The sequence below is a fragment of the Cyprinus carpio genome, chromosome A15, assembly GCF_018340385.1.
Source record: "Cyprinus carpio isolate SPL01 chromosome A15, ASM1834038v1, whole genome shotgun sequence".
Taxonomy (NCBI): Eukaryota; Metazoa; Chordata; class Actinopteri; order Cypriniformes; family Cyprinidae; genus Cyprinus; species Cyprinus carpio.
This window is the reverse complement of record NC_056586.1, coordinates 28,668,472-28,740,560: the sequence shown is the minus strand read 5'-3', so window position 1 is coordinate 28,740,560 and position 72,089 is coordinate 28,668,472. Positions and strand designations below refer to the sequence as shown.

Below are 72,089 nucleotides of genomic sequence, written 5' to 3'. Positions count from 1 at the left end.
CTTGGAGTTTTGGGCTTCCTAATGCTGCTCAATGGTGAAGTCTCTTCTTATTTAGAGAATACAAAATCACAACCAATGTATCTCATGGTAAAGTATAGAATATAGTAACCCAATTATTTAAATCTTTGTCATATACTTTCATACTTTTAGATTTTTTTATTTACTTTAGAAAGTTTGTTTTCTTTTATTATTTTTAATTAAATTATATTATAGTTGTGGTATATATTTTTTTATTTAATTTATTTTAGGTATAAATTTAAACCTTTGTTCTGTTCTCTTTTTTTTCTGTTCATTTATATGTTATATTTTTATACTTCTATATATATATATATATATATATATATATATATATATATATATATATATATATATATATATATATATATATATATATATATATATATATATTATAATTTTTATATTTTTTAAGATTCATTTTATTTGATCTTTTTTTGTCCATTGATAACGACAATCTGAGTGTAAACAATAGTGATGTTTTTTTCAATATGGCATGCTGCTTCAACTTAGAAGAAAACATAAAATAAAATAAAATAAAACTATTTCTCAGTGTCAGTGTTTCACACTCTTGAATCCAGATGATTTAAACCATTTCTAGACACACTTCATCTTTTTGGTTTCATTCTATGTAGATTAATTGCCTTTTGTAGATAAATATGTTTCTGCTCCTCATAAATTAAACTTTATGATGATCAGGGTTGTATTTTCTGTAAAGAGCTGCATATAAACGCCATTGTTCTAGGCCACGTCTCCATTCAAGTTTATCTTTCAAAGTTCCTTGTGAAACCTAGGATGTGTTGAGAAGAAAATCTGGGTTCGGGTCACAGGTCCACATCATTTTCCAGCAAAGTCTGTCGGCATAAAGTAATGGCTTTCTTGTTGTTCTTTCCTATTTTTGGTTATAGAGACTGAACAGTATCATTGTGTTGGCTCACAGACATTTTCGCCCCATATTTTAAAAATAATTATATTTTGACAACTTTTTTTTTTCCCATCACAATCCAATTACAGTTTCCAATCCTGTCTTAATGATAGCTTTTGAATGTAATAAAGTGTGTATGGTATCTTTGGCTGAAACCAAAGGAAATCCTTCAAAAGTGAAACCAGGCCAGTAAAAATACCAGTAGCTCTAACCTCTTGTCTTTTTTTCTCCACCGTCTATGTGTTGGTCATTTAAAACTAGCCAAAGTTTGTTCTGTAATCTGTAAATCAGTGTCTTTCTCTCAAAATTGCGTTGGGCTGCAATGAGCATTGACTATTCCTCAGTTTACTCGCAGTGAAGGGCCATGGGAACTGTGCATTGCGTGAAGTCACAGAGATATTAGTCAAAAAAAGTTGTTAGAATGGTCATGCTGACGTCCCTCCCCTCTTCAGCATGTCACAGGGAAAGTATTGATCCACAACTTCCCAAAGTTATTTATAATTGAAGATAAACAAGGAATGTCCATATGCCTGGGAGCCGAGTCAATGGGGGTGCGTTGTTTTTATTTTCTGTTTTTTTTTTTTTTTTTTTTCTTTTTTTTTCTTGTGAATTCTTAAAGGAAGTTCTCAAGGGGAAAGATTTTTTTTAAGACAAGTAGAAATAAAATAATAAATAAATTTGTGTATATAAAAAAAGAAGTGATAAACCAAGTGACACCATCCCATGTAACGTGGGAAGGAAACTGTTTGTGTTATGGACGTAACACATCCTATTATTATCCCACTGTGTGTGACAGCTCTGACCACAGCTGCCCTTAAACACACACTGAGCTGTTTGAGGAGAAACGCTACTTCCTCTGTCCGCACACACAGACCATCTAAGGCCAGACCATTCCTAAGTCTTATTTCTGACAGCCTTTATGGGAATGCTTAAATATAACCCTGGCGGCCAGCAGAGACCGAATAATCAAACGAGTTGAGCAGTAGTTTTTCCCACTTCAAGGTGGTCCTGCTAATCTTTGGGGGCACTGTCACCATCTTGGTTGGAAAGAAGTATTAGCCTTCAGTTAGGGCATTTAAGGGCAGCACTGGCTTTGCCAGACCCATTCCTTCTTTCACCACAAAGCAGGAACGTCTTACGCCACAGCGAATAATTCCTCGCCTCTTCACATTTAACCTTGACATCATTTTACACAAACACAAAAGCTTTTTCCACAGATCATCAGCAGAACGTGATGCTTGGTGAGTTTGAATCAGCAATTAGCATTAAGGACGCTTTTATACTGGAGCTCTGATAGAGAGTTTGATGGAAAAGAATTTGTAAGTTCTGTTTTGAGCTGAATCGTCATGGTTAAGGACACAAATTGGGAATGCACATTATATCGGTGCCATATTGGCTATTGTATCACCAATATACTAAATATTAGATTTTTTTATTTTTTTATTTATTGGTGTATATAATATTGGATACTTCATATTTCATGTTCACAACAAATAACACATAATAACTTTAACATTACCTTTGTCATAATCCAATCTCACCCTCAGATGTCATGCCCAGAGAGCGTTGGCTGAACGTCTGATGGACATAGTACACAAAAGTGGAAACCATCATTGGATTGGTTGGATTATACAGGATTTACGGGAGATGTGTGTGTCGTGTACTTTCATGTTCTGCCTGGAAACAAAGATGCCGTGGCGCCAAAACCCCTCATGAAAGAAGAAAGACGACGAGCTCTTATCAAGATTAACTAATCGCTGGATTCTCAAAAAATGTGAAATATTTTTCAAGTTCGCGGCACAGAATCTTTAAAATACATCAGATTTGTACAGTTTGTTATTGTGGCAACATTTCCACAACCTGAAACGTGCCGCTGAACGAAACCAGCTGTGATTGGTTGTTTGACATGTCAGTCAAACAGCCTCATGGGCAGGCCTCGGTCAAAGAAAGCTGCCAAAGAAAGCTGTCTACATGAGACTAGCCATAATCTAATGTTTACTCAATCTTTAAAATCACAAAAAAATTCATAACTGTTAGTTAATAACACAAGCTGAATGTCTATTTTCATCTGTGTAATAAAAAAGAAGAGATTTTGAAGAATATTTTTCATCCATAAAATGAAAGTTGAATTCCAAAAATTCCAATTCTTGAAATGAATATCTGTTTTAATGTAGCCAGTTCTACATTTAAAATGTTAAATGGTTGATTTTAGTTTATTTATCTAGACAAGGTAATCATCATCTTAAATATCATCTTAATATCGTCGTAAAAGGGGTCATGGACTGCATTTTTTTTTTTTTTTTTTTTTTTTTACTTTAGAATGTTTTCAGAGGTTCACTTATAATGTTAGTGTGATTTGAACATAATTAAGAAGTAATAGGCTATTTTTTATTCTGTTTTTGAGCCTCTCTACAGAACGGTCTGTTTTTATAGGTGGGGCTCATTCAAGACTCGCAAGTAAAAGCACATTTACTCACACTTATGTGTTGACACTCTAGTCAGACTCAGCGCTGCATCATCGTTTACTTTCAGTCTCTCTGAAAAGCCTGCATCCTACTGTCTCGTTTAAAAATGAATCATTAGCAAAGTAAAGCAAACAAACAAACAAACAGTGTTTTACTGACACAATCTGGAGCTATTTGCTAATTTCCCCCCGTGTTGACACCAGACGCGAGTGGCACAACGCCACAATAGACAAAAGAACCCATTATAATCTGCGATTCTGTCTACACTGGATGCAGCATGAATGAACACAATCCCCGACAGTAAACTGATGTCCCACTCTATTTCTGACATACAAGCATTCACGCTGCTTCTGACCTGAAAGAGAAATTGATTCAAAGACTATTTTTCATAACTTGTAATCTTGCAATGTCATCTGTATGGTTCTATTAATGGAGTCGTCCTGTGTTTGCGTCTCTCTAGTATTTCCTCTCTTACTACTACATGTGCTTATCAGTGGGCGGGGCTAAAGATGTAGTGATGTAGCAGTAGGCCTTGATCTTCTCCTGCGGAGGCGGTGCTTAGCCACATTATTACATCATAAAGTGGCACATTCCAAAACGAGTCATTTTCTGAGCTTGGTTTTAATAAAAGTTGTTTTTAAACTAATGAGAAGGTTTTGCGTTTTAAAACTTACAGGATGTTTTATAGTACATGACCTGCTATATTTTAAAAGATCAAGGGAATTTGATTTCTCAGTTCATGTCTTCTTTAATATTGTTTTAATAATGTTTAAACTACCATTCAAAAGTTTGTGGTCACTGAGAGATGTATTATATTGATCAAAAGTGTTCTTTCAAGAACATTAAAAAAATCTTAACAACCCCAAACGTGAACAATAGTGTGTCATTTATAAGCACATAAAAATAATTATCAGTCATAGTTATTATATTGGTGCATCCCTAATACTTTGGTGCTCATCAGAACAAGATAGAGAGATACTTCACTGCAGGGATGAAGAGCATCTAGTAAAGTTATAGTGAAGAGGGAAGTGATCTCACAGAGCTCAAGGTTAGCAGGAGTGTCTGGACCTCTCAACACCACTCAGCAGCAGCCCCACCTGCCCTGCTCTCACTCTCCTCAAGGCTGAAATAAACCAAATGCTTCCCCGACGTACGTTATCCCCTCTCTTTCATCAACAAACTGTGCTAATGACTTGTTCAAAGCTGTTTGTTCTTGCTCCTGCAGAGAGAAGGCTTTGATGATGTATGGCAGTCTCGGGTGATGTGGCCCTTAAGAAAGCTTTGACACTTGGAAGGCCTCCCATCGCCTGCGAGCTGGTTCAGCGGCACTGGTCCTCACGCTTCACGGTCTAAAACTGTCACCATGTGTAGAATTACAACAATTAGCCTGTGATTTGTGTAAGACGGTGGCCTGAGGCTGTAGACCACCCATGCGTTGCTGCTGGGGAAAGGTGCTGGTGACTCAGCCCTCTGTAGGCGTTGGTGGAGCCATTCCCCAGATTGAGCAGCTGGCTAGCAAGGGTGATCGTATAAAGAGGGGTCAAACTGTAAGGCTTCCAGGGGATTGTGTTGAGGGCATTAATTTTTAAGCGTGCTAGCTGCTTTTTTTAAATGACAACCCCAAGTGCTATATTACCACAGACAATCCCAGAGATTGAGGTCTCACTGAACTGTTGTTTCATCCGAGTTTGGCTTTGGATCAGCTGTAGATGCATCTGGTGCTTTTTGGAACAGCAGACTGGCAATGTTAAAGTGTAAGGCCTCGATCAGACAGAACGCGTAAAGGAAACGTAAGGAAAACGTAAGGAGCACAGCACTGACATTTTTTTTCTTTTAATTTAGAAAATAGCAGTTCGCTGATTTTTTTGGTTGCTAGGCAACAACTGAATCAGCTGTCCTGTCAGTCTAATCAAGGATTATAGTGCAAGCGCTCCAAAATCTTTGGTTTGCTGTTAAGTAAACTGTCATATTAGCAGAAACGTAAAAAAAAAAAATAAAGCTCCGGGTAAACCACGACAGCCACCACAAGTTTCTTCTCCATCATTGCAGTCCCCAAATGTTCCAAGTAACAACAGACTTCCGTCACCACAACGGTTCTCCATTCATTTGATCGGACAATGAAAAAAAAAACGTGAATGACATTGGGTGCTTTTCTGCTCAGAGTTGAATTCTTATTTTAATTTCAGGTGCTCAGAGCACTCCTACAAAAGTGCAAGGTACCCGGGGAGCGTAAACAGCACACAAAACCCTCACTTCCAATAGAAAACAATTAAATAAAGGCTCCACTCACAGCAAAAATCACGTTCTGTCTTATTGTACAAAACATGCCTTAGTGTCTTATGCCTTAGTGTACAAAACATTTAAACTACTTATTGCAGACAAGACTCTTTTGGTGGCTAGCAGACTTCCATCCACAGGAGAATAATGCTTGTATATCTCACATACCTTCCTCAGAATCATGTTTAAGTGGTTTAATGTTTATCACTGTTGGAAAAAAAAAAAAAATCCAACATTTTCATAATTATAACAATATCCATAAATTTAGGCTGTTGTAAGTCAAAGCCATATACAAAGATGCAAGAGCACAGTTTGGCAGAGTCTCCAGGTATGCTGAACCTCCTAAGATCAGCCGTGATGGGCTCAATAGCCTGAGATCAGTGGTGGCTGCAGGTAAAGGGCTCCATTTACCGTCCCTACTATCTGAATGGAGCATCTAACTATTGCCTATCCAACAGGCTTCACTCACTCTAATTGCGAGTAACTATTCGCCTTTGAAGTCTGACATGAGGAATCTGTGGTATTCTTCAGAGTCTGTGCCTGAAAGGAACGTCCTCTATCCACATTCATTATATCCCAGCTCAAGTATATAAACAGTCGAATTAAATAATGGGAAGCGATATTACTGAGCAGAATGGATGTTCTGTGTTCCGCTAATGCTCATCAATGATTTATATAAGTGTAGTTTTTGAGCTCTTTTTTGATTTTAAAGGATCCCCTGAATCTACACCCCCTGCTTTTTGCTAGAAGACCTGGACACCATTGACTTCTAGGTGAAATGTGCTTCTCTAAAGCCTGATGCTCCTAATGAACATGTCTCTGAACCAGCCCACCCTTTTTCCTTTGAGCCCCTCATCCCATAGCGTTGTACTTCAACTTTGAAAAATGCCAGGAGAGTGTATCTCATGGCCCAAAGAATGTTTTATCTGCTCAAGTTATCGTTTTTCACTTAATGATGGCCATTATGGCCTCAGAGTGGCAGAACAGGCTCCAAGCAACTGCATAAGAAGTTTGAAGTTTTTTTCTTCTTCTTATCCATTCTCTCTCCAAGGTGTAATGCAATCTAACCTTGGGAAGAGGCCTGGAGTGGCTGGAGCCGTAATGTGTAAGAGGCTCCTCTGTTAAAAGTGGCGTCGCCAGGGATGGAGTGAGGGGAGTTAGGGGTGAGGAAAGGCAAAGAACCGGGTCTGGTTCTTGTCACTCAGGGCAGCCTCTGCCCAGGGAGTCTATGCTGCTGCAACCCAACACGGCCAAGCGGCCATGCTGACACTGCATTCAAAGGGCTACAGTGGGATAACCTATTTAAAGAGAATCAAGCTTCATCATCCATTAGATCACTCTTATTTGTCCAGAAGCTCCTTAATAAACCTCTGCAGGTCATGCTGGGATGACCTGGATGACTGAGAATCTCTATATTCGTAACCCCTGCTAATTCCAGCAGCTAAACCCTTCTGTTTTGTGTCAATCTGTGCGAATAGCAACCGAGAGGCATCAAACCAGTGTTTGTGTTTCTCTGTTTTAATGGGCCATTTGAATAAGCCTGGTTGTGACCTCCTAACACCCATCACAATGAGCAGGACAGCAAGGGGATTAGTGGCTATTTTCTAACAACTTTCTCTCACTCTCTCGTTCTTACATGACCACTGAGATGTTTCTAGGAAGCATCTCTTGTGACAAAATCTAATGTAACACTTGTGTATGTGAGGTCACTACAAGTTCAATAAGCCTTGGCCACCTGTTTGCCTCAAACATTTCGCCCAAACAGCATCGGTCATCTATAAACATGATGCTTAAGGTAAACACACACAAAACTGACACTCTCCTAGCGATGTATAAAGAAACATTGCTTTTAGTTTCTATTTAAATATATGGGTCTTAACACAGTGCCTTGTTTTTGTCCATTGTGTTAATTTGTTTAGAAATGCAATCAAAATGCAATCGATGCATAGAATGAATTTTGTGCACCTACACATATTTTCAATTTATTAATAAATTAATGAATAATTCCAAAAATAATGAATAATATTATATTATTATTTAGGCAAGGTTAGCAATATATGGTGCCATCTGTTCTTATGTTTGCTCTGATTGAGTCATCAGATGTGAGCAGACTGGGTGCTGAGAGCTGACCGCACTACTGCGGATATATTCTCTCTGGGATTGGCCTTCACCCCTGTGGATCAGGGCGTAAAAATGCTGGCCCTTTTGCACCCACATGTGTTGATAAGTCCCATTAATATCTCACTGATCCCTGCCAGCTCAGAAACCGTGTGGGAACTCTAAGCCCCATCATGTAGAAATGGCTATCAACACTATGATATGGAGTGGAGAGGGAGTGGCTGGTGCTGATCCCCAGTAGGCAGGATCAGGGAAGCGTATGCGAGCACTAACCGATGAGGGGGGATGGAACCAGGTCTGAGCTGGTGACAGGTGCCGGGCCTGGCTTGGGCTTGCCTTGACCCTCAGTGCTTGGCGGCACAGGCTGGCGCTGCCCACCTAATCCCCAGCCAGCTGTTGCAGTTGTCATCCCAATCAGAGTAAAGTGTCAGGGCAGGTGGCGGCTGGTTCAGGTAGCTCCGGCGCATGCTGATCGGCAGATCCGTGTGGCAGTGACAGAGCTCTGCTGTCATGGGGCTGCTTTGTGCTGACGGCTGGCTCCCTGAAAAATCTAGGCCACATGTTTCTAGAGCTGTCAGCGGCCCTCCGGCCTCCCATCCATTATCCCGCTGATGCTACGAAGTAGATCGGGGCCCACGGAGAGGGCAGGAGGTGGGTCAGGGTGCACCCAGACACCCCTGCCGGTGGTGAATGAATCAATGAGTTGCGTCACAGCACCATCCGTCATGGCAGGAGTTTGTCTGTCTGAAGCATTAGGTCTGCTGAACAGAAGCAGGATGTTGTGTCTGATGCTTAAACCTGGAGAGGTCATTTGCCTGGCCTTTATCGTGACTTACAAGCTGAGAGTCTTGGATATTTTGGATATCTGGAATTCTACAGGAAGCTTGTTGTAAATCAGCATGTGTGTTCTGGCATGGACGTTATGCGATAACCAGATTCAGTGGTTATTTTGCAAATGTAAAGCAGAATGATCTCTTAGTTTAAGCAGTGCGGCAGAGTATATTAAAACAATCAATATGGACCATACGTGAAGACGAAGATGCTGAGTGCTCCCTCTGATCGATCAATATGATGGTTATGATGGTAACGTGGTATTGTATAGGGATATTTAATCATTGATCTGTAAGTGGTTGATAATTTAATCTTTTAAACTTATCAGAAAGAAAATTGTTTTATTGTATATTACATATAAATCATATAAAAGTGCATGTAAAGTAATGCTAGATTAAACGAATTAGGTTCCTACTAAACGAAAATGCAAATTTAGCAGACTACACAATTAAAATACCTCCTTTTTAAAAATGGTGTATTAAGTATCTGTACATGTATAGTGTTTTCTGTTTCAGTTAAAAAAAAATTAATAGTTGACAGAAAATTTCTGATAATGAATGTATCTGTACGTGTCCATTTTCACAACCTTTTTTTAAAACCTAAAGATTTGTTTATGTTTTTGAGAATATAGTTTTTGGTGTCTGTAGGTGATATATGATATGATATCATACTTTTTCTGAATTATTTAGGGCAAAAAAGGGCAAATATACAATGGCATGTATCAGTCTGTAGTATACATGCAGTTTTATTTTGTGAATACATTGGAATTAGAAGCACAGCTAGATCCCGAAACAACACCATTACAGTGACCCTCATCGTCTCTGTAAGCAAAATAATTTTGTGTATGCTCTCATGATTGTATTTGTGGGTTTTTTTGATTATTATGTGGGCACATAGACTTTATATGTGGTCTCTGTAGTCAGTTTGCATGTGTGTTAGTGTGTACGCGTGTGCCGCTGGCATAGTACGGGTGTGGTGGTCCAGCAGGGTTTGCCGTTAATACTCTCCATAAGTATCCAGTGTCCGGAGGCAGTGTTCGGATGGGAGTGTATCAGTTTCCATAAGACTCTGGCAGTGCTGATTCGTCTGTGGTTATTGGGCCGTACAGACAAGCTTTAACAACGGTGTCTAATGCTGAAGCAGAGGGGAGAGGGTCCTGCCAGCCTCAACCCGAGAGTCCCTCAGCACTCTTTACAGTAATAAAACAGCACAATATCGGACATCCGACACCCCAGATCAAACCCCATTACATTAAGGAAATATTAGACTGGAGCGCCAGCCTGATGCATGCACATGTCAAGATGGCGGACAGGGCTGGATGGCTGAGTCTATACTCAGAGAGGAAACAGACATGAATTAAAATATGTGTTTACCCCCCAACATTGTCAGCAAGTTGGCAGGCTCTTCACAATACTGATACCGTCTTTACATGGGCCGGAGTGTGTATTGATTGCACTGTATCACTTGCATCAAATGCTTCTTTTTCTCAATTGTAGCAGTTTGATATTTAGAAAATTACAAGTGGAATACTAAAAATGGCAGTTTAGAAAATACTTGAATTTTTTTTTTTTGTCATTTATTTGTCATTCATCATGTCATTCCCAACCTGTATGACTTTCTTTCTTCTGTGGAACACAAAAGATATTTTGAAAAATGTCTCTTTTTGTCCATGCAATGAAAGTTCAGTGTTGTTTTAGACCCTACTGACTTTCATTAAATAAACAAAAATAGTTGCAACATCCTCAAAATAATCCTATTTTATGTTCCACAGAGGAAAAAGTCATTTGGTATGACATAAGGATGAGTAAAAGCTGTCACGTTTGTTTTCAGTAAAATGTCTCTTTAAAAAGGAATTTGTTAAAGAAGATATTTTGAAAAATGCTGGGATTCAAACAGTTGATGAGCACCATAGACTTCCATAGTAGGAAAAAACTATAGAAGTTAATGGAGCTCATCAACTGTTTAGATCCCAACATTTTTAAAAATATCTTCTTTATGTTCAACAGAAGAAAGAAACGAGGAGGACGAGTAAATGATGACAGAATTTTCATTCTGAAAGTGAACTACTCCTTTAATATTCCAGCACTTGCTGTAAAGCTAGATGAAATAGCGTTGCCCCTTGGCTTTTACTTTGCCTCGTGAGGTTTGACTTATGCGATTAAGTACATTGGCAGATCAGGGGACTCAGTCAGGAGGAGCTGAAGTGGTCATTTTTGAGCAGCGAGAGTGAACTGAGGCTGATCTTCATTAGAGAGGGCCTAGCGAGGGGCTGATGGCTGTGGACCTCTGCAGCTCAGATGATTTAAGTGTCCTCTCTCCGCCTGGCCTCTATAAGGGTCACGGCAGGCCTTTGATGTTTCCTTATGTACAGCGCTCCAGGAACAAAAACATACAGGCCACATCAAACACCCATCCCGCCGAAGCGTCAGGAGAGGCCTCTACCCCCGCCCCTTCACTCTTAGCACTAGATTACTAAAATCAGCTCTGCCAAAGACAAAAGCCAAAACAACATCATCGCGCCCACAACAGAAAAATTACACCAGTGTAAATCAAGAAACGCCATCAGCTGGATGGGAAACAGATCTGCTCCCACTAAATCAGACGGCACCTGTGTTGTTACAGCCTCGCAAAGTCAACGTTGTCTGCTCTAGAAACTCATTTGCTTGCTGAATAGCGTCTGTCTTTTGTCTGTTTGAGCTGACCAAAAACATGACAATGAGCGTGGAAAAAATATCATGTCTGGACCCCTGCCAAGGGGCTGTTTTGGTCTCTCATGTCCTGATTTGATTGTGTTCCAGCGGAGGTTAAATGGGTTAAGAATCTTAACTGCACTAAAGCCCTTGGAACGGTTACTTATTAATCTCTTTCTCATCGAAGACATTACCACCAGGTTTAGCTGGATTTACCTCACCAGATAACATGGCCAGATTTGTCAAAACAGCTCAGCTGGCGGAAGGGCGGCAGATGCAGAATTGAATCTCTACACCATCAGCGTTCACTCACGGTCTCTGTCTTTTTGTTCCTTTGCTAACCTCACTTTGTGGTATTCATACAGGAAGGAGAATCCTCCAAGTTTCCTGGTATTCCTGTCTTTTTAAGATTTTACCAGGTCATCCACGCATTGACACAGATTTTTTTTTTTCCCCAAACATGCCTTCAGTATCTCCTTAAAATACTGATACAATCATTAGGAATGATGTCAGTCCAGCTCCATGTGCTGTACAGCCAAGTGTAATGGATGCTCTTTTGTTTATCAGAAACTCCTGAGTACCTTACTGGAACTCCGCTCTGTCTCAGACTGTCTTCATTTGATTAGTCATGTCTAGGATTGTTAAGCCATACTACAACACCCCTGAGAATTGTTATGTGCGAGTACACAGCATTTGTATTGCACTGAGTCATTGCAGATGTACAATACACTTCAAATTTAATTGCACTCTTAGTATGGATGTGCAATAAATTGCCATACTTTTTTTTAATTTCAATTTGAAATTCATTACTTTTTCAGTGTTTTTTTTTTCTTCTTCTTCTTTCTTTTTCTTTTTTCCTGTATTATAAAATATTTAGTCACAGGGTCAAAATTAATGGCAGTCTTAGTATGGATGTTGGTATGGATTTAATTTTGTTTTTTGTTTTGCTGAGCTTTTTTTATTTATTTATTTAATTTTTTTTTTTATTTTCTGTTATTAAGATTGTCACACTGTTTTTTTTTTATACAGATAATATCATTTGTAATGTGTTTAAAAAAAAATGAAGAAAAAAAAAATGCCCCACTGTATAGATATAATATAATCCTGCCCGCTCACAGTCATGGTGTGAGGTGATGAAATAGCCACCTGAAGAGGCCATAGGTTGGATGGGTTATAGGGTAATGGGGGGTTACCGCTGCATCTCAGCTCAGCAGTGCTGCTGTTGCCAGGCTGTAAATGGGCGCGTCTGTGAAATGGTTTTTATTGTTGGTTAATCTGTGGACAGTGGCAGGCCCATTTCACACTGAATTCCACCCTGTGGGGCTGTGGCTAATTGGACAAATTTGCACAGCGGGGAAGGAGGCACAGAACGGCGGGAGGCTTGATATATGGGCACAGGGCTGCAGAGCACAGTCGAAGCTGGCCAGTCACACACACACACACACACACAATGTTGACTTGACTGCACAGACACTATTGCAAAAGAACTGAACTGAGCTGGACGATGTCATGACTGAATCGACAATGAACTAACTTTGACTGATAAACTGACTGTTTTCTATTGTCCTCTTGCATTATCAGCACACACTGTAAAGCTGCTTTGACACAATCTGTTATATAAAGCGCTATGTAAATGAAGGTGACTTGACACACACACATATACTCCTCCACCTTCCATCTATAGATAAACCACAAAGCTGTGTTCATTATGTCAGTAAAGCAAAATTCAGCTGAGATGAAAACAAAAAGTACTTCAGTCACCAAACTGGATCTTAACATTTACAGCTCTTGACTTTTTGCTGAAAATGTAATTTGCAGCACTAATTAGATGACTTATTGAATTCAGGAATATTAAGAGAAAAAATTTGTTTATTAATTTTGTTATACTTAGGGTCATTTAAAACATATATTCAAATTTACAGTTAATTGAGAGAAGCATGAATTATTGGAAGATAAAAAATTATTTTGAAAGTGATTTTGTATATGTATGTGCATATATGTATGTATATGTTTTAAAATGATAAAAAAAAATATATATATATATACCATTATAAAATAAATTATAAATGTATGATAGAGATTTAAATGGATAAATAGATATTTGTTGTGTGTAACTTTACAGTAGCAGCAGTCTTTTGTATTTTTATTTTTATTTGATTTTAGAATTCAGGCTGTTCTAACTGGAATGTGATGTGTTAATTAAACTTAGAATTCATAACAATTATTATTATTTCCCTAAATATAAAAAAAATATAAATTATTCTGCACAGACACAATTTTATATATATATATATATATATATATGTGTGTGTGTGTGTGTGTGTGTGTGTGTGTGTTTGTGTATATTTAATCAGCATAAATTAAATTCAGTACATCAAGTGGTGCATGAAGTTTATTTAGAACTATTTGTATGAATAGCAGGCTATCAGGCACACTTCTTACACAGGCACTGAATCCTGCTGCCTGTAGGGATATCCAAGTCAAAAAAGGTCTCTGTGATTACTTGCAGTGACCAGAAGCTTGTAGAAAAACGTGCACTCTTAAATCACAGCAGAACCAGGCCTGGAGTGTGAAGGCACGGGTGTTATTGTTTTTTCTACAACCTCAACCTCACAGAACTGCACCAGTCTTAAAGGAGCTCATGACTTCTGTTTCCTTTTTAGCATGACCAAAGGCCTGTTTTATGTTCCTTTATTCACCCCAGATCTTTTTCTGTTCTGTTTTGTCATCTTTGAAGTTGTGAATGATGCTTTAATTAATAGTTTCACTGCTTGCAGAAGGTCGGACACAAATGTAGACATGGGAATGCAGACTGCTTTCTGTGAAGGCTGTGAAACCGAGCCCAAGTTGAAATGGATGGTAATTGCAGCGGTCGAGCACGTGTGAAGTCAACCCTCTGGAATTAAGATGCAAGCCGTAGGCTCCAGCTCTAATCACGACTTGGACACGCTCCCTTCATGTGTGTGTGCAGGTCATAAGCAACCGTTTCATCAACGCCCTGGAAGTATAAATCTTGGTCCGGAACCGACCGCAACACCAGCTGGGCTCCAGCTCTCCACTTGGTGAAAACGACATGTAGATGCTCTCAAATCCATGTAGCCATGCATCTTGACCCACATAATGGGGGTTTTCTGCACCCAGACCACAGCTAATACAGTAAATGATAGGGAAAGGAGCTCGGGGAGGCCCCGCCCAAATCTGACAGTGATTTTCTCCGGCTCACTTGTTGTTGTTGTTGTTTTTCTGTCATGGCTGCACTGCTGGCTCGGGGCTGGGCCCTGGGCTCTTTGATGTGTGAGCTGCAGGAGAAGGCAGGCCGCAGAATATCAGCCTCCCTCTGCTGTGGCAGCCATGCATCCGTCTGCTCTTTCTCACACAGGCTGCTCGGCCTCCTCGCCTCACGTTGCCTAGCTGGCCCATCTGGATTTAGTTACTTCATATTACTGTTCCAGCACCCTGCCTCATCCTTCTTTCTGTTTCTTTTTTCTATCTTTTTCTATCTATTATTGGCATGCTCATTCCTTGTCTCTCTTTCACGCTTTTTTCTGTCAGATTCTGTCACATTCATTGATCTCAGCCTCCATTTTGCCTTCTTTCTCTATTTCTTTGTTGTTTCTTTGTTTATTATTTATCAGGAATATGTTGTAAAAAGGTGAAATTTTAGGTGCTTTGCATGCTTTGCATTATTTATTGTTAATAAATGTCAATCTCACAAAGAAATGATCATATTTACCCCCTAAAATATAAAGAATATATATCTGCAACAAGAAATAAATAAAAATACAAATAAATTAAATAATTATCATGTCACAAATTTTAAATAAAGTTTAATAAACATGAATAAAAAATACATCATGTTTGATTTTCCTAACAATTATTAATATTTACCAAAATATAAAAAGAAATAGAGTGGTGAAAATCAAAGAAACAAACCGGTCAGTCTCACAAAGAAATGATGGGTCATATTTGTCCCAAAAATAAAAATAAAGAAATAATTAAAAAAGAAAAAAAAATGTACAACAAGAGTCTTATTTTGTTATAACAATGTTTTTTTTTCCCTAACAGTTGTTATTTCCTAAAAAAAAAAAAAAATATGACATTAATATTAATATGATGTGAAAATCATTCTGAGCAGACATACGTTTATATAAATACATATATATATATATATATATATATATATATATATATATATATATATTATATATATATCTATATATATATATATATATATATATATATATATATATATAAACCTGTATATTGACTGGTGTATATAGAAAAGAATGTTGAACATAAAAGAAGATATTTTGAAGAATGCTGGTAATTAAACAGTTGTTGGTCCCCATTGACTTCCATAATTTTTATTTTTTTTTTTTTCCTTACTATGGAAGTCAATGGGGACCAACAACTTTTTGGTTCTTCAAAATATCTTCTTTTGTGAACAACATAAGGGTGAGTAAATGATGACAAAATTTTTATTTTGGGCTGAACTATTCTTTTAAAGTTAAATTTTGCAAATGTACTTTAAATGTAAAAATATAAAACATTTGTTAAGAATTTTTCTTCATTTTTTTTTTTTCATTATGGGCTAGTGAGAATTAAAGTACGGTGTTGCAGTGTGCTTAATTGTCATAAAATGATGCCAAAATGTGTAATGGTCCTAAAAATAGGCTTCATTTGTCATTTATGTGGAATAATATATGACTTCCCTTGACGGTTTGCATGGGATTCACTTCGTTTAGTACTGATTAGCATTACTGAGAATCAGCAGAGCCCATAAAGGATGTAAGCTCACATTGTGCCCATCTGTCCACCTTTGCAGTGGATTATTTCAGCGTCTTTCCCCTTAAACACATCAGAGTCCCGTCTCCACACACTCATCAGTCTCCATGTCTCTCTGTTTGTAGTGGTGTGCCGTTGAGGCCGTGGTTAGGATGATATCAGGCTGATATAATGAGGCCGTTCCAGCTTCCCTCTCTGCTTCTCCCTCTTCCGCTCTCAGATGATGTGGTTGTGGTTTTTGCAAAGAGGTCGCTGCTTCAGACATTAGCTCAGAGCCCATTGTCCGTCAAACAGCCTGAGCAGATGCAACGGCTTCCAGTTTTTCACTTTTACTCAGTACTTCTTCCCAGGAAAGTTTATAAGACAAACTGTTCCCGTTCTTTGCTCTGAATCTAACATTTTATCTATTGCTTCACTTTTCCACACCCAAAACAGATGACCTTCACCCTGAACTGTTCAAAATCTAGCCCGTGTGTTGATGGAGTGCAGTGCTGCTGTATCTTCGTTCTCCTGGGTGAAGGAAATCCGACTGCTGCTTTGATCAGGGAGCAGCCTCGCTCTGGTGCGGGCTGCCTTGTGGTGGATCAGATCTAATTCTGACACTCTGTCCTGCTTCTGGGTTTCGGGGGCTGTGTTTGTATGGAGAGGAGTGCGTGTCTCTTTTGTGCTCTTACTAGATCTTCAGTGAGTGAATCATTGCTCTCGTTTCAAGCTGTGGAGACAGAGGTTCCTGCCAATGTGGCATCATTCATCCAGGGCATGTTTGGTGTGAGCTGACCAGGCCATTTATGTTCTACATCAGCAAAAAACTGTTCCATTTGCTTCTTAATCATTTCATATTCTTCCTAGTTTGTCTAATACTAATGCAGACCACATTTAAGTGTTTGTTTACAAGTCTGACTCCTAGTTTTGAGAACATTGCATTTTAAGTAAGCTGACTTTGATGTAATGGCAAATAGTTATTTTATATATATATATATATATATATATATATATATATATATATATATACATATATATATATATATATACATACACACACATGTGATCATATTGTGTAGTTATTTTATTTATTTATTTTTATTGCATTTTCAGTTTTTGTTGTGAAAGCCTGTCCCCCCCCCCCCCCCCCCACACCTTTTTTTAAATTAAATCTGAATTTTATGCAACATTTACTGGTTCCTGGTTCAAGAATAGCTGGTTTAATTGTCTGGAGTAGAGCAGATTTTTCTAGTAATTTTTGTTATTGTGGTGCAGTGAGATTCCAGAAGCTGTTTTTTGGTAACTTTTTCTGAAAATTTGTAAACTTTTTTGACATCAGTGTAGTTTCTCTGTGACTCTGAAGAAGTTCCGAGCAGCAGTCAGACTTCTGCCTGAATGTTTGTTCTTTCAACCTCATTAGCGAATTCAAGTCGCAAAGTGAAAGTTTACAGAGTCTCATTTTGTCTCATTTTTGCCGAATTCCCAGCCGTGCTCGGTTCTTTTGGCTCCTGCAGCATCCTCAGCACCGCTGCTTTTTGGGCTGTTCTCAAATCAGATTAGCCCATCTCCATTTTCCACCCGGCACAAAGAGTCTCACTTCTGCACTCAGTCACCCCCTCAAAAAAAATCAATGAGGTCTTTCATTTATTATTCTTCTCCATCTGGAACTATTTTATCATTGATAGGTACATTGTATGCTTTTGTGAATATGCAGTTCTTCCAAAAACAATATTTGTTTATTTGTTTATGCACCTTTTGTGAAGAAGAGGCTGCCAGAAGTGGTGATAAATGCAGTAGATGTCATCTATTTGAAGTTGCACATACTATATTAGTGCCAATAGAAAAGATTACACAGAAACTTTCATCTTTTTTTTAAATGAAGCATCAGCTTGCAGGTGTTTTTGGGTAGTGGGTGTGTTTGACAGTAGGTGGGATGATGTGACACTTTGTTGGGGGGGGGGGGTCAGTGGACTGTAAGGGTCACAGAAAGAGATTGAACCTGCTCTGCAGTCTCCTGTCCTCCTGTGTTTGGCTTGGCCCCGTCCAGGGCAGATCGCTGATCTGTAAAGTGGATTTGTTATTGCCTTGTTTGCTTTGGCAGGTCTTGAAAGCGTCCGGTTGATTACAGTCCCAGATGTCACTGCACACATTACTGCTTAGCGTTGCTCCTTCTAAAGGCCGTTTCTTTTTTCTTCTTCTTAGGCTGCCTTGCTTCCGACATTTTATTTGCATTCATACATGTCTGTGCACACTTGGCTGCTTTCAGAATTTAACCATTCAGGTTTTGTTTAAAAATGTAAATTTAAGTTGCTTAGCATTGATTCCGGTGCTTGTTCTTGACCCTTTATAGCTCTGGGTGAGTTTACTATAATTCAAGTGTTTTCATATTCAGATACATAATTTATTTTATGTACTTTCTTTTAATTTAATAATAAATTTTTGTCTTACAGCTTTACGTCTTATTCTGTAGCTGAAAGACCCATTTAATTGACCACATGCAATGTCATTTGACTAGCTGTTAGTATAAAATATTATTATTATTATTAATCCAAAATGTATCAAAATATTTATTAATTAAAATTATCACTGAATTATAAAAAGAAGATGATAATTCTGTTCAATTACACTGACTTAACATGATTTTTTAGTGCTTTTCATTAGTTATTTTTAAGGCAATTTTCAGATTATCAGGTATTTTTAAGTGGTGAATATTTATGTTCAAGTGAAGCTGCCATAGAAAATCACTTTCCTCACTTTCTAGCGGTATGTTATCTAGGTTCACTTGTATGTGTGCATATGTATTGTGTAGAATCCTGTTTGTCTTTTCTGTTAAAGCAGCATAAGCCTTCTTTTCAGTTAGCAGCAGTAAAAGTGTCAAGCAGATCTGATTTTATCAGCAGCACAAATATGTTTCTGTCACTGAACTTCCTTACAGTGTTATGTATTATAAATAATAGTTGTTTTTTCAAATTACTGGTTTAAACCAGTCTCGCTGGAGACCTGGACTCCCAAATGAGGAGATTTGAAACAAGTTGGTGTAGGCCTATTCATCTGGTTGGAACGGCGTGATGTGGCTGTTGTAAGCAGCTTTGAGTGCTGGAAGGAGAGAATGAATGAAGTCCCAGGTGGATGGCTGGATTTGGCCACAATCATCATATCAGATGCTCTTCAGTGGCCCGCAACACACAGTCGTAAACTCACTGACTGATGAGACTTTACTTCTCTAAGTCTCTCCGATAAGATTACTTCCACTTAAGAGGGTTTAGACTTGACGGTGGAGAGGAAATATAACGGTGGCCACACAGTCTGTGTAATAAGTCAAAAACGCTCAGATTAAAGACACATTAGGCGGTGATTTCTCATTATCAAATGGGATTGTGACAGATTGCACCATGTCCAAATGAAAATCCTCTCTGCCTACTCACGGCCAAAGTGGGCCTTGACCTCTGTCTGGAGGATGGCAGGCTGGCTTCTGGGTCGATCGTTGGGCAGTATGGGTGGTGCTTGTCCTGCATGGCCCTTGAGTCTGGAGATCTGGGCTGTTATTACTGCGAGGAGGCTCTGCTTCACATTGCCACATCAGAACGTGGTAATTCGGCACTCGACTCCACTAAACCTATAATTGAACTTTCGGCATGGTGCAGGAAGTGTTTGTAAGTGATTATAAGCAATATGTTTCTCTAAATTAGGCCTTTAATTAGCTCCCGCAGCTTGTTTTTCTGCCTCATTTGCAACGTTTTTTTTTTTTTTTTTTTTTTTTTTTTTTTTTTTTTTGAAGTCAGCAATTTTTGTTAAGAATAGTAAGGGTAAAGTTTTGGCCCTTTTCTTTGAATAATAATGATAAGAAGGTTTGTATCTTTCAGCCGTCCAATGAGAGGAATGTGAGACTGCTTCCTTCACAGGCACGTGTCAACAGCTGCCTTTAAACTCATACTCCTGAACTCGTTCACAACCACTGTTCAGTAAGAAAGATGTAACTTTATTTATTATATAATTTATCAGGAAATTGATTGGATTGTGAAAAATGGTGTTACATGCCAAACCGAATTCATATTTGCTGAAACTACAGCTTGATAGCTATTTAAAATATCATTATTTTTATTTTTTTGTGAAATTTGAATTAAATTCAAAGAAATATAAATATAAATAAATACAATAATAATTATTATTATTAATTTATATTTAATTTAATTTAAAATTTAGTCATAAAATATACTTTTTTTATTAACAACAACTATTATTATTATTATTATGAATGAATGAATACATGAATACATATTATTTTGTTTTGCTTGTGTACCATTTGGTGTGTCAGGTTTGCTCTGAACAAGAGAAATGGTATTTCAATATTTATTAGAAAAGATTATATGAAAATATGCATTTATTATTATTATTATTAGAAATGCTAAAGATGATTATTAAATACTCTTTGTTTTGCTTATGTACTACTGTATATGCTGTCAGTTTTTTTTTCAGATCAAGATAAACTTTTAATGTTTTTGTTTGTTTAATTATAGGTAGAGTTTAACTTAACTGTAGGTCGTTTGCTGTTCTACATTAATGTACATGTCTTCATTAATTAATTCATCATGGCTTATCCAATAAGATTTAAGAGCTGGAGCTACAGTATCTGTTTTATAAATACAATGTATACAGTTCTTTCCAAACATTATCTGATTTAACCTATAGTCCACCTCTGGTTTATCATTGAAGAGGAGAATTCAGGGTCCTCAGACCTGGCGGCCAATCAAGTCGTTGTTCCAGTCAGGTGTAACAGTGGTTCCAATCAATCAGATCACTTTCTACTGTAGTGTGGCCTCTGTGGTGCACATCACCGGTCTGATAGATAATGCCATCTGACAAGGCCAGGGCCCTGTGGACGTGTCTGTGTGAGGGGGGAACTCTACGGTGCTAACCTCCCATCTCACAGCCAGCTGAGACCTCTGTCCTCTGCATGTCTTCTCTCTCTCTCTCTCTCTCTCTCTCTCTCACTTTCTCTCATTTTCTCTCCTCCCCCAGTGGTGGACATGAGACAAATTGTTGTCCGTGCGATCCTAACTTAGTTAGCCGGACAAACGCAGGAATCACCGTCTCCATGTCTGTCTGAGCATTCCTCCTCATTACAAATGAGATCACAAAGCCCCCTGAGTGCCCTGATTGTGACTTTCCATTTCTGCTTGCATGAGAATATCTAAATATCGTGCTGCTATTTAGTCATCATGCATTAAGGCACCAGTAAACAGAATGTAGCGCGTGTTTATGTTTGTGCTGGGTCATTTTCTGGCTGAAAGTGTGAACTATCAAGACCCTCTGAAATGCAAAAGTAAATGCTGAAAGAAACACAGAGAGAGAGAGAGAGATGTGTCTTCAGTTTGGACTTGTTGCATGAATGGGAATGCTGGGCATTTGAATGCTTAAGTCATGCTTAAAAATGTATACATTGCATTATACAGGGAAATAAAATGTAAAAAAATCATAAACAAACTTTTGTGCACTGTATACTTTTGTACACAAACTTGTCTCTGGATATAGGCATAAACTGTAATTAAAATGCTGGCCAGTAGCGATAAGCCAATAATTCATTATTTTCATTTTATGGCCAGTATTAGAAATGCTATACTGTTTTGCCTAATTAAAATTAAAATAAAAAACTAAAATAAATCCTTTCATATGCTGCAAGTCAATATAGACATCAGAAAGTGTAATACATCCTGGTTCTATGTAGAAAATTTTCTTTTTTTTTTATGAGCGCAAAGTCCTTTGTATTTATATCCTGGATGTATTCCTGTAGTCAGACCAGAAGTAACAGGAATGTTTCGTTTCAGATTTATTGCATGAACCTAATGCGTACTGTATTTTGTCCCTGTGAGCATCTTCATTTCTCTGAGGTATTAGAAGTATGTGTGTGTGAGACTGACAGAGAGAGTGAGTACAGGTGTGTGTTTGTGTTATGTGGGGATTAAGGCCATGTCCATCCGTCAACTGCGGGCTGGCAGTCTCAGGCGGTGCGTGGGCTCGGGTTTCCGCCAGCAACAGCAGTCTGATGGATGGGGTCTGCTGGGATGGGCGGTATTGTGATTAATGTGGATACTCACCCCTAGCGCCAGATTTTACGCATCTCTCATAGATCTGAGAAACACGTCCACATACACAGTATGCTTTGACGACACCCTGTCTATCCGTCTGTTTGCCTGTCCATCTATCAGTCCGGCTGTCCGTCTTTCTCTCTGTCTGCCTATCATTTGTTCAGTTATTGTTTAATAGTTGTTTTGGTTCATTCGTTTAGTAGTTTGTTAATTTGTGGTTCGATAGTTTGTTTATTCAATGTTTTTTGTTTTGTTTTGTTTTTTCCATAGTTTGTTTGTTTAGTAAATAGCCTGTTCATTTGTTGTTCAATAGTTTGTTCATTTGTTGTTCACTGGTTAGCTTGTTCATTGGTTCATTTAATATTTGGTTTGTTCATCTATAAATCTTTTTTCAAATGTTTTCAAACTTAATCCTTCATCTTCACATGCTTTGCTTTTCTAGTTAGAAATTTTATTTCAGTTAATTTTAATAATCTGAGCTGGAACCATTCATTTTACAAGTCTGAGCACAGTCCGAGTGACTGATTCTTGGAAATTATCTACAAATATTGCAATTTGATTACCTGTGAACTCTTGCCATGCACAACAACCATGCTGAAGGTTATTAACCTAACAGCTTAAATAAAAGTAACTGTGCCTGTTGTTGCTTTGAATAAGATTTGATAGTGTTATGAGTGCTGATTGTTGAGTCAAGCCCTGGCGTCATGTTTTGTTCGTGGATCGGTGCGGCCCCGTAGGGTTTGGCTCCGTCGAGCATGGGAGGGGCTCGATACGTTCCAGCCTGTCAGAGAAATGAATGCACTCAAGTAGCTGTGAAACACATTAGCTTCTCAGCATAAACAAGACGTCTGCCTCATTAAGTTACAGCGTAATACAATACTCTTCCATATCAATTAGGCATCCCTGCCACTTTGGCTGGTGGAAAATGGCTTCTCGCTCGTTCGCTCTCCATCATTAGGCCACGTTCTGTTTACACGGACTCTATCAGTTTCATTTATTAGAAAAGCCTCGGGACACACCTAATATGCAATCGCTGTTTAACTGAGAATGTGCCGTACTCTGCCATGAGTGGTGAAAGACTCGACCGATCAACACTTGGATGTGTGTATGCAGTGTGTTTGCGTGCGTATGTGTGTAACCCACCGAACACAGCCATGGGAGTGCGCTCTCTCACCCGGGCTGTCAGAGAGTGGGGCAGTTTGTCAGCAAACACACCCTGCAGGGTCTGCTCTGCATCACGCGTAACATTCTCCTTTAATCATTGCTGGGGCCACGGCGCTCTTTATTATTAACACGGTCCCGCAGCCCCCGATTCAGATCGAAAGAACGGGAAAGGAGAAACACACAGCAGTGTTGTCCCAAGCGAGGTCGCACTCATTTCTGCCCTCGTTTATTTCCCGGACAGCGAGCGAGAACCGCAGAGGCTGCAGCAGCCACGCTGTTCACTAATGCTGATGTTTGATGTTGAGTTATGGGGTTCTGAGAGCAACTAATGAGAAGAGTGGCTTGAACTTGGAAATGGAGGTGGATGGGACGAGTTCAGCAGCCCCACTCCAGCCTGGAATCACTCTTAGGGAGGGAAAAGGGAGAAGTGGACCCTATACAAACCAGTGGGTTTGATACTGATAATGCCCTCACCAATCACAACATCACCCCTATTGCTTTAATCATTAATTCAATGGGTTTCTTCAGACATTAACAAGATACACATAGCACCAGTGCACTTAATTTCAGATGTGGGCTTGTGAAAGCTCTTGTATGTTTTTGCAATCTGACATTGACGTGAACATTCATTTAATGTTTAATTCATTTATTTAATCTTGATCTTTAATCATGATTTTGATTTTAAGTGCTGTATTTCCGGCCTCCTTTACATCAGGCTTTGACATTTTAGACGTTTAACTAATATAAGCACGTTTTAAACCAAATTGTTTTACATTCACTCAAACAATTCAACAATCGAGCAAAGTGACATGATTATTAGCAGTGTAAAACCTCATTGCATATAATCTACGTAGCAGAAATCTAATAACAAAAACACAATTGCATTGATATCTTGTGCACTGATATGTCAAAAACTATTTCAAACATCTAAAACTGTGTTTTCAGTGAGCCACTTCACAGTCCTCTCACCTGAAATGCATGTTAAAGCCAGATGGATGAGTTTTTGGCTTCCTGTTTCTCCCTCTTCTCCATCCCATCTCTCAGCGGAATGAATAAGTGTTTTGAAACCATATTTGATTAAAGAAGAAGAACACAAAGGGCAGAGCATGTGAATACATAGAGACATAGGCTTCTTTTAATCTATTAAAGGTGTTTGGGAGCCCAGGCAGGACTTTCTAATCCAGATAGGCTTAGTGGGTGCATTATGATCCAGCACTATGATCATTTCACAACCCTTTTGTGGAGACAGCAGGTCATCATATCTCTTAGCGGCATTATCACGGACTTAACCCTGATTTTTGATCCACCTCCTGCAGGAAGAGCCGTTTCACACCCATGGAGTGAATAAAGGTGTTTTTATGAATAGGAGACACAATGTCTCTGAATACACTTTCACACTGACAATTAAAGGAGCCGCAGCTAATGCCACACACAACGCGTTGCTCTCTTCGCTATTAAAGGTTTAAGACTAATTGTCAGACGGCGCTCTGTTTTTCTAAGTTTGCCGACCTCGCTTTTGACCGAGGCGGAGAGTGCCGTGGCTGAGTGAGCCGGAATCCATTGTGTGAAAGAGAGCGTAAAAGCCCTGTGAGGATATTGATGGGATTACTCACACTCTCACAGCTAAAGAGCGAGAGTGAAAAGAGAGAGCGAAGGAGTAAATGATTTAAAAGGCAGTGTAATGTAATGAGGATGGGGGCCTTGGAGGTGGGGGAAAAGACTTCCTTATGGCCATCTATCTGACTGCTAATCTTCAGAGCTTACATCTACATTAACACTCACACATGGGCGCTAAACACTTCTGGCAGCTTTTGGGTCTGTATCGCTCTAGCTGTGGTGCGCTCGTCTGGCTTTTAGAAGCCGTTGATGCTGTGTATGTTTGTATACCGGCGGCACTTTAAAGTGGTCTCTGATTAAGAGCCAGTGAAAGCAGGGTGCACACCGAGGAGCTGGAGGGCACGGAAATAAAGCCAGCCTGAGTGCCCAGTGTCTTTCTTATCTGGAGAGTTGGATGGCTTGATCTCTTCAAAGAGGACACTCACTCGAGCAAGGCCATAATCAACAGATAATAAAGTTTACTTGACTAACTACAGGCCTCGACTGAATTCTGGCCACGCTACCTTCATTCTTTTATTTTATTTTATTTTTATTTAGTGATTTGCCACCAACTTTAGTAGAGTGGGGGTTTTTTGTCAGCTTTTAAGTAACTTTTGTGATTTGTGAATTTATTTTACTTTATTATTATTATTTTTTATTTATCAGTTAGCTTGTAATTAGTGCAGAGTGTGTAGATCATGTGGGCATTTCCTGTTCCCGATCCACCTCTCCTTATCATTTCCTGTCCTCCGTCAACCCTCTTCTAAGTAAAAGTGGCAAAATGCCAGAAAAAGGTGGAGGTCTTCTCGGCAGGGGCAGTTCAAGCAGATGCCTTTTTGGACAAATGACAACCCGTGATTTACACACTGTCCATTTTCCACCAGAAGCCTGTTTGTTTTTAGATACAAGTGAGCAACATTACACAAGTCTAACACACTTTCCTGGGGATAATTGCTTGTTAGCTCAATTTCACTTATAGCCCCTTAATAAAACCTAATTGAATTAGACCCACCTTTGCTGTTCTTTTAGGTGTTTACGCTTCTCTGGTGCCCCTTGTTGCATAGAAACGGGATAATGTGTCCCCCCCCACATGCCTCAGTAAACCTGCTGTAACCCAAGGCTGTCAAGGTGAATGTTCTCTGTACTAAATTAAGAAAATCTCAAAAATGAGATAAGTAGCACTGCGTTTGCCAACATCTAGGAGATGACTAACCCACATGGGTTTTATGATGATAAAAAAGGGTTTTTTTCTCCTCCTGCTTTGTTAAATGTTAATATCACATCCTCATACCTCAGAAGTTCAGACAGGATTTCCAAGTGAAGAATCAAACGCAAGAGGAACACGCAAGGAGGATCCACGTGGGTCCGCTCAGGCCTTTTGTCTCAACCAGAACCTGCGGCATGCGTTTTATTATTGAATTGGTGAAGCTGAACTCTGACGGGTGTGAATAATGCGGAATGTGGGCTGTGGTGGCTGTCAGCCAGTCTGATGAAGAGATCTTCCCTGTTGGTGGGGATGAACTTCTGACCCCACATCCTCTGTGCCGCTCTCCTTCAGCTGTTGGGCTGCTTTTAAATAACGCTCACAGTGGTGCGTGCTTCAGCCTCCTAAACTTTTTCAACACTTTCAGCAGTTTGATGACCCTGACGTTGAAAGAAAGCACTCTGGTCAGGTGTTTTGTCTTTCTTCTGAACAGGTTGCTGACCTGTAAGCTCAATAAATGCTTTTCTTTTCAACCTTTTTATTCATCAAACAATCCTAAAAAAATCATCATGGTTCTAACAAACATTGACCAGCACAATGGTTTAAAACATTAATAATAAGAAATGTTTCATGACCACCAAATCAGCATACTATAAAATAATTTCTGAAGGAGACTGGAGTAATGGCTGCTGAAAATTCAGATCTTTGCCATCACAGGAATAAATTACATTTTAAAATATATTACAATAGAAAATAGTTATTTTATAATAATACTTTACAATATTACTGTTATTATTTTATTTTTGATCAAATGCAGCCTTACTGAGCCCAATATTTTGAACAGGCAGTGTATATATCGACCACATTATATGGAGATTATTATAATTATTATTACCTTGAAAAAGATCAATATTCATTATATACAGTATATAGTGTATGTATTGATTCTATTTCTTTTCGTTGGTCTTTTTCTTTACTAATTTGTATTGTTTATTTTTTTATTTTTTTTAAGCAAATGTCTATTTAAATTATTTTTATTTTATTGATTTGATTTGATTGAAAGTTAGTTTCTGTATTTCTGTACTTCTTGGCAACGTGAAATATCAAAACCCTATAAAAGACCAAAGTGCTGCAGTACGCATGTGCTGTAGTATTTCAGCGACATACAGAGCTGTTGTTTGTGGGCAGCAGGTATGGTTGCCACTTCCCCTCAGCCTGCAGGAAGTTGCTTTTGCCTGTTGACTCGGGTGATTTCAGTGCTTCGAGGAGTCAATGGCAGACACAGCACAAACAGCTTTTTATGAAGTAGTATGAAGTTATCTGCTTTCTGTGTGTCTGGCTGGACTGGTGTTTTAAAGCAGATAACGGTAGGCCTCTTGCCTCCCTATCAGCGATGTGCCACTGGCCAGCCGCGCTCCTCTCTCGCCAGCGCATTAGCGCCTGTCAGAGACCTCGAGTGTGGCTGAGGATTTGCAGGGGAGGCCAGACAAGGCCAGATAGTTGCTGGCCTGCAGATCAAAGGGTCTCCCTACAGGCCATTCAGATAAAGCAGCTGTATTTCATGCGGCAGGTATCTATAATAGAAAGACGCCACTGTCTGAAATGCAGCATCACAGGAGATAGACAAACTGTGCTTCCTTAACACCCCCCTCTTTATGCAGAATCTCTTTTATTGAAAAAAAAAAAAAAAATGAGCCCAGTGTTTTTGTTTGAAGTCATACTGGCCCACAGTGATGTTTTTCAGGGGTTAGTCATTTCCTCTTTGCTATCCCTGTCAGAGGAAGGCAAGGGGGGGTCAGCTGGGGCTTGAGCTGCTATGTGTGCCAGATAAAACACAGATAGCTGTTTATGACCTCAGAGTTACACCAGCATAGCCATAGACACTTTTCAGGTTCATTGTGTATTATGACTTCAGTGAGGCTTACAGAATTGCAGTGTTTTTTCAAGCCGGTACCATATGATTTTTGATTTAGATAAGCAACGATTATAAAGGACAGAAAAAATTGCAGTTTGCAGTGATAAAATTGAATTGTAATGAGCTTTAATGCAGTGTGAATCAAAATTGAGGTTTGAACTCTTGCTCTTCTCTCTCGTTTATTCTCTGGCAGGCATGTTTGACCGCAGCGTCACCCTGCTGGAGGTGTGTGGCAGCTGGCCTGAGAGTTTCGGACTGCGTCACATGTCCTCTGTGGAAGCCACAGAAGAGGGCCTGAAGGAGAGGCTGGCAGACGCAATGTCAGAGTCGCCCAGCAGAGATATTGTGGGCTCTGGGACAGGTGAGCGCAAACCCTCTCACTAATGCACAACATATAGGCAGTGGATGTCAGATAACATACCATTAAAAAACACAGTTAACATCACAGATTTAAAAAGAATGGTTCTCACAAAAATCATTTATTCACCCTTTTGTTTTTCCAAATTTGTATGACTTTCTCTCTGCTCTGAAACAAAAAAAGTAATGTATCAAGTGTTTTGGTTCATATAATGAAAGCCATTGGGGCCCAGAACAGCATTAGACCCCACTGAATTTCATTGTATTTACAAATTTATTTTATGTGATGTTCAAAAGGAATTTGAATATGTAATGATTACTTTGTACAAGAAGATAAAAAGGTATAAAATTGTCCCAGCGGTTTAGGTGCTAATATGTATTTTTACAAAGTACTAATATGTGTACCATTTAGGAATAAATGAGGTACAAAGATGTACCTTTTAGCTTTTGTACCTTAGGGTACCGCCCAAGTGACAGCTTCGTACCTTCTGAGAGTTTATAGGAAAAAAACACAGATAATATTATTATTATTATTTTAGTTGTTGTTAAAGACCTGCCATCAGAACTTCAGCCAAGTTAGTTCTTCTCATTAGTAGCCCGTTAAGCTCAAAAGCAAACTAACTCCCTCAGAAGTTAATATGGTAAACCCTATTTTGTTCGATTTGCTCTTACTAATTCCTCCAGTGACTAGGGGAATCATTTATGTCTCCTCAATCCTGTTCGAATTATGCAGAGATAAGAATATGTCCTGGCATATTTACGTGATTTCTCGTACAGATCTTGGAAAAGACACATATCCGAGGTTTTACAATAACAAATTAAGCCATTCGCATTGAGGGAGAGACCAAGCGAAATGAGGGGGGAAATTGCCACTCTTGACAATCCAAATGTTTAACTCATTTAGGAAGCTGCTGCTCTCCGACCCTCCCCCTCTTGTCTGAACAAGACTTTCTTTGATATCTGGGGAAGATGGAGGTTGGATCCTGGACGCTGCTGCTTGGAGCAGCGAGGTCACAAGGCCCTAATGCATTTAGCATCGACTGGCTCTCTCTCGTAGCGCGTCTATTAGGCACTAATTTGATTTGTACCTATTCATTTGCAGTCCCTGCAGCAGCACTGAGTTGGCCCTCTCCATAATTGGTTCTGTCTCTATTTTTGCATCATTAGATTAACCCCGACTCCCGGACACTTGTAGTCTGCGCTTGTCCGTCCATTTATACAGCCTAATGTAACACAAAATTCATTACTGATCACATTACTCTCAACTTTTGGCCCCACAGGCTGGTGGATGAACGTAATGTTAAGCATCTCCTGAAGCAGGAAACCAAGAGTACGGATGAAAAATGGATTGTGGCGAGAGGCTCTAAATAAGCAGCACGGTGGCTGGGGACAGGGTGCTGGAGCCTCTGATGAGTGCTAGTCATCCGTTATGTCAGTCTGTGTCTTTTTCACCCAGACGTGCGGCTGCAGTTAAGAATCAGTGCCAGACCTTAAGAGTTCAAGCCATTCCCATTTAGGTCTTTGTTGAAGGTACTGACTAATGTGGCAGTAAGTGCTGAGAGTAACGGCCGAATATTGGTAATTACCCTATAGTCATCCAAAGTACCCTCTTCATTTGTTGTCATGGGTCGTGTCTGGGTTCTGTCTAGACGGTTTCTGTTATTCTGTGAACCCTATTGTTGGTGGAACCCATGATTTGAGATTTTAAGATTAAAATTTTCATCAAGGATTTAATTCATCATAGCTAATTAAAATATTTTTTTTAACAAAAATACAAATCTTACTGACTCCAAACCCTTGAACAGGAATGTGTATATATACAGATAATACTGTGTGAATTAGGTAAATAATCTTTTATTTATTTTCTCAGAATAACACTTTTGGTCTCTAAACTCCATGGGCCCCTATACTGCCCCTCTATTATCTTTTTCAGTGTGTAAGTGCCATAACTTTTAATTCTTAGGCTTTTCACAGATCGAGGTTTGCCATCTAGATGTGACTTTATGGCTGGTGTGGGATTTATCTAATCAGTTGTAAAGCAGCATGGGATTGTGTCCTTGAGCTGTGGGTGAGCCAGAATACCTGACCAGATTTCTTTGTAGTTGTGGGACGCTCTGTTTAATAAGGCAGGTTCAGCCAGGAGCCTCTTTGAAGGGTCGAAAGCAGATGGTTCGACACTTAGCATCTGCTCACGCACAGGCGCTTTTTCAGAAGAGGATTGTAGTGTCAGGGGACATCGCAGACTCTTCTTCTACTTTATCAGTCGCTAACTACTTCTCCATGTTTCATTCCATCTATCTCCTTCCTCCAGTCCTCAGATTTTGCATTCTTGCGTAGTTTAACATCAGTGAAATTGGAAAATTGACAACTGGGAATTTCTTCTCATGCAGGCGATTGGGTGAGCGAACGCAAGACTCGCAGTTTACCGTCATGCAAGGAATGTAAGAGAAAACTCTTGAAATGCAGTCATCTTAAAATTAGATTTTGCCAGCGGCATAATGTTGCAAATTGGATTTTTGTCATTGGCGCTAACCTAATGTAAATTCCATTTAAGCAGTGGGAAGAGGACAGGACTCGAACCTGTCAAGCGTGGTGTCACAGTGTTTACTGAGGTTACACACAGGGATTATGTCTCTGTCATTCTTCATTACTCCAGCTGCCCCAAAAAACACATACTGTATATCTATTTCCCCCGTTAAGCCCACAGTACTGAGAGCACACTCTCAATTCCCCGTCCCTTCAGCCTCACAGAGCTCTAAGAAAGTAGTAGTGATTTAGACATGATAATGCTTATACACTGTCTGCCTTTAAACAAAATGCTTCAGTGAGAATATTTTTCTCACATTTTGATTTAAGTGAGTCAGTTAAATTGGTTCACATTTTAAATAATTTGGTTATTTAAAAAAATCAGATAATGTGTCACCCTACTAAAAATTCCCAACGTTTTCTAGTAGTGATGTATTCATAACCAGTAACAATTGATATAGCAATGCCAAAATGTTGTTTATGTTTCTTCGTTGATATAGAGAATTGAATGCATGCTTGTATGTTTTGAGTAGTTCATTAGCACAGCACTGTGATTATGGAAATGTTTTACAGTAATTGTGTATGGTGGTGTGGAAGCTGAAAGGACTCTCCTTTGTTGTCTACTGAACCAAATATATGTGTTCTTTTAAAATTATTAAGGCCGATAGGTTTTTGTGCACTTGAAGGAGAGCCCACACTGTTGGAGCCGGACATGCCACAATAGCTTCATTGTATAGAGGATGTTAGCCACAGCTCTCAAGCTCTCTCTTTCTTTCTCCCTCTTCATCCTTGAGTATTCAGTTCGACCCTTGGGGCAGAGCTTTACTGTGACAGCAACACACGTACACACACTGTCTAAAACATATATATATATATGTCAGTGTTTTTAGCTAAGTTCACACGCACACACACATATATATATTTATATATATATATATATACACACACACACATATTTATATATATATATATATATATATATATATATATGTCAGTGTTTTTAGCTAAGTTTCAGAAATATTTAATAGTGTTGCTAACTGCTTATTCAGCTTGACTGCAGTTGAACTACTTTCATTTATGAATATCTAGTTGCTTGTTAAACTACAGTTTCGAAGTAGCTTCCCAACACTGAAGCTTTGTTACTGAAACATTCATATGACTGGCAGTCATGCATGGAAGCTGGTAAAAGAAAGAACACATGTACGTGAGCATAGTTTTCCCAACATAAATGGACACCACTGAGCTGATTGAACTGTGACCGGCTGAACTTGTGATGATTAGAGCTTTTGTCACGAAACTAGGAACAATGCACTTACATCCGCCAGTAACACTCGTCTGTACATACTTCTCCAATGGCTAGACACTCCAGGGCGCCAAAAATCTGTCTTCCTCTCGATTGGCTGTTAGCAGTCATGAAAGAAGCAGGATGTTTGTTTTCCAGCCTCTCCAAAGCCATCAAAACATTCATCACTCCATATTTTATACTTTACAAAATAGTGAGGTTCTGTTTGAACCATAAAATTTTTAGTTACTTTTTAAACCTTTGTTTTTTTTTTTTAGTTTTTATTTTTTTTTTTTATGTGTTAATTGTCTGACCATGGATTTGTTACTAGTAGGCTCTCACGGAATCTGCGTGCAGAACTCCACAGAAAGTTACTCCGTTTTCCACAGAATTAGAATGACGTCATTCTGAAAGTTCTACAAGTCCCTAAGTGCTTGTGTTTGTTTATTTAATAATTTGATGATGCATTCAGCTATTAATAACAATGTTATATTCTCAGCTTAAACATTTGACTATGTTTTCATTTATTTTATAGAAATCATCTGATTTTCCACCCCAAATCAGTGCAGAAATGTGAACGTCTCGCTGCTGACTGACAGAGCTGATAGTTTGAACTTTGCAAACTTTGTGTCTTTGCTAATGCTTACACAGACTGAGCCTCACCATCTACTATTTGTTTCATGTATGCTAACAAAAATGTGAGGTTTGATTGAGAATTAGGCATGAAAATGAATCAAACAGGCCTTGAGTTGGTAATGTGCAGCAGGTAATTATTCCAGGTATTACTGGCATAGCAGCTTATCCCAGCATACAATAGGGTAGATCCTGTTCTGGGCGTATTGAAAAGTCTCCATTGTTTGCTTACCTGGTTAATGACAGTAATATTCCCTGTTTGAATTGGAATAACTCATAAGTATTCTTTCACCAAATCGCAAGCTATTATCAGAAAGAGCGTTACATGTCATGTCACGGCTCATTTTAATGTGGTGCGATAGCCATCACTAAAGCAACAAGACACAGCTGAAAGCACAGCAGCCCAGTCACTCACCATGCAAAGGACTTAGCTTGTGCTAATCAGTCATCCACCACCTGTACGCAGCACACAGACGATAGATTCCATAAACAAACCCAGCTCTAATCTGGGTCTGCTCAATCTCCTGCCAAACCCAAGTTCCTCAGTGGAAGTGTGCTGGACCATTAAGTTGTGCTGCAAGTCTGTAGCATTGGTAAACATTTTTAGCTGCCCTGTAATGCCTGGTCCATGTGAGTTTGGTATGTGTAAATACATACATATGTCATTTGTAAATCTCCCTTGTCTTTAAACTGCCCCTCTGTAAACTGCATCTCTTCCAGCACACAGTGACCCTGCGTTTGTGGGCAAGAAGACAGGTGTGATCACAGGAATATTAGGTCCATTTCTGCATGCTGTGTTGATCTGACCTCTGTGTAGCTGTTGCTTGATGATAGGGCCTGCAGCTCTCAGTGAGTTTACAGTGCCATAGACCCTGATGTTGAGCTCAGCTGTAGCTAACATCATTACTTACATTGTCTGAAACCAGGAACACAAAAACAACTGTCTGTGGTTCTTCATACTGTGAGAGCATGTGTTGGACAAAGACAGGAGAAAGTGAGGTGGTATTAGTGCATGGATAGATAGTGTAGTGAGATGGCCGGGAGGGGAATGAAGTGTAAAAACAGGAACACAATTATTGTTTCCTCCCCTCAGCACTCACCCATTCATCCCATGATCAGTCTCTTCAGTGTGAGAGTAATGTGCAGCGACAGGGTGAGACGATGAAGAAGAATTCCTGCATTCAGAGCCTCTCTTGCTCTGTGTCTCCATCAGTGACACATCGGGCCTGGATATCATTTTAGCATTTATTTCCTGCTTTTTGTTTCCTTGTTGTTCTTCTAGCCTACAAACTAGTTGCTAAAACAGTAAAGAAAAGGACGGAAGCTGGGATTTAGGGTAGAAACCGAAGCTTGAAGTAAATGGGATTTTTGAGACTGCACTAAACAGCTCGCTCAAGGGAGCGACAGTCAGAAAGTAGCGGCTCAGAGAGAAAGAAAGGGAGACAGCTGAGGGGGTGGAAGGAGCACTTTTAAAAGATGTTCCAGGATGTCTAGACATGGTGTTGGTGAAACATGACGATGTGTCAGGCATTTGAGAACGCTGCAAATGGAAGCAAGAGGCAGGTGTCAGTGAGACATGCTACGTGTCAAGCCGGCTCAGAGCTGTGATTCCACAACTGATTCGGACTCTTAGGGCATTTACTGTGTTTAGCCTCTCAAGAGTATAAAGAAGAGTTCATTATTCAATACCACACTTACCTTGCTCTTTCCTACTTCTCCAAACTCTTCCTCCCTTTCCTTTTACATTTACACGTGTGCTGTATATATATCAGTAAAAGAGGTTGCATGAATTAGTGATAGAGGACATAATGGAGGGTTTCTTGAAAGCACAGCTGAGAGGCGTTACAGTGCTAACGGTCCACACCGATATGAGATCACTGGCCTGACTGCGGCACTTTCCAGGAAAGTGAAAAGAGGAGAGAGGACTTGAAGCAAGCAACTGTCGCTGCCTGCACCGCTGCCTCTCTTTCCGTTCTCTAATGGCCTCACACTTAGGAAAGCACTCACGCACGCCTTTCCCAGTGCTGTGAATAAACCTTTTCTCTCTTTCTTCCTCTAGAGGCATTCCAGCACTTTCAGGAATGTGTGCTCAAAAGAGGACAAGATCATTTAGTGCCATCATTTAATTGCTTAGTGATAATCTGTCAAATGCAATGCAAAATGGCAATAATGCAAAGTAGAAAACAGTTGTTTCATCATGTGTTTATGGCTGGTAAATGAAAGCTCAGTTTGAAAGTGCCGTTGTCCAGTTTGGTGTTGGATGTGCGAGCATGTGCTTCAGGGCGAGTGAGTGAGCAATGGTGCTTTTCAGTGAAAGACCAGCTGAGTGCAGGATTCCTCCTTGGGCTACAGGGATTTAATGAACCTCTCTCCATCAGAAAGACGTGTGTGTGTGTGTGTGTACTGTGTGTGTGTATATCTCAGGATGCTTGGCTCCGCGGCCGTCACATTGACCGTGCCCATCAATCAAAGAGACATAAAGCAATATGGACAGCAATTAAATCAACTAACTGAATCAAAACTCAAATTAAGCCACCAGCCTGAGTGGTTTGTAATTGTAAATGGCATGAGCCTTCCATCCCACTGGCTTAAATTTGAGACCTGCGCCTTGAGCAACTATTTAACCAATTACTCTGCTAGCAGTAATAGACCTTCTTAATGCTGGCAGAATCCGAGTGATTTTGTTTGACTTGGGTTTTTATTCAGAGGCTGTGGTCTAGTCATAGCCTGTGCGCTAAATACAAAATCAGTCATGTTTGTTATCCTAATGGATTTGGCCACGTTTAGTCCATTTAGCACATTTGGAAAGTTTGCTATCGTTGTATACTATTCAGAAACAGTTCAAATAAACCAGTTGAATTACAAAAGTCATTTGAGAGACATTAGTGGTGTTGCTAAGGCAAGCATCGCTATAAAGTGCAATGCTGCCCCCCACTCTGGAAGTATTTTTCTCATTAATTATTTCCATAGAGATTTATAATGTATAGTATAACATGTCATTTGTTTCTTTAATTAGAATTAGGAATGAGAATATAATAAATTATATTTATAATCCAGCAAGGATCCATTAATTGGATCAAAAATAAACACAATTATATTTTTACAAAATATTTTTATATTTCAAACAATTGCTGTTCTTAAAAAAAAAGAAAAGAAAAAGAAAAAGAAAGAAAATGTCAATGTTTCCACAAAAAAACATATTAAGCAGCACAGCTGATAATACTAAGAATGTTTATTGACCATTAAATCAGTATAGAATTATTTCTGAAGTATCTTGTCACATTGAATTCTGGTGAAATGGCTGCTGAAAATTTGGCTTTTTAAATATTTTTTATATTTGATTAAACAAAATGCATTGAATGGTGTATTCAAATTGAAAATCAGTGGAAAAAATATAATTGGGTTAATGTTCTTGATTACAAGTATGACATGATGAATGTAATACTTTAAAAGCTGCAAAATATTCAGATGTATACAGATAATTAAGTAGTCAACATGATTTGTAAACAGTTCATATAATACAGACTGATAGCTTTAATAGAAGTACATACTATTGATTAACAACCCTAGAGCTCACAGTAGATCTTTGTTTAATGATTTAAATTGTTTAACACCCTAACAATCACATTGCAAAGCGCTTAAATGGTCCAAACACTTTAGCAACTATATAGTGATGCCCTGGCAACCACCCAGAACACTTGAGCATTGTGGTGATGAGATTTGCACAAGCAAATGCTGTTTTCTCGGTTCATGTTTCCTCAAGCAAATGTAAAAATCTAGTTCATATTCTGCTTTTGTAGAATAGCACAAACCGCTGATGTATCAGATACGGCAGATGTTAGCATCATGTGTCAGAGGACAATGTTTCTTCTCACATTCCCTAGAAACATTTTCTCTTGCTCTTCCGACTCATTCATTACCTTCGTGTTATTTCAGTGAAAGAAAGAGAAGGAAAGTGTATGGAAGAAAATGAATTATTTAAGCCCGTAAGTATATGTGTGAAAAATCATTCACACTTCTGTAGTAATCTAACACTAGAGCCTCGTTGACTTCGGACGTTACATGCTGGAACATGAATATGCTTTCATTTTGACATGCACTCAACTCATTGTGCTCTAGTTAGAAACACGGCAGCAATGTGAGATCTAGAGTTTGTGCGTGGTCATCCTTGTAAGTGATTCATTTTTTAGGACTGTAAGTTTTATCATTCATAACTCAATATCTGTCTGCCGCAGTCTTACTCACTAGATTTCCTTCTAAAGAAAATGCTTGCTTGCTGGTTGCTAGGTAGTTGCTAGGGTGGTCGAAAGTAACGAAAAGCACTTTCCGTGAAATTATCATGAAGCGGTAGACTCTGTTTGGTCTGTCTTATGTTTGTACCCTTCAGGCTGTCTGCATGCAGAGAGATGATGTCTGATCTTGCGCACACATCACCACAGCCTCCACCAATAGCGCAGCTCTGTTTCTAATGAGTAAATGAGAAATGTGCCCTTGCTGGAGGATGGTATGTGCCAGGGCAGCAGAGGTTACAGTAGGTTTTCATTATATGTAATTGAAAGCACAGTGGAGGCCGGACACCTTTACCTACACCGCTCTTGAAGTTCATTCTGTAATGACCATGAAATATGGACTTTCACATGTGGGCGGGGCTTACTGAATGTAGTTTCCACTTTTCATCCTTTCTGAAAGGGTCTTGTCGGTTTGGAAGTGGACTTTGCTTCTAATCCAGAAGGGGGTCTCTCTATGTTTTTCTCTCCTTCACACACACACACACACACACACACACACAGGCACATTACTATTAATAGCCCAGACGGAATGAGTAAACTTGATACAGGATAAGGCCGTCACAATAATAGTGTCCCATACACACTCACAAGCCCCTCAGCTGGGGTGTTGCTAATGCCCACTTTTTAATAGGATGACTCCCTTAATGCCAGCTTTTCATTTAAGTGATAATCTCAGAGGGGCTGTGAAATAACTATCAACAGTGTGTGTGTGTGTGTGCGTGCGTGCGTGTCTATGCATGTAGTATTTTTGTTTAGGTCTGTTTCCACTTGTGCTCAATGAGGAATCCTAGAAATGCGGGAGTACAAACATATCCAGTATTAATTAAAATGTAAAAAAGTTTGGAAATAAATTGCCTATTAAGCCTAAGTATTTGGTGCTGTGATGAACAGCATTGCTAATACAAATATCTGAATGGCTGTTAAATCCTGTTCAGAAACGGAAAGTAGCGCAGCTGCTTTGTTTAGAGGGTTACCGTGGTAACGGCTGCATTTCTGCTGTTCCATCAGCGCAATCTGCTGTCAGAGAGTGAATGTGCATTTTCATCAGTGCATCTCCTTCACTTGTTCCATGCACTTCTCATCCATGTTGGGCTTGTTTACATGAAAGTGCGCATGCGTCTTTGATGCAGCATACGGCGGCGTTGTACATTTTAACCAGCTGATGGGAAAAGTAGGCTATTCTTAAAATGCATTCAAATCTGAATAATTTGTAATAAATATTTAATCACTGTATTTTGAAATGCCCGCAATAACAATATCATGCATGGTCACAATCGTGATATATCACATTACCGAATATAAGTCTATTATGCATTATTTGGTGAACTTTTGACAGCTCCAGAGATAATGTTAAAACTACAGATAGTACAGATAGTGGCAAAATTAAAAGTGCATTATGGGTGTTGAAGTTTTTGGTGAAAGCCTTTTTTTGTGTTTTCTCTAGTCACGAAGCATGAATTTCAAACTTTTTGTGTGTGTTTCTACTGCACATACAGCCAAGTTTTATTAAAAGCCCATCTTGTCAGGCAGAGACACATGACCTGGAGAGAAGAATGATGAGAGAGTGCTAATCAACTCCAGCTGCATCCATGCTACGATTAAAGTGCAAACAAGAAACTGAACTCTAAAAGAGTGTTTGTCAGAGTAAGTTACTCCCTCTGTCCCATTTACCCCCCTCTCTCCCTCATAATGAGGGCACAAATTGGGTCCACTCTCTCATTGGCATTTACACTGGCACAGTAATGATGAAGGGCCCTTTACGTGCTTTGATCCTGTTTGGTTTCCTTCTTATGATCAGTTGAGCTTTGCTCAAGCCTGCATGTTCTCTGTCACTCAGTCTAATGTGTAAGCATGCACTGGTTACCCACAGCAAACAGCGTTCTAGGATCTAGAAATGTCTGTGCCACGCTGGACTGGTGTTTACTGTTTGATAATGTTCTGCTGGAGCCTGCTTTCAGGGGGGCAGGCCCTCGCGGTGCAGCCGCAGGAGCCCCACAACAATCAGATGTGCCTGCAGTGATGCAGAGAGAGGGAATAGAAACAGAAAGAACTCCACAGTGTGTGTAATGTGCGTTTAGTCAAGCTAAGAGTTTTAGGAGGAGATTTTACTTCTTGCAATTCAGTTATTTGCAATGGAATTAGATGTTAAAAAGCTAATTGTAACTTTTTGCAGTTGTGAGTTTGTCTTGTGACTTTTCTTCTCAGAATTGCATTTATATCTTGTTTTTCTGACTTTAAATCTCACAGTTCTCAGAAATGCAAAAAAGTTAGAATTTGTGAGGTATACACTATATATAAAAAAATTTTAAATTAAGATCTATAAAAAAATACAAGGGCTAAAGACTGAATTTTGAGGGAAAAAAGTCTAATTCTCTAAAAGTCTTTATTATTATTATTTTTTTTTTTTTTTTTTTTTTAATTATCTGTCGGAAATAAGCTTCCATATTAATGTATGCATGAATGAAGCCACTGTTTGATTGCTTGTTTGTCTGTTTATTTACTACTGTTTTTTTATTATAATCTATAATGTGTAGACTAATGTAGACTAAATAAGACAAAATATTTTATCATTTGTTTTGCATCCATCAAATAAAGTCAAATAAATTCTAAATACTTTACAAATGAGTGATAATTCATATAATTATATCATTAAAAAATAATTGATTCGATTTTACTCTAAATACAATACAAATGAATAGTATAATATAATACTAATAATTATGTATAATAATCATATTATTGAAGTGTATACCTTACTGGATTTTACTATATATTAAATATTTTACAAATAAATGGTAGTTCATATAATTTTATAATTAAAGAATTTAATTTACTGGATTTTAATAATTTGCAAATGATATATTTTTATTTTTATAGATATAGATATACACACGATTTTTTGTGAAGATGTCCAGTGAAAATAAGTAAATTATGATGTAAAATTGCTTGTACCATGATAAAAGATTCTGATCACACTGTCCAGCCCTAGAGGCCAAGAGCACAGCTTCCAGCAGGAACGTACCCTTACATGCAGATTCACAAACAAACACAACAGCACATTTCTCTGGTCCAGGTGTGGGCCCTGACCATCTGTGTGTATGTGCTGTCTGCTGGGCACACGAGGAAAAGCAGAGTCACTGTCTCTTCCCTGGCAGGCACACTTCTTTTGCTTTGAGCCAGTAGAACAGGATTTACGAGCACCTGTCACAGGGGTATGTGCAGCAAAGCAAACAAACAGCTCCTCTCCTCCCCCACCAGCGCAAATCATCGGGGAATGTGGCCACCCAGTCCCTGCTATCGTTTTAGCACTGTACAGTGTGTGTGTTTGAGATGTTCTGTATACACACCAGATAATAACTGAAAAATTATGGACACCACCATTCTGCATCTGATGTATGTTTAAAACACTGCATATATCTCAGCGGTTATGAGTCCCTGCTGTCCGTGACTGTGTATACAATGGACAAAGTTTAACAACATGTAACATCCACAACATATACAATACAAATCATGCTGAGAATAACACTCTCCACAAGGTGCCAAAACACAATCTTTGGCCATTATGTGCACAAATATTTTATGGACATACTTAAAAAAAATCCATTTGACATATTTTTCATAGTTTTTGGCTATATTTTGCACTTTTTTCCCATTGGATCCTTCACTTTAGTCAAAATTTGCGAATGAAATCTTTTTTTTTTTACAAGAAAGCATAATACATGGTTTTATTTTTCCTAAAATTTATAGCATTGTGTCTCTACTTTTTATTAAGCAGATTGTGCAATGACTTTTAAGGAGCTTGACATTTCAACAGGAATTTTTCAGGTCACACAATTAACCAAACATCAACAACTTAATATTAAAAATGGAAACATTTTTGTGGTATATTTGTAATATGTAAGTCTTTTCTCAAGTCATAATGACAGTGTTAATGTTTTTTCAATATTCCATCTGATGATGAAACTAATGAAAAATACCCGGGTACCTTAGTGGCCCGTTGCTATGGTTACTACTTCAGGCAAAGACGATTTATGTTTGTGAGTATTTATTGACCGCATAGATTTTTTAATGTTTTAAAAAGAAGTCTCTTAATGATCCTGCCTAACATTGTTTAATGTTGTTATTTGCTTCATCTTTCTCTCTCTCTGTGTGTGTTGAATGCAGCAGAGCTGCAGAGGGAGGGAAGCATCGAGACGCTCAGCAATAGTTCTGGCTCCACCAGTGGCAGCATCCCCGAAACTTCGAGGGCTACCGGTCCCCTCTCCCCACCAATGAGAGCCAGCCCCTCAGCCTCTACCCCACCACATTCCCCTAAAACCAGTCGTCCCACCCACATCTCAGACCCAAGGAAACCTCTCTGTCGCCTTTGGACAATCTTGACAGCACAACCACAACACATCACCCACGAGAGGCCACACTCTTCACCCTGCATCCTGCTCTGCTATATCATTTCTCTCTTCTTTGAAATGTGGATTTTCCTTTAATCAAACTCGGCATGCAGGAAAACAATGTTTAATCAGGCCCGGCGTTAACATCCTTTGTCATTCACTTCCCTTGTAGATTAATGTTAATGTTGCCTCCACCTGAGAGAGAGAGAGAGAGAGAGAGAGAGCAACTTCCAGTGCGTATCTTTATTAAACGCATGTGCGTGAGTGAGAGTGTGTGTTCCTGATTACTTCTCAGTAGTTGAGTTTAGGTTTGAGCTTATGAAGCACTATGCTGATTTCTTTCCGATCAACACATCATTAGACAAATAGTGTTTGATATATTTTAGTAAACATGTACTGTAACATTTGAATTGATTTGTCTTTTATAGGTAATCAAACATGGTTATGTTTACCATTTAATCTTGTGTTACATAGTGTTCATTATTCCACACTTTTTTTTTCCTGTATATTTGATTAAAAAAAAAAAAGGTTTAACAAGAGTCAGTTTTTTTGGATTCAATTTTATTTGCTTTACAAACTAAATAGTTTCAAATTATTTAAATTACTTTCATTTTATGGGTCAATGAAATGTATTGATTCTTTCAAAAGGAATTTGTGTGCTTTATAGAATGTGTGCGAGGCTGATATTTAGCAGTGGTGCTCTCAAGAATCCACAGCAAATTTCATTCAGCTCAGGTTAGACACTACCCAAATGTTAAAAAAGTAGTTCCATCATCATTATCATTATTATCATCAATATATCATTTTGTTTTAGCTTATTTAACTATTTAAAATGGCTTTGTTTGAAGAATGTCTTTTAACTCACTTGACTGGATGTAACGTTTAACATACACTCACAACACACAGTTATTGATAAATACCAATTAAACAAGAAATGTGAATACATGGTCCTAATCATCAGCTTGTCATTCTGAATGCAGTGCTCATGCTTTGGATGAACTGTATTATTTGTAATAATATTTGCGCAATGTGATCTAGAAATAGGAATTAATGCAAGTGAATTTAACGAGTCTTCTATACATTTTTGTGTTTGCTTAATACAGCATATCCATTCTGACCTCCTTAGTTTGTTTTCCCTTGTTAACTTACCTTGCTTTCTCCTGAATATATTTGTTATACAAAAAATAAAAAAAAACATTACATGAATAAATGCATTTAAATGACAAGATAAAAATCTGGGCTGAGGCTATTCAAATCTCAATCACTGCCTTTGTTTAGGAAACTGTTTTTTATCATCATGAATCTTCCACAGGCTTCAGGAGTGGCTGAGATTTATTCCATCACTGCTTTAATTGCATGTGTGTAAGCTTTGTTTCATGATATTGTAATGAAAGGTTTATTTGCAGTTCTATAAAGCAGCTAAATTTTCCGGCACAAGCTGTCTGTTGTAAAACTTATTTAGGAATTTATCAACACTATAAATGTGCTCTTACAATATTGAACTTGTGAAATTATTTTAAACCTGTTTGGGAATTATATCTGCAAGAAAACAATATAATGTGTATATAAAGTGTCAATTTATTATGCAACTTGACCCGATGCAGTACACAGACAAAATCACACAAAAAAGAAATTATCATAGTGATTTTTATTGTGTAGAGTCAGACAAGCAGTAATGTGGTTGCATGCAAAGAAGCAAAAGGTAATATTTTTCACTCTTCCATCCTCACCAGCAACACTTCCACCTTACACACACACACAATCACCCTTATACAGTAATGCTGCACACAGTGTCTCAAAGGCGACGTGAAGCAGTCATCTAGTTGGTGTGGAGGACAGTGGCAGAGCTCACACTCTCCATCTGGGAAGGTCAGCCCTCGTTTCTCTCCGTCTCCTTCCAGATCACCAGTGCCACTTTATCACTGGAGCGACATCCTATAAATACCAACAGAAGATAGTAGGCATTTCAGTGAGTGTCAGAGGTTTCCTCCTTTCTGCGGGGTTAGAAGGCTGCTGTGCAAATTTGTACATTTAGTTAAAGAAGCATTAATCTATAAAACAGTCTGCCACTTAGTCAATGTGGCACTGATACACAGTCTACCATGAGTCAATCTGTCAAGGCTTGTTGGCAATACATTTAAGATTTTGTGGCTATTTGCTCCAAAACACTCCTTGAATCCTCCACACTCCATGTATCCCAATGGGAACGGGCTCCATTCAGTAACAGGCTGCTTTCTGGCATGACTGCTGGTCTCTCCCCTCTTCAGAGGTCATGCATCCCTTAACTACGAACTGAACTAATGGCAGCTCCTCTTGAACCATAAACAGAAAACATAAGATTAATGTCTTTAAAAGGGGAAAAAATTGTGAACGAGAATCTCAACCACCTTAGAATAAAGTATATTTTACTGTTTTCTTGTAGGTATTTTTCTTAACACTATAACCAAAAATCCAGTAACTTGTTTTTCATTTTATATCTGCATGATGTCGTTTGGCCCCATACAGCCCTGTTTTCTGGATGTGGAAATACAAGCTTGTAAATTTGTACTAGCTTTGCTGAATTTATTTGCATAATGCATTGTTTAAATACAAATAAAAAAGACATTAACCTTGTTAAAAATTTAAGAATATTAATATACATCATTCAGGTCTCATCATTCAACCTATTTTGTTAGGTTTTTCAGTTTTTTGCACTAAACATTTGTTTATTGAATGATTGGATTGATTTATGTTATCTTCAACACCTTGTAGTGTCATGAACTCAAACACAAAGCTTGTAATAGGTAAAACTGTCAACCCTGTTATCTTTTTTGCAAAGGCTATATCTATATCCCAACATGTTGTTATTATTATTTACATTGCACAGTCACATTCATTATATTTTAAAGAATTCTTTGTCTTATAAAAATGTTTAAGAAAGTCACTTCACAAATGCTTTTGTGAAAAGGAATAAAAGCGTCATTTCCTGTATAATAACCAAATTATTCGAAGGAGCTAACGTGTTCTCCACACAATTTAATTGCTGTATGCTACATAGGCCTGCTTACGACGTACATATTTACATACAAAAAAACAACAAAAAAACAACAACAAGTTTACAGGGGCTGGGTGGTTGGAGGGTGACTGTTGCCTTCCAGTAAACTCTAGATAGTCGCTTCGTGTTGTAATATGTTACTTGTCAATCAGACGAGGCGCGTGACAGCTGTTTGAGAGACAGTAAACTGAATAATATCTGACAGCTCCTGGAGGATTAAAGGGGTCCGTGTTGACATTAATGTGTGACACACACTATTTTTCAATTAGCTGCTGAATGGCTTCGATTAGATCACCTTATCTTCAGGATCCCCACACCTGGACGCGCATCTCATCAGCGTCCTGATCGAAACGATAGGCGTCTGTTTGCTGCTAACAGATACAGTGAGAACAATCTTCCTTTATCTTGAAGTCATTCTCACTGAATAGCGCCGGATTGATTGTGAAAGAGTGGTTGTTTTATATTATTGATGTTACTACGCAGAGTTTCCCCCCTCATCCCTTATTTCTTATCATATTACAATGACAAGTAGCCTAATCTTTACTATATGAGTCTGTGGAAAAACATTATTTAGTATAAAAGGTATATGCTATTTAACGACATTAATTATAAAGTCGGAAACACACATTGGGTACATGCAAATCGTATATAATATAGAAAATATGTTTATTTAATCACACTGCACAATATAGGCTACATTTTGGAGGTGATAAAATTATTTAAATAGATTAGTATTTTACAATTGTTCGTTGGAGAGCAAAAGTCAGCTACTTGTTTATAGTGAGTTAATATAATCTCAGTAAAGTAAAATAATGACCTAGATGTGGGCAGAGTAGTACAATCTATAGCACTACTGCTGTTTTAAAACAACAGGATAACTGCTACAAAAGGAAGTGAATAGAATAAAAAAAAAGATATTTAACAAATGACACGTCTAATTTTATCTCCTTCCGCTGTTATTATTAAAAAACATAATTAAAGCTCTAAGTGGAACTGTATATTACTCAAAATAAAAATTCAGCACAATACAACACAAAAAGCTCAGTTGCTCAATTGTTGTTACATGTTAAATGAATGGGAAAAAAAGATGTTTTAACATGATGGAAAACGTTTAGTGATTAACCTGGTTAGTGTATCATTACATTAGATCTACAATTTTTATCAACAAATAACTTTAAAATTTACAAAAGGGTAAAGCACTTGTTGCATTTAAACGGAGCATGATGCTTCATCGCTGAAGTGGAAATGATCAGCATCACACAACAGGGGATCAAGAAAGTCCTCTCTCTGTGTGTGTGTGTGTGTGTGTGTGTGTGTGTGTGTATGTGTGTGTGTGTGTATGTGTGTGTGTGTGAGTGTGTGTGTGTGTCATCATAAAGGAAACAAATTAATCACTGGTTTAATTACTAATACAGTGTGATATTACATGTGTAACCTTGCGGTTCACACATCTACATGTCAGTTTCATGGCTAATGTTAAATGTGTTGCTTCTTTAGAAAATACCATCTAAAAAAAGAAGAACGTTACACAATCTATGGCTGTATCAACAGGTTATTGCTAAAGCATAAAACAGAGCCTGTTATTATTTTCAGTTGTTACGGATGTTTGCGAAACACACTTATCAATGAGTAACGGCCTTCTTAACATTATTTAATAGGCTATAAAATAACCGAGCTGGGCGTTCAATGAGTTAAACTCATGCTTGTAAAAAAGAAAACAAAAAAATAATTGAGAGAAAAAAGAAACGGGGTTTCCATACTAGACCACATTTTATTGTTTGCATTTGTCCCTGATGATGGCACTATACACTGCACTGAACGGCCCGCAGGACCAGGTAAAATAACTCCCTGAGGTTATTAGAGCGCCCCCCACTGTTACCTGAAAAAGGTTGTAGCTTCTAACAACCATCAGCCGTGCTTCGCCCAAATCAGCTCGAACGTCTTTTAAAAACAGATTTAGTCATTATGAGTTGATTCTGAAAGCTCAGAATTATTAAAGCGATATGGCGAATATACTGAAAGATTTGCTGATAATATTTAATATGATGATTGCATGAATGATTTACCATTTACATCAAGAAAACTAAAAACATAAAACATATCTTGATTGTTTTGCAGCGATTTGTTGGTTGATCACTGAAGCCGGTGCTTATTTACTAACTCGAATCTTATTTTTTCCCTAAATGCCTAAAACCAAAAACCTGTCTATCAACAAACTATATTTCTTTATCAATATTATTAAATTACTAAAATAAGTAGAACGCCTTATAAAGATAACACGCCGAGACTTGCGTTCAAACAAAGGTTATCTGCCTATATAAATTGTAGCAATATTTTTTGCAGTAGTAGACCTAATAATTGTGAATTCGACTGTTTCAAAAAGTTAAAACTTAATTAAGATCCGTAACATCTCCAGTTTGAGGTTGGTTTTGGGCCAAGTTTTGTGGTGAAAACATTCTCACATTTAGTAGGTTAAAAAACTTAAAACCCACTTCTAAAGTGGTTCTCATTAATAGAAATCATGTTTTGTGTTGTAAATCTATTGAAATCAACAGGTTTGTGTGAGGATTAGGGTGGGTTTAGCAATAGCATCAGTTCGGAATAAACACTATAGCCTAGTGAAAGCAACATGCTACGTGTTTTATAGTTTCAAGGAATGGGCTTTTAGATTTGTGGAGTATAGGCTACTATTGCCAATATACTTCTGGGCAGACGGAGAGTGTGAGAGAAGAAGCAGAGCACCAGAGCTGTCTATAAAATTGTTGTCTCGCATCCATCAGGTACAGCATGTCCAGAGGAGGTTCGGATACAAAATGGGCTATGCGAAGAGCAACCTGTAAGATTTGGCAAAGTAAGTACGAGCAGATCAAATACACTGTCCTAATGAAAAAGAGGAGACTTGCGGAAATGTATACAGGGTGTGTGTGGATGGGTAGTAGGAATGGAGGAGAGAGCTGGGCGGAAAGGAGGAGGAGAGAGGGGGCTGCTAGCTGGTGGAGGCGCTGGGTAGCTATACATGTGACAAGGGGAAATATGAGGGACTTTGACAGGTCTTAAACGGTCTGGCGCCAAGGCTTCAGTCTACTGGCTAAATATAGCAGGAGAGATGATGCAGAGAGATGATGAAAAGATGAAAAGAAGGAGCAACAATGTAAAAGCAGAAAAAAAAGAGCGACGGTCATTTAATGATCAGCCCTAGAGGATCATCTGGTTTCATATATGTGAAAAGGTATTGCAAAGGTTTGCGTTATCTTTTTGGCAGGAACGTATTAATTTCCTTAGAACCTGGAAACACAATTAGACACATTGTCTTACAGCGGACACCGTCTCAAGGACACAAAAGCTGACAGAAGCAGATCATGCATAAAAGTTTGGCACCAGGCTATTTTTAACTAATGAAAATGTCCTCTGGTCGAAGCTGATGCACATAGACACTTCTCTTCATCTCCTGACAAACCTTTAACCATGTTTTTTTCTCTCATTACAATCATTCGGAATACAAGTGGTCATTGACTTTTGGACGCCTCGTTGTTTTGGCAGTAAACAGTGGCAGTGCTGTAAAACGTTTTCCAGCATGAACGCTTTTTAAATCATGTGTGATAAGAGCTCAGCGCATGATTGCATTCTTGTCGGTTTAGATGTGAACAGCAGGAAAAATAAACTCTGGCGTAATTGCAAAGACTTTGTTGATGTGATTACTTCCTTAAGTATATACATAGAAAACCATTCCCATTCCCATGTGTGGTTAATCTCTTCCCAATCCAGATCACTCTCTGTCGAAGTTTTAGCTCAGAGATCAAACAAAGACTATTGATTAGTCCTGTTTCAACAACTAGCTGCAGGTAACACTTCACATATAAAGAATTCTCATAAACAATCTTTAATATTTACATCAAATGCATTAGATAGGCCTGTTGAATAAAAGTGTAAATGGTACTTTCAGTGTCAGGAAAAAAAGTTCAATCACTAAACCAGGAAGTACATTCATAATAAATTGAAAGTTTCTCCTCTAGAATGTAATTTATGCTAATATATTATAGCCTTTTTCATTTGTCAAAATGACATTCGCATAATTAATTAGACTTTACTTAAAGTTAACACTTAATATTCCAAATGACTATGAAACTCAGCATAGGAGAGTTATGGGACTTATCTTACTCTCATCAGACAATTGTGATTAGGCTTTGTATTTAGCTTTAAATAATGAAGAATTTATATCAGGACTACACTACTTATTTTCTTGTTTGCCATTTCGCTATATTTTAAACATTCCTTCTCCTTCATAAAAAGCAGCAAAAACGTTCTAATTCAAAATCTACATGTATTTTGCTATATTTTCCTAACATAAATTCTGCACGTTTCGTTCGTAATATTATTGATTTATTTTCATTCTGTATTATGTTAATTTGGTATTATTTTCGCGACTTTTAAAAGAAAAATCGCGTCCTATTTAAATAATTAGCATACATGTCTTGTAAAGGCGAGCATATCCCATATTTTAGTGTCAGTTTCAATAAATCCGGCTTTAGCTCTGTGTCTCTTCACTCGTGGATTCGGCAACAAGTGTCTGTCTACTTGGTTTTCTTTTTTATTTTTACGGTGCGGATTAAGCTATATTCTTATGTTGTGAATGTGTTATTTAACTTCTCTATAGACATTAATGAATTTGCTAAACATGTTATCCGTGTTTATCTTTGATTAATATTTAATTTTCAATTCGAAAACGCGCAATAAAATCTTTTTATTTTTTTTTATTTTTTTAACAAAGATCGTTTAGCTGTTTTAATGACAGTATGACGTGGCGGCAATACGCAATGCTCTGTATTGAATCCTATGCTCTCTGAACCATTTTATGTCCAATTCAGTAAATATCACAAATCGTGTAACTTAACACAAAAAGCCTGTATTAAACGTCCTCCCTGCCGTTTTAAAGGATCAATTGCAAACGAATCAATCAACCTACACTGTGATTTTTACTTTCCTTTTCGGTATTTTATAAGCAATATTTAATCACTATATCAGCTCCTCTCTGGCACAGTAAGGGTTAAACATCCAGCCTGTCATCATGTTCTTCTGATTTGTATCGAAGTGTTAAAGTGACAACATTCCGCAACCGGTTGAATCCGTCCGCACAAAAACATAGATTGGACATTCCATTATTTTGGAAATATTGGAAGCATTCAGTGCGACATCTGATCAAAAAGCATACACTGAAATGCTTACTTACAAAGATCAAAAGTCATTTGGAGACAAAGAAGGCAAGCGCAAGCCAAAACTTTGGCGTAAATGCTAAAGGGATTGGAGTGCACTGTTAGAGGATTTTGGAGTAAATATGAACTGACATGAGACGGATCTTACTGCGGTACGTCAGCAGACTGGCGCCAAGCGGCTATCTAACAAACCCAATCCAAGTAAATCTAGAGTCCACGAGTGGATTTCTTAAAGGTATAGACTACACTTATGGCTCGACCCACTGTCGAAAGTAGATGGCGAACATTTATAGTGGCCTGGCACTTAAACCTAAATGCATTGAGATGTAGGCTGTTATTTTTCGAGCATATAGAGGAGCATATGCTTTTATCCGCTCACCTGTACATTAAGCGTTAGGATCAATAAAATACATGTAAATTCACGGATACAATACCTTTACATTCCCTAAACAGTTGTCTAATGTATATTGCGACATAGGCTAGGCTATATGGAGTATATTAAAAGTTAACAACCGCAGAAGCCTGTTAAGAGTTAACAGTTAAGAGTAATGCAGCACTCACCAAAATTATCTTTACATTGGTCTTTAGATTCCATCAACTCTCTTCCTCCTTTCTTCAGCATTGAGCGTGGCTGTGCGCTTTGAATGACCCGGGGCAGAATTTAAAGTGCCAATGTCCGATTTTTGGCTGCTGTTCCTCACATGAAGTCGGTCGGGACACGCGCAAGCAGCACGGAAATAGTTATTCACACAGTGAAACGTTGAATTCAATTCATACGCACAACAAGGTCCTTTGGATATGAGTGTGCAGTGCTACATTATGAACAAAATACTCGTACGCGTCATTTTGACATGAATAGCGAAAAGATAAACGTCATTTGGAGTGTTCCTGATATTTTTAGTGACTATATTGCGAATAGTTATCCTCAATTTATGTTTTAAAATGTGGAAAGCAATATAATATTTTGCGCTTATTATTCATAACAATTCGCACCTTTGTTAATTTACACGTGAATAATCTTAATTCCTAGTTTTCAGTGTATCGAAGAGTGAGTTTGTTCCTCGAACAAGGAGGGATCGTAATTATAAAGCGTAAGCCGACCGAGGTGCAGTCACCACCGGCTAAGCACTGAGGGCTGACCCGGTGCTTGGCGTGGAGACGGGGGGTGGGATTTCCCGATCTTTTCTGTCATTGGTTAATATTTTATTCTGTTGACATGTTTTCTTACTGCTAATGCTTCCGACACCTTCTTGTCCACCCCCTCTACTTGAGCCTGGCCGGAGCTGTCAAAACCACGCCTATGGAGGCCCACAATTGGTCCAGAAAGCGTAAAATCAGCAATCAAGGGGGCTTGGTTCATTAGTGCTGGATCAGAGCAGGAAGGACATGTGAGATAGTTACAGTTGTACAGTGGACAGAGCAAGATCTAACCATTTCAACTCCGTGTCGGCGTAGAATGACTGCGCTTGAATGGACATCCGCATCGAAAGTGTAATCTTTTTATGAGAGCAACTGTTGGAGAACAGGAATCCCCAAATCTGCCTTGAAAGTGTCGTTGCGCGCTCACTTTGACTGATATTATTACGGGGACTTTCGTGGAAACTAGCAGCTACGGGAGTTAAAGTGGAAGTCCTTACCACTGTCTTTGCTCGCCTTTTCGCGATTCACATTTTGCCAAAATTGCCTTGCTGCGCTTTTCCTCCTCGTAGAGAGACAATCTATCGTCTGGATACGCGCTGCTTTTGCCAGAGAACACCACTAAATATATATTTTTCACTACGATTGTTGGATGCACCGATGAGAGATCCAGTTTTCACAGGGACTGCGATGGCTTACCACCCTTTCCACGCTCACCGGCCAACCGACTTTCCTATGTCAGCGTTTCTCGCGGCCGCGCAACCCTCCTTCTTCCCGACGCTGACCTTGCCTCCCGGGGCTCTCACAAAGCCGATCCCGGACCATACTCTCGCCGGAGCCGCGGAGGCTGGGCTCCATCAGGCTCTGAGTCACCATCATCAGGCAGCTCATCTTCGCAGTCTTAAGAGCCTGGAGCCGGAGGAAGAGGTTGAAGACGATCCAAAGTCACACTGGAAGCGAAGGATCTATGGGACCAGTTCCACAAATTAGGAACAGAAATGGTTATTACGAAATCTGGCAGGTGAGTTCACCAGTTGCTCTGTTTTCAGTCTTTTGTTTTCAGTGTTTTATACGAGGGAATATTATGATGCACTCAGCGTTTCACATAATATTCTACAATAAATTTTAGCAGGCCCAGGAAATTCATTATTAAATCTGTCTTTGGTCGTCGCTCTAATAAGCCATTTCCTCTTTATTTCCCTATTAATGTCTTGCGCGCTGAACTGGCTGACCTAATTATGATGTCAAAGAGACTAGAAATGGATGTCTTACTGTCAGAACATGTGTACCTTAACGATTCATCTGCTCATTTGACTTTATGAAAACAAAATGGGGAAAGTACAAGCGAGGCGTATTCTGTGGCTAGCAAAAGGAAAATAGCTGAGGCTTTTTTTGTTGCTTCTATCATTATCAACAAATATTGACTTTCAAAGGCACGGTGTGGCAACAGTTAAACCGTGCTTTCATGTATTTCGTAAAGAGAAATGTTTCCCTCTTGGTCTGCTTTATCTATTGAGGGTGACAAAAAACTATTTATGTAAATAACACTTTCACGGAAGATTTAAGTCTTGCGGCGAGTTAAATTATCTGCAGCCAAGTGAAATGTTAATATTTATTGAACATATATTTTTAATGATGTTGTTTTATTTAATAAATCTGGTTAGGGTAAACATATCACCGAAACCTTTAAATAGTATTTAGTTGTGTTGTTAAAAAACGTTAAGCTAGCATCTGCCTACATTTGTAAAGAAAAAAAAAATGATTTACGGAAATTTTCCTTTTTCTACAGGAGAATGTTTCCACCTTTTAAGAGTCCGCATAAATGGACTCGATAAAAAAGCCAAGTATATTCTATTAATGGTATTGTGGCTGCCGACGACTGCCGCTACAAGTTCCACAAACTCTCGCTGGATGGTAGCGGGGAAAGCCGACCCGGAGATGCCAAAGCGAATGTATATACACCCGGATAGCCCAGCTACTGGGGAACAATGGATGGCTAAGCCTGTAGCTTTTAATAAACTGAAGTTAACCAACAACATTTCGGACAAACATGGATTTGTAAGTAACCCATTTTTTTTAATAACACGTTTTAGTGTGTTGCATGTAGGCCTGTTGTAATCGTGTGGTTACTGTGTAATATATAAATATAAATTTACTGCCATCTGTGGGCTGTAATGCTTACGCTCACAATGACTGGACACGCTTACAATATCGCTGTTTATTTCTGGACGAAGAGAATTATGGATGTTCTAAATTGTATATTTTAGCTTACTTAATTTCCTCGGGCCATGTAATTCTTTACTGTCGCTACTTTGATCTTTTTTCTTTGTTTCGGCAAGCTTATAAACCTGATATGGGGTACTATAATCTTAATTTTATTCGTATGAATAATGATAGACATTGACAGCTTGGTTATGTAATGTAAAAAATACTTTATCCTGAGTTTTTTCTTGGCCACTGTTACTTCTATGTTTATGATAGCCACAGAGCGCTATAATTTTTATGAGTGGGTGGAAGTGACAAAAAATGAGGTCAAAGGAACCGGAGAGACCTTGAATCAGTTTACAAATAGCAACAGTGAAAGTGTAATTTGGGCTGTTTTGAGTGAGCGCAGCAACAAATTGCATAGGTAAGCGACCTGTGCAGTCTTGATAGTTTCAATGAACAATGCAAACGATGCTGACCAATACTCTATACGTGATCATGCAGTCAAATATAGTGTGTGACCTGCTCCCTTACGCGACTTGCAAACAAATCGACTGGAAACAAATGAAACATTTACATGCATAGCAAAACCATTTGATATTTGTACAGTCAAATAGAAAATACATACAAATACATTTTTTGTGTCTATCATCACACTGTTGTTGTAAACACAGTTAAGAAACTCTTTTTATTTCAGATTTAATTTGTGTTATAATGATAGCACCACCTCATTATATAGCACCATGATAGCATAACTCGTTGCCATGTCCGCGTAAATATGTTTTCTGTCTACCTGCCACTGGCACAGGCCTGTTGTGATTTAACCCAAGAACAATATTTCCACTATTATTATGCGGTATTTATTGTCTAAAACGATTTAAAAGACTAATGACTTGAATGGATAATAATTTCGACAAGTACTAATATTTTCCATTCCTCTTGTTCTTCTTCTCAATAGACCATCCTGAATTCAATGCAATAAATACCAGCCCAGGTTCCACATTGTGAGAGCAAACGATATTCTGAAGCTTCCGTACAGCACTTTCAGGACATATGTTTTTTCCCTGAGACCGATTTATTGCTGTCACAGCTTTATCAAAATGACAAGGTATGTACCCATATTTTGACGAATTTAAGCAGCCGTGCTGTGGACCTTATAGATGTGCACTTGTAGCCTACAACTTTACAGCTAATTGCTTTTCTTCTACGATGCGGTTTGCATGTTCTCAATTTGATCGGATTGATAGCTTATGTTCACTTAACAAGAGGAGGTTAGCTAGTATTTTGAAAACGTGAATGCGAAAGGGTATCTTTAAAAAATTTCAAATTCCTCCTGTCCAGTGCTACTTCCAGGTTCCAGCTACTGCTCATGTTAATTGTATTCTGTGTCCGAGGGGCCTAGTGAGCTTGTCGGTATCGTAAAGTTTATGACATAGAGTCACAATCGATTAGCAGGCACTTAAGCTCGCCGGTTTGTCCGGGAGCTACACACTCTGAGGCTCAGCAATCAAAGCGTGTCAGTTACTAAACGCAAAAAGTAGAGGCCATCTAGCTTAGCAATCTATGAACTTTAAGGCCTTGGTTTCTCCTGAATTTATAGCCTACAGCGTCCAAATCACTTGGGCACAACGAAAATCGTTCTGTTACATCGCTCTGTATTTTCATGGAACTTGTAAAAACTGGCAATAATTCAAACCACACTATTAATTATTGATAGCAGGTCGGCGTCACTCATCTAGTTCGCCTCTCTTGTTCTCTCTTGTGCTGTAGAGAATACCAATTTGACAAATGAAAAAAGTATTTACTCGTGGAATTTTCTCAGGGGGTCCGTGATTTGATCTTTTTCATTAAATATTTTTAATAATTAAATTATCACTTTAAAGTAGTCTGTTTAACGGTGTTGGGATAATAACTGGTGATCACGCCACACATAATGGCACTGCTTTTTAAGCATTTCAATCTGAGTATTTTACTTGTAGATTTTGAATTCGTGCAGCGTAACATTGATAACAACAATACCACTACTGCGATTAATAATATTGTAATACCATTAGACTGCCGCTTTATCATTTTCTTAATAATGCACAAACAAATTATAAATATAATATACATCTATTTTCTTTTTTTTCTTCTTCTTTTTTTTTTTTTTTTTTTGCTTTGCATTCAGATAACACAACTGAAGATTGATAATAACCCCTTTGCCAAAGGCTTCAGAGACACAGGGAATGGAAGAAGGGAAAAAAGGTAGGTTTGAAACCTTTAAATTCACATGCATTATTACGCAATGTAAAATAGCCGAGTACCCAGATTCAAAACTTAGCAAAATGTTTATATTTCAGGGCCTTTATTTATTTATTTATTCATTATTTTACTGTGTAGTGTGGGGTCAATTTAGGTCATATTTCCTTTTTCACTATTTTAATTTAATTTATGTTATAGGAAACAGCTGACCCTTCCATCATTACGCATGTATGAGGATCAGTGTAAAGGGACCGTGATGGCGCGGGACTCTGATGCTTCCTCAAGCGAACCACCACCGGCAGAGATTGAGGGTCATTCACCTGGACCGGTTTCCAGCCCACTTATATATAACCGGAGTAGCAGAGGTAGATCTAAATCTATGAATAAATTATATTGCTATGCTTCAAGATCACTGAGAGCAAACATGCCTAAGTGTCATATCATTTACAAGCCTCTGTATTATGCCTTCAGCGTTTTTCAAGACGATTTAATAATTGACAATGTCATTTTAATAAAGCATTTATAGGCTACTGGAAACAAATATGCTGATAAAATCAATTTCTCAAACAAGTTAGAAGACGAATCCGTCTGGAGCAAAACATAAAGCCTGGGTTATAAACCCTGAATTACATTTCCTTAGATTCACAATAAAGCCTGGATGTAGAAAACTGAGCCGAACATTTTCAAAGCTATTTCAAAGCTTTTTTTTCTCATTTATTTTCAGTTGGTCTCATAGTTTAGTCTATACACATTTTTTTAGCAATACATTTAAAAAAAATATTATAAAGTGTACAAAAAATGTCGGTAGCCTGTCAAGCATTATGAAATTTGGCCTATACTGAAATTAGGAGACACTAAAACGGTATTTGAAAAAAATTATATATATCTGTAGGCCTATAGGCTACCCGTGTTTAATTTTGTTTTGAACGTGGATAACAATTTTTTTATTTTTTTTTCCTCACCATAGACGAGAAAACATTTTTTTTTTTTTTTTTTTTTTTTTTTGCACTGACAGTGAGCACGAATTGGACCACCAAGATGAGCGGTGTGGTGGCTCCAGCAGTCCAGGACCAGAGCCTCCATCTCCACTCAGGTCGAGATGTGAGGACCAAGGCGGGAGAGGGCTGTTCTGGAGAAAAAGACGATTATCCGGACTCCCGAAAATCAAGCGATTCTATATTTAGCATAAGGAACTTGGAGAAAGACAAACAAGAGAACAGACCGAGGAAAGACACAGACCTGTCAAAGAAGGACACGGAAAACGGGTGGTCTTAGTGGCAGGAAAGACAGCATCTCTCCTCTAATGGTACAGACAGAGAGTCCTTCAACATTTTGGGGCAGGGGCACCTTCAGAGTTTGGCGCTTTTCGGCCTACACAGTCAACAGTTCTCTTTAACCCACTAAACACAGGACAACCTCTATTATTCCACCCCGGACAATTTGCAATGGCACCTGGGAGCGTTTTCAGCCATGGGTATGGGACATCTATTGGCTTCAGTATCAGGAGCTAGTGGCTTGGAGAACGGAGGCCTGTCAGCCCAGGGAACTGGGAACACCCCGAGTCCTCCTTTTCCCTTTCATCTGTCTCAAAACATGCTTGCCTCTCAGGTAAGATAACTTTCTCCATTAAAACTATAATCTAGGCCTTGATATGCCCTGTCTTATGGAAGCACGTGAAATGAAAACAGGCTATGGTTTGCATCTAGAGATAGTTTTGCTGAGATGCTTTTTGATTTTGCTTGCATGTGGTTGTTAAAATCGTAATAATGGCTGTCGAAATATTTTATGCACTACGGATACAGAGTATAAAAATAAATTTGATAAAAACTTTAATAAATAAAAAAAATTTAGCCATTGAATACACAAGTCAGATACATATTTTAAAATATCTCAAAATGTCCTTCAAAATGCGTATTATTTCTTTAAAAATGATTCGTGGTTATAATGACGAAGATTGATTGGCTCTTATTTTTGTTACATCTTTGTGATTTTCACTTGCCTAAAATGTCACAATCGTTAATAATTTCTTGTTGCGTTTATTTCTACGCGCCCTAAAGGTCAGTAAATACGCCTGCCATTGAAATCAGATGGACTGCGAAGACAGGTGGCACTATAATCTGTTCAAAGTCTGTCTCTCTTAAAATTCACCATGTAGCAGATTCTCACTTTTCAAACTGTTGCATGTTCGGTGTGCTAAAAGTCGCTAACGAATGTCTCTTATTACAGGGCATTCCAATGCCACCTTCGGTGGACTCTTCCCGTACCCCTACACCTACATGGCTGCGGCAGCTGCAGCGGCCTCCGCCCTTCCCGCGAACAGCAACACGGCCTCCTCGCTCTCCAGGAACCCGTTTTTTGAGCAGCTCCACGCGATCTCGACTTGCGATTCAACCCTTACCAACTCCCCGTGGTCGATCCCTCAAAGCACAAACCTGCTCACCACCGGATTGCCAAGCGGCCTAAACCTTCATCCGAATCGTCTAAATGCGGTAGCAGGGAAAGCGAGTCCTGTGCCTGCTCACAAATCGGGGGCGAGTCAGAGGAACGGCTCACCTAAAACAACAATGAAGGAATCCATCAATGAACTTCAGAACATCCAGAGACTAGTGAGCGGCCTAGAGAGTCATCGGGAGTCTTCCTCACCTAGGGCTTTCGCCCAAGTGATCAAGCATCCCCAAACCTATCCAGGGCATGACTTGAATTGCCAGAGGTATTTTATTAAGGGTTCTCTGCGAGAAATTTCATTACGTACTTTTTGCGCATGGGATGACTGGAGTGGAAAAAAACGCAAACAGCAGTCAACAAGTAAAAATTAATAAAAGAAAACCGTTGGACTTTCTGCTCTTGGTGATAGAGGTCTGCGTAGGAAGTGCTGCGAAGACAATCTACGTTTGTAATCTAATTGACTCTTTATAGAACATGCTGACAAGACCAACACCAATCTATATAAAAAAAGAAGAGAAAAGAAAAAAAAGGAATTACAAATAAAATAATTTTTTTTGGCGTAACGGCCGTAGGATCACTGCTGGTTGCCATATCTCATTGGTGATTTCACCATAAAACCTGTAGAATGAAAGCTATCGCCAAAAGGAAAAGAAGAAAATTAAATTAAAAAAGGATATTTTAAAACGGGATTGAAATGACAGTTGGACCGTTAGTTAAAATCCGACAGATAGTTATACCTGAACTATTTAATGTAATTATTAATAAAAGAAAAACCTACTTCTGTAAATAGCACAAGGACCTAAGAATATGCAAATTGGTATAATTTATTCAACGCTGTACATCTGCGTGTACATAATATTTAGAGTTTAACTCGTTGCATCCCCCGCACCCCCTTTTTTTCTTATGGTATGTTGTTGTAAATGAAAGCATTATAGCGTTGTGTGTTTGGAGGACAGAAGGTGTTCATATCGTGTGATGCGTTGCTGTTTAATCTGCCTGTGACACGTAATGAAAGCGTGTGTCATCAATGCATTGTAGCAGTCGCTGTAAAAACACTTATCACGCCTACGGGACTCACAAGGTTTGGGAAGCCTCAGGGTTAATGTAGCTACTCCAACAGAAGAGACACACATTCCTCTTCTTGAGCTGAAGTTTATATAAAGAAATATATGCACGTGTCCCGTTGTGCGGCTGTCCGGATTTTTCTGTTGTTGTTGTTGTAGGATTCTTTCACAATTTCAATAAAAAAATCAACATGTTTAAATATGTTTACATTTATGGGCACCCACGTTACCTCAATGATAAGCAGCGCTCTTACTAATGCCATATAATTTATGTATTAGCGAGGTAGCCTATACTGCCTTACAACATGTCAATGAAATGTTTTTTTAGAACAACACAAAAAATTATAAGGAAAAAAAAAACAGCAATGTAGCAACATGCAAGCAGAAAAAAAAAGTTGGCCAGTATTCGTGATTACTGATCCCATGTAATAATAATAAACGTAATGTTTTGGAAGAAATAATAAGTAGAAAATAACAGCCTTCGTAGAATTTATTTACAATTTCATCATGGTTTTTCAAGGATTTTTAAAAAATGTATCGTATCAGCCTAGCCAAAGCACAAAGCTACTGCGCCCTCTGTCGTAGGACCACTCATGTTCCGGATTATTTACACCCCTCATCAACATCAAAACGATTTTAAGATACCGACAAAATACAAAGGTAGTAGTTTTATTTTTGCTATTTTTTTTTTTATTAGGTCTTTATAGGCATCTGCAAACAATTTTTGCTTAAGGTGTTTTGTTATGTAATATTATATCTATTTTAACCTGAAATAGAGACTATTGAAAAACAATACAATTGCAACATACAGATCTAAAATATAAAATATTAACAGCAATAGCACGTAATGTTCTATAGTATCCAAAGGCTCACTGTAAAAAAATACCATAATAATAATAATAATAATAATAACAATAATAATCATTAATACACTCTGAAAAAAAAGGGCACCATGTAGCCCCCCCCTACTAATTTGAAGGAATTTTTTTGTTGTTTGTTTCGTATTAATTTACAGGTGTTTTACCAGTAGGCCTATTTGAATTTAACTCTGAATTTACATTGTTTTTTTTTGTTGTTTTTAACCGAAAATGTCCGTAAAATCGTGGATAATATCCGATGTAATGAGCTGTCAGTACTTTTATTGTTATTTTACAGATTTATTTTTTACGGGTGTAAGTTAAAAAGTGAATTTAGGAACACATATTGCGCTTAGTGCAGCCAACCTATTTTTGTAGACAAAACGTAAAACGCATATATATAAATCCATAACAAAGTGAAAATAATGACTGTTAAGTTTGTTTAATTCTGTCAGAGAGAGGACCCGTAAAATGTGGCTGATGCGGCATTACTGTAATATTGAGTGAAACGCGAACGTTCGTTAGTGTCAGTTTAACCACTAGGCGAAATATGCACTATGATAATTTATAACTTATTACTTATAATCTAATGTACAGGCTCTAGGCCAATCTGCCTAGTAACAATAAGGCTAATAATATAAGACTTAATACTAATAATAATAATAATAATAATAATAATAATAATATATACATGATGGTACAAAGACCAGAGGTCTAAATTGGGAATCTTTATCAATCGTTTTTCGGTGTTTCCTGTGGAGTACAATGCACCTATTGTGTTGTTTTAAGCCTATTTTTAGTCGTATAACTGCAATGTACGAGTATTTATAGACAAAGCTAGACTCGGAAGCAGAACTACCCTCGACTCTCCCCATCTCCTTCCTTCATATTCCAGCGTTCAACGAACCCAGATAAGTTGTGCGCTTTTTGGCACCGACCATTATGGTTTGAGCGCGCCCATGAACGTAGTTAAGGTTGTTAAGCAGTAATGAGTATGATAGCGCTGTACAGCAGAGGAGAAGAAATATTGGGGGTAAACTACTCTCATGTTTAAAGTGAAAGGGTTAAGTGCCGCGGATAGGGGAGGTGGGGAGGAGAGAGTTTGGACGCCCAGGCACTTTGGCAGCAGACAGCCTTTGTCCACAACCGGTATCGCGCCTGTCGCCCTGCCTGCCGGCCATGCAGCTTCCCACACACCCCGCGTACAAAGGGACAGATCCCGAGAGTTACAGCTCCCTAATTAGAGATCCCCCCTTGTTCCTGCTTTTTTTATTCGTCGTCGCGTGCAATAACCACAATCCCTCTTTTTCATTAAGGGGGCCATTGTTAAACGCTGTTATATGCGATTAACAGACCGAACAACCGCAACCTAACTCTTTGTCCAAACTAAGCAGAGGTTCAATGACCGCAATCATATACTGCGATGACGAGCAATACGGTTCTGGTACACGACAAAACAAGCGACGTGTCTTACATATTTAAGCGTCCCTATGGGGTTCTCTCTAGATCTCTGCCACAAGTCTGCGAATTCCGACGATCTGAGTTTTGTGTGTGAGAAAATGTTTCGTCTTGCAAAGAAAAAAAGTATTTCGAGCACACTAAAAACAATTTTTGCATTTAAAATAAGTTTTTTTGATGTGTGCCAGACCCGTCTCTTTTGCGGTGTGTAAACTGTCACTAGCTTGCTCCCTTGAGATGCGTGGGAGTCCAGCTGCCAGGGCTCTCTAAATGGGACGCGGGCTTGCTCATACAACAATCCTCAGCTGATATTACCATATATCCAATATTACACGCCAATCACAAGACATGGCTTACTAAATCTGATTGGCTGCCTTGACCAACCAATATAAAACATCCGTGTGCCATCACACCCGTGCACGTGTGACCCTGGGAAAATTAGCCCCGCTGCATTCAGTAATTTATTAATCCAGTGGTCATATTCGAATATATTTGTTTCTATTCCAAGCCCCTTTTTTAATTCATGTCCCACAACATCAATTTTAATAACTACGAGTGAGCCTGTTTAGTTAATTCAACTTAATAACCGATATATATTATTGTTCATCTCGAAGGCCTGCGTGACCAGTGAAAATCGGCTTGCGACGCGCGGCCCTCGTATGCAAGCCAGTGTGGGCAACATACATTAGTATTGAAGCAGGTTATCCTTCTACACCAGAAGTCAAAAATCGCGAGCTGCGCGCCCGAGCTAATAGCTAAAGAACCTTCGCCAAAACTATACCACGTGATCCCGCCGATTCTCGAAGCACCTAACCTTTCTCTCTAACACGCTGTGGACAGCAGGGGCAGTTTTGGTGCTGGTCCTTCAAGAGTCACGCTCAACGTATCGGCCCATACGCCTTTATCATATAATATATATACCTCAGTCTACTCAGTAAAGCCTTCTACGACACTTCAGTCATGTGACGTGGTCTGTCTTATATTCAAGTTAGGCTGTAATTTTTTTTAGGATCCTACGATATCTCTGTAACCTAAGTCGACGTGCTCCATTCCGTGAGAACCGGCTTGTGGACCAACGCCCGTTGTACTTATTGGAGACTGATGGGTGCTCGGCAGTTCTGGAAAGTCGGGGTGCTGGAGAACTAATGTGTGCTTTTTTTTCCCAGTGTATGGAAGAGCACAGATACGATGGCGTTGGTACATGGCTTCACTGCACTACTTTTGGGGTTTTCCACTGGGTACAGTAATGCCTGGGTACTTGTTGTTTTAGTACCACCTCAGTTGAGGTTCCAGGTGAACCGTTCAATTCATTACCAAAACGTGACGCGTAAACTCTGCTTGATCACAAGATTGGCCCGAGAGAAGTCGTCAATAACCTGGTGGTAACTGAACTTGCACAACAAACACGAAAGAACCATCTCGATTTAAATCAGCCAGCATAACGAATGATCAAATGCCAACGGTTTTAAATGAGCACACCTTTTTTTAATAACCAAAAAGTTTCGTTGTCTAGTTGCTGGATGATACAGACCTTCATCTCATTGATAGCAGAGGAGCGGATCCAGCGAAAGCTTTGATGATGCGACTCGGAACTATCACGACATGGTAATAAGCCCCGCCCAGCCACTGTGTCGTACAGCGATATCTAAAGCTGCCAGTAGTGGGAAATGACATAACCGTATCATTTTTGACGTTTCGAGAATCTGAGTTAAATCTCTCTTTTATTGGGCTCTTTTAAATCTGTAAACGAAAAGCTGCTTACAGAGTTCTGAAGCACCTGAATCTACAGACCATTCTTCACTTTCCAGGCGCCTTTCATGAAATAATTATCTATCAAGTTATATCATGATTAAATACAAGCTATTACTAGTAGTTATTAAGATTGAATGTAGGGGGTTGGAATTGGTACAAATGTTTTTGGAAAATATGATCAACAAGATCATCTTGCTAAATAATTTTGGCCTGCACTTATATTTGGGGGGGGGTGGACAATAAACCTCCTCTGCTGTTTAAATAAAATTTAATGTCCAATGGGGAGTTTGTTGATTGGTTGTCCAAGGGCTGCCCATCAAAAACTTTTTGCAAGCCCCTCGTCTCTGTCGCGATTGTCTTAATATTATGGACCGATTCGTTTGTTTAACCTGCTCTGGGGCTTGTGTTTAATCAAGGAGTTTTATGCCGTTGGGATTATAGAGAGCCTATGAGAGGGCGGCATCAGGGGATCAAGCTAGTGAAAACGTTGGCACACTTACACGAAAGAACAGGTCTAGCAACCATTCCAAAAAACGTTATTATTAAATGGCAAATTGATTGTTGTGCCCATCCGAATCATACTTCTTTGGTGAGCACAAACATTGTCCTTCCACAAAATGTGCGACTTTTAATAGCAGGAGCAGGCACACAAATAGGATAATTTTGCTCGCGAATATTAGTTGTGGCACGAGAGTCGTTAATCTCAATACGGATACATTCAACCAAAATCGAAAGTGAGAAGGACGCGAATCTATAAGCACACAGTGCCTAAAGTGTACAGTAAGCCTAGAAGCTAGTTTACTAGTTGTTTTTCTTTTTTATCTTAAATCGACAAACAGACATAAAGGAATCCCATGTGAGTCACACTTCGATTTGGGCGTTTCACCGCGTTCACTCATTGGCCGGCCTTAGGTTACTGTTTTTCCGCTCCTTTTGTTGAATACTTTATGCTGACGAGCCAGCCCCGCTGGATACTTGAACACCGGAGGAAGCTTGAAAGTCATAATGAAGCACTGGCAGGGGTTGAGATTACTTGCTGCTGAGACTCTGTCAATCCTGTTGGGACGTCGCAGAAATACTCACTTGTAAATAAGAGCAAGAATGACTCTTCAGGCTTAGTGCTCTCTTAAAGAATAAAAAGTTACTACGCCATAAATTTTTAGCGACTCATACCGTGGCACTTGATCCACTCCTCTAGATAGGTCTTATGTGTAAATATTTGGTGCTGAACGTGTGCTACACATCTCGGTCTCCTGTGTCACCCCGCCTCATAGTTGTTTAATGAAAGCCTGACCTTTTCTGCTTAGTTTCTAGGTTAATTATCACAGTGAAATGTTAATACACCAGCATTCACGGTAGCGCCGACCATAAGAAGTGCCTGTTAAAAATAGTTCAATGCCCAGTAAAAAGTGTGACAACTAGGCCGCCGTGTTCCTGGAGACAACCTATAATGTGTGGCCTTTTTTTCATTATGTTATCAGGTAAGAAAAAGTGTCTCTGAGGTCCTTTTTTTTAATAAATATTACAAGTGTTGCCGGTCAACGGGGAGAGAGCAGGTAAGTTGTCCACACACCGTCCTTAGCGTTGAACGGGCCCTGGTCAGCCTTGCAGTGACAGAGCTGTCAAGCGTCATCTGTCGTAGCATCGTTGTGGAATGGATCGCCTCAGATTCGCCCTCACCAGGTTACCTGCGGGTGTGCACTTTGTGAAAGCAAGATATAAGAGCGGTTGATGGGGAGCAACATATCCTCTGTTCTGTGTAATTCTTGGGTGTCAACACATTCATGTTAACACACAAAATCACTTTTTGATCAGGTCCAGAATAAAATAAATATCTGAAACAAGGGATCCATCGCCACCTTCTGGACATATTAATGAACATAAGCGATTGGTAATACTAATATGTCTTACATTTCCTGTATGTTCTGGGTGCATCATGCTTCTCTTACGAAAGCAATTGTCTAATAAAAGGTAGAGACTATCAAAAATTTAGCGGCAATTGACCAGGACAGAGGAAGCTGAGAATAATTATATACTACTAGACTTGAGCAGGGCATGACAAGGACACAGACCAATTACTATTCAAAAAATTCATGTAATAATGTTTTGTATCCATTACAAAATAATAAAAGAAATCTATAGGGAAGAAATCACAAAAGCCTTAACTTTCCATGTAAAAATACAGAGGGGACGAGAGAGGAGAGAAATACTTTTAATGAAGGGGAAAGTGGACTAGGATCCAAGCATTGTGTGCCTGTAAAAAATGTATTATTCTATTAGAAAAACACAAAAATGATTTAATCATATTGGACATAACATCATTCTATCCTTCAGTTTTTATTTTTTATTTATTAATAATGTGAAGTTACATAAGATCCATTTGAACAGACCACAAAAGGCCTCTCCTCTCCCTGGATCAGTTGCAAACTTGTTACCTATATGTAGGAAACAATCAGTCTCCACCAATTTATGCAGTATTATAACAAAACCACTAGGTGTCGCATAACCTTCTAACGTTTCTTTCAGTTTTTTGTGCAAATCAAACAATTCTGCCTGCATGCAAACAATTTTCTTTACCAACCCATAACCTCAAGAACGATTTTTAAACAAAAAAATACTTACAAAACGCCACTCAAAATGTCATGTCTATAAATGGTATAAATCCCAAGTTTATGATTGCCTTTTCACAGTCCCAGATGCACAGTAAGTGAGTGTGACCCCACCTCCTGAAGCATCAAAACCACCAAAAGTAAGATTTTATAGCTAGCAATACATCAACACATTTTTTAGTTAATTTGTACCATCAGCACTCTTCACTCTCAAGACAAGAAATAAGACCAACCTGATATTATTTTTAAAAAATACGAGACTGCACTCAAATGGTTGCAATCACATTGTGTAATATACTTTAAGTTTCTGTTGAATATCTGCAGTCCTATTCCAACAGAAAAATACAAATGAATACTCACCTTTAAAGTCACCAGAAAGGCTCAGGCAACAGGCAATCTCCAGAAATCCCACCACACCTAGCATGAACGTTAAAGAGTGGATCTTGTGTCATGTCTGACCCCAGCACCGGTAGTTTTCAACTTTGGGCCAAGCTCATGTCCCTCGCCAGCCCGGATGAATGACACAAAGAATTACACTATAGCATTAAGAGTTGATCATGAAGGAATGGAGCCGGTTAGACAAAGGAGGGTCCGAGGAATAAATTAGTTCAACCCTATCTCAAAACTTACAATTCTGTGTGGTGCCTACATAACATCAAGACAACCTGGGTAGTTTCTGAGATGTTTAGTAGCCTGCTTATTTCTATATCGTTGTGAATTTCTTGTTTTTTTGCACCCGGGTCAGAGCTTGGACAGGAGATGATAATGCCTTTGTCGTGTGCGTTAGAGGAGAACATGTGAGAGAGAATCAACCAGGTTTCAGTTCCGTATAACGGAAGGCCAAATCTGGGAGGTCAATGTTCCAACGGGTCATTTTAAAGGGGTCATCTGGTTTTGTTAGGATTTATATCCTCTCGATCATGGCCTGTTTGTAAATGATCTCTAAACCCTAATGGTCGGGAGAGAGTATAGTATACCAGCATGCCAGGAAAGAGGATTCATCCGGAGAATGATTCCAGAGCAGAAACCAGCCCTATATGAGCAACAATTGATAATAAATATATCCTAAAGGTGTTGTACAACAGTCACTTCTTACAGGTTAATAATCAATTATTAATACTAACTTGCATCATTTAAGTTGCCATGTCAGACTAAAACACAACAAGGGCCTCCCTACCAGACATGTGAACACATTATTTTTAACAGTGCTTTACAGGCTGGTCAAAATATTATCAAACAGTGACACAGATGTTTTATTGTGAATTTTTTATGATTTACAATAATTAATTTAGCTTTTTTAAGCTAATTTAAGTAATCCTGCTGGTTAAAAATTGAAAGTTTGACTTGAGCTTACCCCGCAAGCATAATTACACAACCATGTTTAAAACACTTTCTTTAAAATTATAACCTCTTGAGTCAATCTTGTAAATCTTCTGGGATGTGTGGGACACTGAAAGCACAATGTAAGGACCACATATACTGTTGCTTTTAGCTACTGCAGTTGAAGTACTATTAACCTTAGTCCCGTGCCCCGTGTCACATGGTCAGAGGTCAGAGAGCAGCTGTGATGCTGGTGATTAGCATGAAGCATGACTGCCCATGAGCCATGTGATGTCTAATAGTCTAAGTGATAAAGACACTAAATGACTAATCAACCGATTCACAATGACAAGCATAATAAACAGCAGAAATTAGACTTCTGGCTAACTGAAACTCAACAACTGCTAAAGGACACACTTTTGAACTGCAGCTTTTTATTGCAACACAAATGCATGCATGTATTTATTTATTTATGTATGTTTTATATACAAACTTCTCTGGATTAGATTTTTTTTTTATAGTTAATTAGTATTTCTGCAATACAATAAAAACACATTAGAAAGAACTCTTGGTTGTTTTATAAGGTTGCTGCTGCAGTTTTAGTCATATTGTGATGCTAGCAGACTATTCAAATATGTTTTTTTCAGTGAAACAGGAAACATACAACACTTGTTGATTCTTTAGAATGATGCCCTTCCCAACTTTCCCTAGTCATCATTTCCACTTTGCAAATCAATACTGCAGCAATACACAAATGTTTGTTGTTTGAAAGCAACGGTGCTTATGGGCCATGTGCAGGCTTTTCCATGAGGCTGTATTCAAATACTGAGGCAGAAGATGAATTACTCTGTCTGTAGCTGACAGGTGCTGAAACATTTGAGAACGACACCTGAGCAAGTCACACAAGGACTGCAAGTAGAAATGAGTGGGGAGTTGAAGGCAGAATGGAAAGTATATTTTATAAATTGATCTATTGTTGTGCACCAACAAGTGCTATAATTAACTTCCAGACTTCTGCAATGCTAACACAAATACACCTACACAGAAAAGTGTACTTGTGAACTATGGCCACGAAATTGCAAAAGTGCATTTTTTGGTTCCCACCTAGACCGCACAAAGTTGTACTGCGCTTTTCCCGGTAACAATTTGCTTCTACTGCCTTACCTCATATTGCAAACACTAGACCCTAATTGTTTCTGGAAGATCCTCTCAGTGTGCAGATAGGTAGTGCCGGTGACAATGAGTTTTTTGAAATGGGTGTGAGGCTAAGATAAAACATTCACTTTTTACAAAAGATTTGTAACTTGAAAGCACCTTCAATCAACTGACAGCCTTGGGATAAGGTGTTGCTAAGCCTTTCAACTCAAGCAAATCCTGTATTATAAATCGGTCCATGTTTGATGTGAGTGCAAATGCCACCATGTGGACCTATGTATGAATAGCGTTACAGTACATGGCCCACAGTGGTCATTTGGTCACTTCCCACCTATTTTTCGGTTACCCTTCAGAACAAAAAAATGTGAACTACTTTTGGGGCAAAATTAATAAAATTTTTGGGGTTTATCCTGTCAGTTCAGTTTTAGAATGATAAAAGTGAACTATGGAACATTTGTTGTACATTAATTCTTGACCATTTAGGCTTGTAAGACTTACCTTCTTTTTTCCTTCTCAACTTTTACAGTTCTTGCATTATAACTTTTAATAGCTTACTTAAGACACAAACAAAGAAAGCTAAAGAAGGTGACCTGACCCATTTTCAAATGCTTTTCAATTACCCAATACATTACCACACCAAAGCAAAACAAGTGATTAGAAATGACACAAAAAGACTTGATCCGGACCACACTGTTTTTTAAAACCTCGGTTTCTCCAGACTTTATCAGACACAACACAGTCTACTTTCCTTCATGGCCTTCAGTATTCTTGGTGTGTTGACAAAAAAACCTGTTCAGAATATGTTCCAGGGCCTCTATAAATATATTTTGCCAAAACCAACACCTCTGTGGTTCGATGGTTTATCCCATGATCAATGCTGCATTAGTCCCTTGACAGAGATGGCAATTTATCTAGTCCTCGTAACCTGAACAAAGGTAGTGCAAGCCTTAGGACGCTGGACTACCTATTAATCTTCATGACAGTTTGATGTCAGGAATAGCACGAGCTGTATACAAAAAATACACTGAATATAAATTATGTTAATATCCTATCCTTAAGGTTGTAAATCAGCAAAAATCAGGACCATTTAAAATCACCAAGGCCGAGAAGGAAAGTTTTCAAGACTCCAAACCCACACAAAACGTACAGTGAAGTATGTGATATAATATATATCAAAGGCTATAACACTAACTAATTTCTACTAGTGAGATTCAAGGTTCAAGTAGGTCAACTCACATTGCTTGCTTAATGTGCAGCTCATGAGAGGATTAATCCATATTTGATAATACCTGGCAAAAAACTCATTGGCTTACATTAACTAATGAATGATTAATTACGCCCCAAGGTTAAACCAACAAATTAGAACAACTAGATACAGTTTACATAAGAGATACATAAGCTTATAAACCAATTTGTTGATCAGAAGATGGGAAACTAACTAGGGAAAGGACTGGATTTAAGATATAAAAGTGCTAATTCTAAAATTATGAACCCTCAGAGGAACAGAGGAAAAAGGTACAAAGCTATCACTGGGGCAGAGAGTACCTATGGGCACACACATAGCTACAAGGGGACCCCATCTTTGCTACCTTAGTTAACCGATCTAAAATGGTTTTTATTTCCCTATATTTAGTTCCCCCCCATCTAAAGGTACTTTAAAAGTACACAGTATTACAAGTGTGTGATGGGTTTACCTCGAATTAAAAATAAAAAAAAAAACCAAACTTACATACGGCATTGCAATATTTTTTGTTTTCAATTATTACTATTTTTGAAAGACACGTACCCCTAACAAACAAACAACCCAAAAAAAGTACTAAGTTTGCAATGCACCCAGCAAGCTTGCTAGACTGTGAAAATCTAGCGCGTTCCACACAGGGGGACAGGTTGTGTTACATGGGAAGAGGGCTCATGGTGTTGGAAGGAAAAACGAAATAGAAAAAGACACAGCCTGGCAGGCTAAACACGCCTGACTGAACACAGCCATCTGAGCTTAATGACTATGACAGGGATGGGGTTCTTTATGCTGGTTCCAGGGTGGCTGGTCGGCTCGTCGGCGGTTTGACACTATGAATCCATTGGGATGTCATGCCTCGGTACTGACTAGCTGCCGCCAGGCACATGAAAATTGTCCTATTGTTAAAGCCAACTGCCAATAAGGCTCTTCAGAGGGAGCGAAATCCAGCAAAGATTTCTCACCCAATAATTTCAGGCACAAGCACTATACTGGTCCACTGTGTTACCACAGGAATTATTAAACCAAGTTAAAGTAGTGTGAAAAAACTGGATGCTGGGGCAAGATAAGCAGCAGGCTTTTGGAAATATTTGGACCATTAATTGCAGAGCACCTGAATGAAGGATTGCAAGTACGAGAGGGAAAAAAAAAAGGGAGAGCGAGCAAAGTGGACAAGGGGGTTTGGGGGTTTTCTGCCCCATCAGACCTCTTACTTCTTTGTTGTTTATTAGGCAGACGGAAACCTCTTGCCCATTGACCCCAATTATACAGGGCAAAGTGTTTGTCTACGGAAACAAAAGAGACTGCTAATCCACCCATCCGCATTAATCATACTCACTGATGCTTAATCCACGGATACTGATTCAACGGACAGAAATACAGCCGTATTCTTAACAATCTGATTTAAAAATCTGTAGTCAAGCATGTTTTATATGAAGTAATTATGTAACCAATAACGAACATAATAATAATAATAAGTTCATATAATATATATAACCGATTAAAAATAAAAACAACATAGATAAAAAAACAAATACAAACCAAAACTTTATACAGTACAAATAGTTTTTAGACGAATTGCAATTGTATGACTTACCTATATCATAACATTTTTCAAAAATTTTGTAATGTTTAAATATAATTTAATGTATATCATATAAATTTAATATAAATTTTTACAATAATATTTATAGTTTGAAATTTTTATTAGGCTAGCCTTATCACAGAGATTGAATACAGGCTATAAAGAAAAATGAACCATTATAATCTCCTATAGTAGTACGTTTCTCTTATTCTAAATGACACCATTGAGACATACTTTTTTTTAAGAAAAAGAAAAATAAAAATCAAGATATAGGTATTAATAATTTTAAAATCAGTTTAGACCTATATAAATTAATTAGTCACACAAAATTGCATAGCTTTTTATGGTGACATATCCACGATTGACGGTCAGTTCGATTTTAAATAAAACATTCTATTTATTTTTTTTTAAAACTGTAGGGTACTAGTAACCTGTAAAGCCCCGAGGACATAACAAAAAAATACATTGTAAAACGACGCCCAATTATTTAAAATGTACTTCAAATAATCAAGGTTTCAGCTCTGAATTTTGACTATTATGATCACCATTACTTTTTATTATTGAATGAGATGACTGATTTCTTATAGCATCTATTTGATGTTTCCATCCAATAATAGATAGTTGTTTTAACGGTAAACATTTATCGGAGACAGAGTAAACAAAAAAACTAGCGGTCGGATGGTAAGGCATCAACTGTAACGTGTAGGGTTTGCGACATCAACTCAGTGTCCATTCGGTAACACCCTGCTTCCAGTACTAAACCTACTGCTGTTCCTAATTTCAAGGATCCACGTTGACGGTGGGTACGTTGAGGAAGGTGAAGTTTAAATTCCCTTTCAGAAAAAAGGCAAAGCTCAATTCAATCCCCTATAAAAAATCAATCCCTTTTTATGCGACATCTTATATAGCACGCTAAGGTATAACTGCCTACTTGAGGATCCCAAGAAAGAAAGCGCCCATCTAGTCGAGCGAAGTCCCCCCCCCCCCAAACCCCCCTCACCCTGAGGTTCACACACACAGAAGGTGTATCAACGATCAGTGAGGTGGGGTAAGACTCAGATTCATTTTCGATCACGTGTGGATATCGGTAGTTAATACACTGGGGTGCCCAACACCTTAATTAAATACTGCCTAAAATTATTATTCCTCATGAAAATATTTCGTGGGTTCTTCCAGCCTAGGCCTATGCACTTTTTAGATGGTTTTATTTAGTAGTGCAATAAGTCTCTTTCTCCCCAAACATTAAGCTGATTTT

General features: G+C 38.6%; 1 protein-coding gene, 1 long non-coding RNA gene and 1 pseudogene across 3 annotated transcripts; 2 read left to right on the top strand and 1 right to left on the bottom strand.

Moving 5' to 3' along the window:
- Positions 1–28,224: 28,224 nt before the first annotated feature.
- On the top strand, positions 28,225–42,645 carry LOC122147762 (BCAS3 microtubule associated cell migration factor-like). 2 transcript variants are annotated; one of them, XM_042771655.1, is made up of 2 exons: positions 28,225–28,414; positions 41,308–42,645. In XM_042771655.1, exons 1-2 carry the CDS (start codon positions 28,249–28,251, stop codon positions 41,622–41,624), a joined length of 483 nt encoding a protein of 160 aa, XP_042627589.1. In that variant the 5' UTR covers positions 28,225–28,248; the 3' UTR covers positions 41,625–42,645. The 2 variants fall into 2 exon arrangements, with proteins under 2 accessions (XP_042627589.1, XP_042627588.1); XM_042771654.1 differs by having other exon boundaries at positions 41,305–42,645.
- Positions 42,646–43,088: 443 nt separating this feature from the next.
- LOC122147763 lies at positions 43,089–51,134 on the bottom strand. The gene is made up of 2 exons (XR_006161833.1): positions 50,334–51,134; positions 43,089–43,463 (listed from the first exon to the last, which is right to left on the bottom strand). It is a non-coding gene; the product is annotated as an uncharacterized LOC122147763 (long non-coding RNA).
- A 274-nt stretch (positions 51,135–51,408) lies between these two features.
- LOC109110124 lies at positions 51,409–69,609 on the top strand (annotated as a pseudogene).
- Positions 69,610–72,089: the final 2,480 nt, after the last annotated feature.

What these genes read in the sequence shown, in the direction of transcription:
- LOC122147762 (XM_042771654.1), top strand. Translation starts at nt 28,249, where the DNA reads ATGTTTGACCGCAGCGTCACCCTGCTGGAGGTGTGTGGCAGCTGGCCT. An exon ending in TATTGTGGGCTCTGGGACAG is followed by an intron (nt 28,415 to 41,304) that starts GTGAGCGCAAAC and finishes TGTTGAATGCAG; the next exon opens with CAGAGCTGCAGAGGGAGGGA.